Source organism: Episyrphus balteatus, chromosome 3, assembly GCF_945859705.1.
Source record: "Episyrphus balteatus chromosome 3, idEpiBalt1.1, whole genome shotgun sequence".
In the NCBI taxonomy this organism is placed as follows: domain Eukaryota; kingdom Metazoa; phylum Arthropoda; class Insecta; order Diptera; family Syrphidae; genus Episyrphus; species Episyrphus balteatus.
In genome coordinates this window covers 29,343,479-29,415,567 of record NC_079136.1, presented here as the reverse complement: position 1 = coordinate 29,415,567, position 72,089 = coordinate 29,343,479, and the positions used below count along the sequence as shown (strand labels likewise).

At 30.8% G+C, this 72,089-nt stretch overlaps 4 protein-coding genes across 4 annotated transcripts; 1 reads left to right on the top strand and 3 right to left on the bottom strand.

Annotated features, from left to right (window-relative positions):
* Positions 1-4,315: 4,315 nt before the first annotated feature.
* On the top strand, positions 4,316-4,832 carry LOC129917236 (uncharacterized). The gene is made up of 2 exons (XM_055997655.1): positions 4,316-4,446; positions 4,509-4,832. Exons 1-2 carry the CDS (start codon positions 4,434-4,436, stop codon positions 4,784-4,786), a joined length of 291 nt encoding a protein of 96 aa, XP_055853630.1. The 5' UTR covers positions 4,316-4,433; the 3' UTR covers positions 4,787-4,832.
* A 10,345-nt stretch (positions 4,833-15,177) lies between these two features.
* LOC129917238 (uncharacterized) lies at positions 15,178-15,735 on the bottom strand. The gene is made up of 2 exons (XM_055997657.1): positions 15,603-15,735; positions 15,178-15,539 (listed from the first exon to the last, which is right to left on the bottom strand). Exons 1-2 carry the CDS (start codon positions 15,613-15,615, stop codon positions 15,265-15,267), a joined length of 288 nt encoding a protein of 95 aa, XP_055853632.1. The 5' UTR covers positions 15,616-15,735; the 3' UTR covers positions 15,178-15,264.
* Positions 15,736-16,547: 812 nt separating this feature from the next.
* LOC129917237 (uncharacterized) lies at positions 16,548-17,092 on the bottom strand. Its single transcript, XM_055997656.1, has 2 exons — positions 16,960-17,092; positions 16,548-16,888 (listed from the first exon to the last, which is right to left on the bottom strand). Exons 1-2 carry the CDS (start codon positions 16,970-16,972, stop codon positions 16,614-16,616), a joined length of 288 nt encoding a protein of 95 aa, XP_055853631.1. The 5' UTR covers positions 16,973-17,092; the 3' UTR covers positions 16,548-16,613.
* Positions 17,093-42,136: 25,044 nt separating this feature from the next.
* Positions 42,137-66,987, bottom strand: LOC129917234 (vesicular acetylcholine transporter). Its single transcript, XM_055997653.1, has 2 exons — positions 66,328-66,987; positions 42,137-44,454 (listed from the first exon to the last, which is right to left on the bottom strand). Exon 2 carries the CDS (start codon positions 44,179-44,181, stop codon positions 42,388-42,390), a length of 1,794 nt encoding a protein of 597 aa, XP_055853628.1. The 5' UTR covers positions 44,182-44,454; positions 66,328-66,987; the 3' UTR covers positions 42,137-42,387.
* Between the last annotated feature and the right edge of the window lie 5,102 nt (positions 66,988-72,089).

Sequence of the window (72,089 nt, the reverse complement as noted above, 5' to 3'; positions counted from 1 at the left end):
TTCATGAACTATAGTAACAGTTTAAATAAATTGAAACTCCTACCATCCTTTCTTATCCTTCTCACTTTTGTCAAAATTTCATAACCTACAACTACATTGTATGTAATTAAGTTTTATACAACAACAAACGCAGATATAACACTTGACAACACACTTCCTTGTAACCTTCAACATAAAATGTTGAAAGTTTTAATATTTTTTATAACATAACGTGATATGTCATGAATATAAATAATCTAAAAAAAAAAACTTCTATAAAACTAAGCCCACTGCCTTTTCCCTAATCTAACCGCCAGAATTCACTCAAGAATTCACAAATATAATTTACTTCAATATAAAACTCCTAAGTCTATAAGTATAAAACTTCCACACATATACCAATTAAAAAGTTTCTTCCCATTTATAAAATTTCATTATGTTGTGTCCTTTGAAATCCAACTCACATATGAGAATTTATATATAGCAAAGAGCTTCGAATATCCTTGTTCACATATCTTCTAATGATAGACCAAAAGAAAATGTATAAGGTCTCTAAAGGCAAAAAAAACACGGAAAAGAAAAAACTGTCCTAGATCTTTTAGCACCCCATTTTTTGTTTTTGGAACTTTTAATATTATGTTCACATCTAGTCATAGAATTATATATAAAGAATAACTACCGGAAAACCTTGTGGTAGATGGAAATATGGAATTACGCACGACAAGCGTGTAAAGAAATACTAAGTTTTCATTTAAGAAAGTGTACAACTTAGTCGCACGTTCTTGCTTTTTATAAAAGTTTTGGTTATGTTGAGGGCATATTATTATATGACACCTTGCCTCATGAAACTTTTTACATAAAAAGATTTTATGAATTATTCTTTCCACTTACTGAAATACATCAATTCTCAAAGGTGGGAAAGCATGTGAACATGTACATATATTCCCACTTAACTTCTGAACTAATAATCATAATTTAACAAATGAGGTATCGTTGGAAGCGTATTGCTTGTACGCTGGTTATAGTTTATGTTTCTTTCTCTGATATGGTATCCTGTTGATAGAATACTCATGAAATACAAATTTTTTTTGTATGTACAAATGTACAATAACTCAGCAAATACTTTGTCAAATCCTAACCTCAACAGAATTTAGCTAAAAAAAATTAGTTCAAAAACTGGAACCAGGATATTTTACAAGTTTTTTTTACCAGAAGGTGCCAAACTAAAAAAAGTTACATAACTTGTAATCAGTGGACAATCAAGACGCTTTCAATGGTACCTAATTTGTCAAATTGTGATACTTAGTTTAGAAGTTATGAGTGAACAAACATACTCAAATACTTAAAAATCAGTTAAATTCTTATCCTCAGCTTTTCAAATCTGCCTGAAACAAAAATGTTCCTTTCTACAGGTAGAGTTATTTGTGTGTATTCTAACAATTCAAAACTCTTCGCCCTTAACCTGCCAATTCAAGTTTCCGAATCAAATCTGCGACTCAGCTCAAAAATTTTTTAAAGGTCCTTTACAATGTCTTTAGTAAAAGTACCTAAATATTTCCAAAGTAAAAAGGTCTTCTCTGCTGATTAAGAAAGAACATTTCGTATTTCAAACGTCAAACCCCTTTTTCACCTTATTTTTTTGTTCGTTGGATTTTCATTACACATTGTATTCATGTACTTGGGTTTCTCGAACCTTACCGTTGCGTTGGCGTTGGTATATACCTTCTTCGTGGGCGCAACCCCCCAAGTTCTGAATGAAAAAGCTTAGAAATTATTGTGTCCCTTTTTCAAGGCTCGTTACAAAAAGTGTTATAATTCTATAGGGCTTAACATAGATCCCAGGTTTCGGGTCAATATTGGCCTCGTTAAACCTTCAAACAAAAACATGTACAACCATATTATTCTGGGTGGGGGTACACACATACCAGTTTTTACCCTACAAGCGACTATAAAAATGAAATGCAAAGAAAAAACCGCATGTTATTATATTTCTGGGCGGTAGTTTTGCACGTTTTCTATTGTTAATTGGGGTTCGGTTATGGTATGATGATGAAAAGGGGAGGACTATTGGAGAATATGAAAACGACGATAGAATATTGTTCGATGCCGAATTAAATGATTAAACGAACAGGTCGGTGGTCGATGAGACTGGTTGTGTTGTTGGTCTCGATAGGTAGGTTAAAATTAAAAGCGCCACGTGCCGTTTCAAATGGAAAATTGCTCCCGTTTCTGTGTGTTTTGTCTTTGTTTGGATAGCAAAGTCAATGTGCAATAGCTATAGCAAGAGGAAATGATGAAGAAACGAAGGTGTGTTTTCTGTTCGCTGAACATGATGGATATTTTATTCACATGCCCTTTTTTATAATGGTGAGGCGCGACGGGAGATTTTTCAATTATTTTTTCCATCCTCTCTAATTTATCATTTCCATTTTTATATATATTTGAATATCAAACATTTTGTGCGCTCCATTTGAAGAGTGGTGGTATAGCAACCATTAGGGGAGGTGTATTCATTTCTTGAACATTCGATATTGCTATAGCAAGGTCCAATTTTATTATTGTAATGAATTGACAAGAAATAAGTTGAAAAATAAAACCGATTTTAAGATTGCTTACAGGCTTAAAAATAATTGGTAAATTAAAAATATGAGACTCATTGGGCAGGTTCAGAATAGTAAGGAACTAGATATTTAGTCAATTTTTGCGTCTCTGACAGATTAGCGGTAAAAAAAATCCTTCCAATTAGTACAGGTAAAGAAGGCATTAAAAAAGATGGTACCCTTATGAAACTTGCCAAAAAGTTTGGTTTTGAGATATGAACCAAGGATTAAAAAAGTATATAAAAAAAAAGGTATCATAACAGCTGACATAAATTTTATTAATTTAATTTGGTGAAAAAGAATTCTTTTTTATTAGAACTTAGAATCTAAAGAGTCTACAAAATCTTGAATATCTTGAATTAACGGGTGAAATCAAGAATCAAGCAGTCTTAAAAAATATTTTAGGTGAAAGGGTTTATTTTGTGGAACAAAGAAAATCCGCAATACCGAAGTCCCATAAAATCAATGGTATAAAAGGTACCCTTACGATATTTATTAAAAATGTTGCCTTTCGCATGATAATCATGTGAAAGGGTGTTTTTTTAGATGTAGAGAAAATGTGGGTTTATTGGAAAACTTAATGATAGAAGTGGTATCCCAATAAAATTCAGCAATTATGTTACTTTTAAGATTGGAAACAAGAATCTAAAGTATCTTCAAAAATATCATAGTTAAAAGGGTGTTTTTTTTTAATGAAAACAAAATTCATGGGCAACAATAATGAAATTTGCTGGATACAAAGTTTTCACAAAAAAATTGAATGAAAGAGTGTTTTTTTTCGAAGAGTCAGTAAAATCTGTAATCGGTCCCAAAAAGCTAATGGATTGTGTAAAACGTCTAAGAACTTAAGTATTAACTTTAATTTGTCATCGAAACTAAAAACAAAATGAATCATGATTGGAAAAGAACACACCGTTTCAACCAAATTATTTGTATAGACTTTTTCGATCCTTGGTTACTATCCCAAAAGCAAACTTTTTGTCAAGTTTCAAGAGGGTAACAATTTTTTTTATTTGTTGATTTTAATGTAGGTACTATTTATGAACCTGTACTAAATGTACTGTAAATGTACTGTACTGACTGGAAAGTAAGGCAAGAAATATCTCCATAACTCGTTTTACTCGTCTACTTAAATTTCCATTCAGAAAATTACGTTGAAAATTTTCAAATCTGCGTACTTTAACAGTTTGTTTGGTGAAGTTAACTACATAATTCCGGTGTTATCATTGTTGGACAAAGGGCTTGATGATTAAACACGACCTATCCAAAATCTTTGTAGAAAATTGTAAGCTCATAGTTTGTCAAAAAACACCTGAAGACAAGTTTAATAGTTCTATATTTGAAGGTCATTACCAGTCGCTTAAAAGTGAGAATTCATTCGAAGTCTAAATGTTTTTGTTTCATTAAATTCTCACAAGGAAAAAAAAAAATCTAATAAAAAAATAAAAAAAAAATAAATCTATTATTAGAAACTATTATTGCAACTAAGTTTAATTCAAAACAGTTTAAAGTGGTTTTGTTTAGGGAAGTCGCATACATTTCGATACTTGGAATAAAAGTATTCCAAGAAAACAACAAAAACAAACCCAATATTTACACAACCAATCCGTTAACTAATTCCAACCACTTGATATTTTATTTACAAGATGTCATTTTAACATGTGTAATGCATTGTAGCTATCAATTTTATCTTATCACACATAAGCGCACCCTGGACAATAAGAGGGTGTTGATAAATCAAAACATGTCTTATTGATTAGCTGATCGCTGTCGCTGTTGATTTAAGCTGATAGTATAAATAAAACATTTGATTTCCTACATTCCATAGTTTTCAATTGTCTTTCGTTTCAGAAAATGAAATTTTTTGGTTAGTATAGTTATTTTTAAATCTTGCCGATCTAAGGTGGAACTTTTTTTGTTGTTGTTTAGTTGCTGCAATCCTTGCAGTCCTTATTATTGGACTAACATCTGCTGTCAATATTAATGATGATGGCCAACCAGGATGTAAGGAGGCAATTGAGCTGGAAGTTGTAAATTATAGAAATCTTTGGGATCCAACCAGATATTGGTCATGTAAACAAAGGGGAGTAGCAGCTGTTTCTGTTCGATGCCCAGATGAACATGCATGGCTTGATAGTCAAAAGAAATGTGTCGAATGGATAGATTGGAATTGGGAAGAACTTGTTGCACCCCCAAGCAAACCTTAAAAAGTTTAATTTTTTGGCTGGAAATAAATACAAATCTTTAAACAAATTTGTAGTTTTTGTTTGTGGTGGATTTTGGAAAATATCTAGTGCAAGTTCCATCGGTTAGTTCCATCTAAATTCTCACTTTAAATATTGAATCAAATCAATGAGAATGTCCTGGATTTCCTTAGCACAGGTAAACTCTATGTTGTTAACGTGATCACTGGATAGATTTTTGTCGATGAAACCTAGCATTCTCCGGATAGGACTGCAAATGCTATAAAAATAAACCTAAAAATTCAGAATCTACTGCTGGTGCAGACGATTGAAAGATCTTTCAATATTCGCTGAACTGTCAAATTTCATTAACTAGCAACCAATAAGCTGCTACCTACTTGTCAAATTTCTATCGAGTGAAAATTGTTTGTTTATACGTTTGGATGATTTTATAAAAAAAATTTGGCCAATCGTTGATAGAAAACCGTCTGTCAATTGCTGTTATAGATAAGTGGAAATATTAGATAAGTGGAAATTTAGCGTGTGACCTGACCAAATATCGAAAAAAATATTTTTTGGACCACCCTATCTTGCATATATGGTTAAAATAATAAAAATAAAATAAAGCACGTATACGCCACAGTGCATTTAGTCAACGTCCAAATAATGTAAATTACAACTTTGGTCTCGATTGTGACAAACCCTAATCGAATTTAAAAAACACTTGACCTCAAAAATTAAACAAAGTGTGAATCTTTGGTCCTTTCAAATATAGACCGAGAGCTGGGCAACAAGAAGGTTCATCTCAAGCGGAAACAAAAATATAAGTCACCCGATTCTGAGAAAAAATGCAAAAACAGTGAAGTTTTTCTAGGGATGTTGCGGATGTGGATTTTTTCACATCCGCGGATGCAGATGCGGATTTTTAAAAGTTAACATCTGCAGATGCGGATGCGGATGTTAAAGATATTATACAGGGTGTTCCAAAAGTAATGGATCAAATGAAATATGCTGATAGGCCTACTTAAAGGCTCTCAGAATTTGGTAACTTGTTCATTCCAAATCCTTACGGTTTTCGATTTAATGCAATTCTTGTGAAATTTCGAAAAATCCCTACTTTGCAACAGTATTTTGCTTCCTGCGCCCATCATTGATTTTTGTTTTTTTTTTTAATTCTTTTACAAAAACATTGCCAAATAATTAGGAACAATTATTTAATCAAAATATTTTTTATTCCTTACACCATTTCGCTGCAAATTAACTAACAGACTCAAGTTTGATAAAAAATCAATTTCTAACTTTTATTTGAGAGCAACACCGCAAAAAAAATTTGTACGGTGTGCGGATGGTTTATTATTTTAAAAAGTTGCCCTGTTATTGTAGTTTTCAAAGAATTATAAAAGTTTCCAAATTTGAAGTTAGATCGCTAAATATTACAATTTGAATTCAACAAAACAGGGTTTTTCAAAGAAAAAATACAAACAAAAATAGACGCTTTTGTTAAAAAAAAAATTAACAAATAACAGTTCGAGAAAATGTGTTTATTTTTGGTTGTTTTTTGTTCTGAAAAATCCTGTTTTGTTGATTTCAAATTGTAATATTTAGCGATCTAACTGCAACTTTGGAAATGTTTATACTTTTTTGAAAACAACAATAACAGGGCAACTTTTTAAAATAATAAACCATTCGCACACCGTACAAATTTTTTTTGCGGTGTTGCTCTCAAATAAAAGTTAGAAATTGATTTTTTATAAAACTTTAAACTGTTAGTTAATTTGCAGCGAAATGGCGTATAGAATAAAAAATATTTTGATAAATTAATAGTTCCTTATTATTTGGCAATGTTTTTGTAAAAGAATTTGAAAAAACAAAAATTAATAGTGGGCGCAGGAAGCAAAATATTGTTGCAAAGTAGGGATTTTTCGAAATTTCACAACAATTGCATTAAATCGAAAACCGTAAGGATTTGGGATGACCAAGTCACCAAATTCTGAGAGCCCTTAAGTAGGCCTATCAGCATATTTCGTTTGATCCACTACTTTTGGGACACCCTGTATACAAAATTAATATAAATGAATTAAAATAATGATACAGTTATAATTTACATTTTTTTTATTGGTATTTAATGAGAAATTAAAAATAGGTGCATTAGACTTAATAAAAAGTAATATCGCTAACTTCTCTGCATCAAGTCGGTTACACAGAGGTTGGTTAATTAAGCCCCACTACTAAATAATTGTTCCCTAGGAAGACTGGCTTGTGGAGTGGGTAGAAATTGTCGTTAAGTTCTTTACTGGCAATTTTTTTTTTGAACGGAAAGAAAGATCTTTATTAACAGCCTGTTTTCACCCCAAATTTTATAATTTCGCAAATTAGGTCATATGTCAACTCATATTATTATAACAGTTGCAAACTTACTGCCGAAAAACCCTTAAAAGTAATGGTAGATGAACCAAATTTTGCATGAAGATTTTAGAATCCATCATTATTAAAAATCAAAACAATCCATTACAAAAAATATATATACCTACGAAATAATGGTATTTTTTGATGGAGGGGCAAATTTTAGGATATGCACTAAAGAAGATTCTTGTTAATCTTAGGAATAAGTGCAAATAGGCTAATTTTTTGATTTTAATCTTTGTTTGGATATTCTAAAAATATCTCTTGTCCGCAAGTCCTAATTTTCTTGGTTTGAAAATAAGGTGCAGATTTTAATTTTTTGGAATCAGCATTAAAAAATACCTTAAAATCATGTATCATATGTCTATATAATACCATAGCCTATTTTTGCTAATTTTGAAAATCTCCATTTCGCGATTTGACCTTGAAATCGCGACAAGCGGACATGAGATTTTTCTAGACTTTTGAGATATGTTATAGAATGGCAAAAGGAAGATATTGAGCAAAAAAAATGTCTACTAACATTCATTCCGAGATTTACCCCTTTTTTCTCCTTATTTTACTGTATTATAAAGGCTCTAGTGAAAACGGACTATTTTTAAGACTTTTGCATTTTTTCTGTGTTTTGCCTAAAAAATCAGTAACAGACGTATTACTCGGTGTGACTCCCACTAATACGCGCCATTCGCTGGATCCACACAACTTCTTTCTTGTCGCATCTTCTTTGCATCCGCATTGATTATTGCGGATGCGGATGTTCCAAATCATGCGGAAGTTTCGCATTTTCGGATGCGAATATTCGCAACATCCCTAATCCCTAGTACCAAAAAATATAATTTGTGAAAGTTTAAACGAGTTCGTCTGCCTATAAAATGCATTTAAATTTTCTTGACTTTTCTCACTTCAATTGCATTTTCCCGACAGAAGATAACGAAAAAAGTCACTGGAACCAAATGTTTTGGTTTCAAAAGCCCTCCCTTAGTTCTAAAATTGTAACGGAATTATTTTTTTCACCTCAAAAATCACAAAAAAAAATAATATTCTTTTATTCAGTGTAAAAACTTTTGATTTTGCACTGTGGGTCGTTTGCCCAACGTTAGCCCAGGATAGCCCAACTTTTTTTTCTTTATTCCACTTTTTTTTTTCAAAAGATACAACAAAAAACTTTTTTGAAGTTATACTTCTTATGGGAGGGTGGGTATGAAAATTTACTTTTTGACAAGAATGTCAAAGGGATTATGACGCGATCACCCTGGGTAGCAGGGCTGTCGTTTCACCTTTACAGTAGGCAGTACTTTAGTATTTAAAAATGCAGTACGCCGCAGTACGGCAAACATAAAACACACAACACGTTGCAAGTTACATGTTTCATGTGGCAAGTTTCATGTGGCAAGTCGTATGTGGCAAGTTGCATGTGGCAAGTTGTATGTGGCAAGTTGCGTGTGGCAAGTTGCATGTGGCAAGTTGCGTGTGGCAAGTTGCGTGTGGCAAGTTGCATGTGGGAAGTTGCATGTGACAAGTTGCATGTGGTAATTTCCATGTGGCAAGTTGCCAGGGTTGCAAAAAGCTCACATTTCAGCTCAGCTCACAGCTCAGCTCAAATTTGAGCTAGGTACCATAGCTTAGCTCATTTGAGCTGAGCTGAAAGTGAGCGCCCCAACTTCCAACGCCTATATCTCGGAATTTTGAAAAAAATGAAAAAAAATTTTTTGATGCCAAAAGGTAGCGAGGACTCTAACCTACATTTGGGTACAACTCCCATCCCTGTAGGTGCACGCGTTCTCAAACCGGGTGAACTTAAAGGTAAAAAAAAAGTTAAGCCCGATTCTGAAAAAATAGGTATGATGTGGCGGTTTAACATGGAAGATGATTTTTTAAAAATCTGAGAATGTGCAAAGCGTAGGCCCATGACACAAGCTATCATTGGGTATCACTCCCAAAAATTGCTCTCAAGCGGTTTAGCTTCCAGGAGCGTTCAAAGATTCGGGGATTTTTCGAAAAAAAATTTTACCCCAACTTTCAAACGCGATTTTCTCGGAATTTTGAAAAAAATCGAAAAACCGGATTATACCACTATCGGGTAGCTGAGAATATAAGCTTTCATATGGCACCACTCCCCTGTCTCTAGATCAAAGCGTTCCAACGCCTATATCGCGGAATTTTGAAGAAAATGAAAATAAAATTTTTGATGCCAAAAGATAGCGGGGACTCTAACCTACATTTGGGTACAACTCCCATTCCTGTAGGTCCACGCGTTCTCAAACCGGGTGAACTTAAAGGTAAAAAAAAGTTAAGTCCGATTCTGAAAAAATAGGTATGATGTGGCGGTTTAACATGGAAGATGATTTTTTAAAAATCTGAGAATGTGCAAAGCGTAGGCCCATGACACAAGCTATCATTGGGTATCACTCCCAAAAATTGCTCTCAAGCGGTTTAGCTTCCAGGAGCGTTCAAAGATTCGGGGATTTTGCGAAAAAAAATTTTACCCCAACTTTCAAACGCGATTTTCTCGGAATTTTGAAAAAATCGAAAAACCGGATTATACCACTATCGGGTAGCTGAGAATATAAGCTTTCATATGGCACCACTCCCCTGTCTCTAGATCATAGCGTTCAGCTCCCAGAAGTTTTTTTCACGCCCCCAACTTCCAACGCCTATATCGCGGAATTTTGAAGAAAATGAAAAAAAAAAACATTGATGCCAAAAGGTAGCGGGGACTCTAACCTACATTTGGGTACAATTTTCATCCCTCTAGGTCCACGCGTTCTCAAACCGGGAGAACTTAAAAGTAAAAAAAAAATAGGCGCGATTCTGAAAAAAAAAGGCATGATGTGGTGGTTTAACATGGAAGGCGATTGTTTAAAAATCTGATAATGTGCAAAGCGTAGGCCCATGACACAAGCTATCATTTGGCATCACTCCCAAAAATTGCTCTAAAGTGGTTTAGCTTCCAGGAGCGTTTAAAGATTCGGGGATTTTTCGAAAAAAAATTTTACCCCAACTTTCAAACGCGATTTTCTCGGAATTTTGAAAAAAGTCGAAAAACCGGATTGTACCGAAATTTTTTTTATGATAAAAAAAGAAATATTTTACTAAAAAAATAGAAATATATTTACTATCAAAAACACCAAGAGAAAAGATCACGAAAAATTATCTGTCTTATTTACAAAAATATCTATGTGTTAAAATAATTCCATTAATAACTAGAACCAAACATCTTAAGCTATGGTGTTATATAAAAGTTTAAAATATCTTCATATTTCATTATACTTTCCAAATAAAAATCAATGTATCCTCTCACCCATCACAGCTCAGCTCAGCTCACTTTACCTTAGCTCACCCAACAGCTCAGCTCAACCATCAGCTCAGCTCACTTTCAGCTCAGCTCAAATGAGCTGAGCTATGGTACATATCTCAAAAGTGAGCTAGCTCAAAATTTGAGCTGAGCTGCGAGCTGAGCTCAGCTCACTTTTGAGCTTTGTAGCAACCCTGCAAGTTCCATATTGCTACTACTAGTGCTGAAGCACACACAATCATCATCATCATATAATAAAACGGCAAACACTTATTTTGTGGTACAAAATACGCGGCCCACAAAAACCGAAGGGGCATAAATTATATACCGAAAGATAGAAAATTTTATCTAGATGTGCAGAATGTAAACATTATTTATTTTTTTTTTTTACCGAAATAGATAAAAACAATAAATTAAAATTGAGGAAAAAAAACAAAAACAAATGTTCTGAACCACGCCCTCTCCCTTCTGGAAGTAGAAACTTCTAAAAGTAAAGACGAGAACCTTCGAAGACATTCTCGAATTTCGAATAAAATTAAGTGTTGCATATTCTTAGTAGTTAATAAAGTGATTTATATAGTGTGCTTATTTGAGCATAAATAAAAGTTACAATTAGCACTCGAATTTTGAGTGCGGGGTCGGCTAGTTCTCATAAAATTACCATATCGCACATTTTATGCGCAATCATTTACTTTCGTTAACCATATATAGGACGTTCTGAACCGCACAACATGAGTAAAGTTCACAGATTAAATTGAAAACTACATGGACGCAAGGAGGATGAAAGAATTAATTTATTGTTCACTTGATAAAAATGTAAAAAACGAAGTGTGGATTAATTAATTTAATAATAGAAATTAAAAAAATCAAATGAAATTCATTTATATATGTATACTGAATGAGAAGTATAACTTCAGTCGAGTGTACATGTGTACACACACTCTTTTTTTTCATATAAGAAACCGAAAAAATTGAGATTTTTTTCCTGTGAAAAAATCGTTCATTTAAAACCGTGGTTTGTTTGCTATCCTACGTTTAGTTTAAAAATTATAGAAGAATTAGTTTTTATTCACCACACAAAAAAATAAAATACACATACACCACAATGAGATTTTTTAAATTTATAATTAAGAAAAATTAAATCCACAGGTTTGCATTGCGCCTCAAATGCTATTTATTTGACTTAGAGTTTTTACTTAAAAAAAAAACTTTTTTCAAATTAACAAACAAACTAAAAAGTTCTATTCGTGTACTGAAAAAGAAATTACTTCACACCACTTTTTATTTGTTTTGTTGTTACTTTTGAAAAATGTTTGGATAGATTTTTCTAAGCTAAGCATGTAGCTTTTCTAGGTGCTTATATGTATAGCACACCAAAAAAATCAATGATTTTTACACTTGAAAAAAGTATTTGTATGTTGTGGTTTTTAATATGAATTGATTACCTCTCCCGCAAATCTGCTACCGGCTCTTAGACTAATAAGAATAAAAAATTTAAAAATATTTCTTCAGCCTCGTAAATTTTGTTAACTTTTTAAATAACAAAAACTAAACAAACACGGTTAGTAAGATTAGTAGGTATAATGATGAGCAAATTGTCGTAGAATCATATAATAAAACGGCAAACACTTATTTTGTGGTACAAAATACGCGGCCCACAAAAACCGAAGGGGCATAAATTATATACCGAAAGATAGAAAATTTTATCTAGATGTGCAGAATGTAAACATTATTTATTTTTTTTTTTTACCGAAATAGATAAAAACAATAAATTAAAATTGAGGAAAAAAAACAAAAACAAATGTTCTGAACCACGCCCTCTCCCTTCTGGAAGTAGAAACTTCTAAAAGTAAAGACGAGAACCTTCGAAGACATTCTCGAATTTCGAATAAAATTAAGTGTTGCATATTCTTAGTAGTTAATAAAGTGATTTATATAGTGTGCTTATTTGAGCATAAATAAAAGTTACAATTAGCACTCGAATTTTGAGTGCGGGGTCGGCTAGTTCTCATAAAATTACCATATCGCACATTTTATGCGCAATCATTTACTTTCGTTAACCATATATAGGACGTTCTGAACCGCACAACATGAGTAAAGTTCACAGATTAAATTGAAAACTACATGGACGCAAGGAGGATGAAAGAATTAATTTATTGTTCACTTGATAAAAATGTAAAAAACGAAGTGTGGATTAATTAATTTAATAATAGAAATTAAAAAAATCAAATGAAATTCATTTATATATGTATACTGAATGAGAAGTATAACTTCAGTCGAGTGTACATGTGTACACACACTCTTTTTTTTCATATAAGAAACCGAAAAAATTGAGATTTTTTTCCTGTGAAAAAATCGTTCATTTAAAACCGTGGTTTGTTTGCTATCCTACGTTTAGTTTAAAAATTATAGAAGAATTAGTTTTTATTCACCACACAAAAAAATAAAATACACATACACCACAATGAGATTTTTTAAATTTATAATTAAGAAAAATTAAATCCACAGGTTTGCATTGCGCCTCAAATGCTATTTATTTGACTTAGAGTTTTTACTTAAAAAAAAAACTTTTTTCAAATTAACAAACAAACTAAAAAGTTCTATTCGTGTACTGAAAAAGAAATTACTTCACACCACTTTTTATTTGTTTTGTTGTTACTTTTGAAAAATGTTTGGATAGATTTTTCTAAGCTAAGCATGTAGCTTTTCTAGGTGCTTATATGTATAGCACACCAAAAAAATCAATGATTTTTACACTTGAAAAAAGTATTTGTATGTTGTGGTTTTTAATATGAATTGATTACCTCTCCCGCAAATCTGCTACCGGCTCTTAGACTAATAAGAATAAAAAATTTAAAAATATTTCTTCAGCCTCGTAAATTTTGTTAACTTTTTAAATAACAAAAACTAAACAAACACGGTTAGTAAGATTAGTAGGTATAATGATGAGCAAATTGTCGTAGAAAGAAATTGTATTTTGAGAATCTTTTAATAGTTCAAGTACAATTGTCTTAAAGTTAAAAAAAAAACTCATACCCCCCCAAGAATATTAGATTAGGCTGTTGTCACATTTTATTTTCTCTTCCATCACTACGAGCACTTTCATTTCCATACTTTTTTCAAAAAGTCCCTCGAATTGTTCACGTTAAACTCTAAGCTAGTAGTAGCACAAAACATATAAAAGGAAGAAAGGAAGAAAAGGACATTATTCTTCCGGAACAGCATATCGACAATTCTTTTGTTGAACATAACACTTAAGAACAACCTGAATAAGTTTTTTAGAAAAGAACAAATAAAATAAAAAAGGAAAAGACTAACACTCTTCCATTTCTCAGAGACTGGTGTACTTATTCCTTCTTTTTCTACCTGCAATCATGACTCGGAAGCGAACATCCTATCGATTTGTCCATTTTCTCTTTTTATTATCTCTCATTATTATCTTTCCCTCCTGGAAAAGTGTTCTTCTTTTCTTCCGCATTGTACTTCCAGAAGACCTAAACTTAAATTGCACAAAGGATATGCTTTCGTTTTTTTTTTTTTTTATTTCTTTATTTAATATAAATTTTGTAAGGATTTTCACTTAGATAAACGAAAAGCAACATCCTTGCATGTTGCATGTAGAATAAAGTTCTATCTGGATTATCTCTCCCAGTGTTTTTGTTGAAAAAAAAATTGTGTGCATACAAACCTTTAAGTCAAATTCAACATCAATTTACCTTATTTCAAGAATTTATTGTCCTTCATATCCTTAACGGTGGCGGTGTTGTATGGGAAGAAGAGACAATTTCCTGCTCACAATTCACAAAATAGAAATGAATGTCCGCATTAAGAAGGGTCGATTTTTATATAGGTACGTCCATCGTCGTCCATCTGAGGTCAGCTTTAATGGGGTGTCTCGTGTAGACAAGTTTGTTCATCACATCCCGGATGTCAGTTTATTGTATCATCCTGCAACTACTATACTTCAACTACCTACGATAAAATATATTCTATTCTATTTTACGTTTTTTTTTTTTTTTTTGAAGAAACAGGAAATCCTTATATAGAAAAAATTTTAATACAGATTTCTCTGAAAATGTCATTAAGGAGGAGAAAAATTCTTTCCTTTAGCTCGACATGAAGTCAGTCAAATGCAGACATAGTCTTTGAATGAAATATCCTTTCATTTTAACACAACATGCAAGATTGGCTGTCGTCGTAGCGGGAGACTTGATTTTCGCTATTTTCTGCGGGGAAAATCCCTGCTCCTTGTCTGAACATTCAGACATTCAATATGAAAGAATCGTGTTAGAGCAAAAAAATATAAGGTGAAATTGTATTTTAATAGAAAAATAAAAGTGGGTTTCATATTCAGGGTTGCAGATAGATTCCGCTCTGCTGGGGGTTAGGGGTGTTTACTGAAGGATACACTGAGATTGTAAATTCAAATGAAAAAAAAAAAACAAAATTCTATTTTTAATTCAAGCAGATGGAAAGAAAGGAAACTGCAACACTTGGGTATATTGTTGTCAGAAGTGGGATATTGCTGTGTTCCATGTTTTCTTAAAGCACAAATAAAGAATAGTTCCTAAAAGTAATGTTCAAAATAAGTGATATAAGAATTTCCTTGAGTGCAAATAGAAAAATGATTTCTTAAGGGAACTGATTATAAATTAGTTTTTTAAAAAGTTGCTTCAAAAAGAGGAAACATTTGAATAATTAAAAGCTAGATGTGTAATGACTTTTAATACAATTTACAAAGATCTGCTGAACTTGTTTTTATTTTAAAAAACCAAAAAATTTGCACAAAAATTTTAACATAATTTTAAGGTTTGCTTGGTGGATGAGTTGGTTCCTCCCAGTCCCAGTTTTCCCAATCTACACAGTTTTTCTGACTATCAAGCCAAGCCTGACCATGTGGACATTTTAAAGAAACAGCTGGTCCTCCATCCTGTGTACATGCCCAATATCTGGTGGGATCCCAATTGTTTCTATAATTCACAACTTCTAGTTCCTCTGGTGTTTTGCATCCTGGTTCACCATCATCATGAATATGCGCAGCCGTTGAAATTCCAACGATTAGGACAAAGATTGCAAGACCTAGAAAAAGACTACACAATAAACTAAAAAGCTTTTTCGTTTTAATTATTTAGAACTACAAACCGTAAAATTTCATCTTTTTATAGAACGCAAGTCAATTGAGAACTATGAAAATAAGGAAATCAACGGTTTTATTTATACCAGAAGTTCACCTTGTACTTGATCGATAACACAAATCGATGTTTTTCTTTGATTAAATAAAAAATTCCTTTTTTAAGCTATTGTAAGCTTGTTTGATAAGATAAGTTTTTATAGCTTCATTGATTGGACAATATACAGCGTTCAGTGCGCTTAACAAACGGTTTGTTTGAATGTGAGTATGTATGTTTCCTCATAACTTCTAATGTACTTATTACTATTTAACAATTGAGTTGTTGTTGGAACCATTTTTTTTGTCGTTTAGTTATATGCAATAAAACGATCTCTTCTATGTGTTTTCAGTTGCAGAATCCTTACTGCCTTCTTTGTTACCAGGCAAACTTTTTACAGTAGACAGAGACAGAGGGGTTTTAATAAATAAAACCAATTTGCAAGGACACGAAAGATATTAAATGATAGCATTCGAGGATCGAAGGATTCTAAGCCAGTCACAGACTGCAGAAAACCATAGGTTCTTGAAAAACTTAGAGGCATTTTTTTCGTTATTGCTTTATTTTTAAGTTCTATGGGTTCATAGTTTTTGTGTTATGTTTCTTTAATGGCTCTATCTTTGCTTACATATGTATAACCAATTTTTTAAATTTTTTCATTCGCACAAATATTGTTAACGGCATTAACTTCGTCTATAAATCTTTTTTTTCCAATTGTTTTCTTGGAAGAGAAATTTGACAGATATCTCCTTTAATCTGGAACAATTCTAAATTTGGGAAACAATCCGTCTAAAGACCCTTTGAATGCACTGCACTGCAAGAATTATAAAAAAAAACTTTCATGGATAAGAATAATGGTTTAGGAACATTGCACATTTCGAACTTCCCGGCTAAACAAGTCAAAATTGAAATTATGTAATTAAAAAAAAAACTTGTTTTTATTTTTCAAAATCAAGCAAAAATTAACACTTAAATTTGACAATATTTAGGGTTTGCTTGGAGGATGAACTGGTTCTTCCCAATTCCAATTTTCCCAATCGACACATTTTTTCTGACTATCTAGCCATGCTTGACCATCTGGGCATCGAACAGAAACAGCTGATTGACCCTTCTGGGTACATGACCAATATCTAGTTGGATCCCAATGGTTTCTGTAATTCACAACTTCAAGTTCCTCTGGTGTTTTGCATCCTGGTTGACCATCATCATGGATATTGCCAGCCGATACAAGTCCAATGATCAGGACAAAGATTGCAAGAACTACAATAATAAGCAATAACAGAGTATTACAAAGTTTTTCGAATGTTTTTGTTAGAACTAAAATTACTGACCGTAAAATTTCATGTTTTTTTTTAAAGAACGACACACAATTGACAACTATAGAATGCAGGAAATTAATTGTGTTATTTATACTAGAAGTTAAATCAAAAATGACCAGTTAATTGATGAAGGGTTATTTAACTTAACAAATCCTTCTTAAAAGCTTTGTTAGCTTCTTTGATAAGATAAGATATATTGCATTGCATTGATATGAATTTGTCATCCTGTGAATTAAATTTTAAGTTGGTGGTCGTTGTATTCGCCACGGTTTAGTTATTTGAACTTTGTATTTGTTCTGTTTGATTTGTTTTTATTGAAATAATTTCATTTCGAATATCAAGAAGGTATGTATTTATACAAATAAAACCCTTAAAACTGTTTAATTATTAAACTTATATAGTTATTGTCTCAACAATTGGGGTAGTAAATTAATTGAAATAGATTTTATTTTTCTGATAAACAACTCAATATAAACGTAGGTACTTCTGAACTTTCTGCGATGTATTATATTGCAGACATGCAATAAAAAGTCAACACTTTGATAGAATATTCATAACAAAATAAGTCAAGAATCTATTTTAAATTGTCCATTTCAAATATTTTATTGCTGATTAATTTCGAACCACTTGAAACTATCAAGATGGCACTTACAACTGCAAAATCTAACAGCACGGTTCGGTCGATTGTTTCTATTTTTTGTTTAAATCAGACTTTCTTTGTGGTAGACTAAAAAAATATGGCCATTGATTCATTCTTCAAAGTACTGCATTCAGAGGCGGATTTACCAGAAGGCTAAGTAGGCTGGAGCCTAGGGTGGCAGATTTTAGGGGCGGCAAATTTGGGGACCGATCTGTTCACCTCATAGAAGTCAAAAAAATTTTTCCATGACGACTTTCTGGTGCCTTGCAGATAGAATTCTGTAAAAAATCTTCCAATGACTTTTTTCTTCCATTAGTCATTGCACATTCCATATTCTAGACTAAAACAGCAAGTTCGCCGCTCCTCAACTAGTAATCGGCATCTGCGCCTTTTGCCCACACTTTGCATGAGAAAATCCCCCATATTACGTAAGTCGTTTGTATTCTAAAATGACTTGCTCTGGGAGCTACAATTTTTCTTAAATAAGAAATTAATCTTGGCAGTCAACTTCGCTCTTCGCCCTTCTTTCCTATGACACGATAATTGCTTTATACACTCACACCTATTACGTAAAATGACACTCACAAAAAATGACTCGCTCTGGACGCTAGTTTATACATATAATTTTGTGATTTTTTTTTGTAATTTTAAACCGTGAATTCAATTGTTTTTGTTTTTTTTTATGAAAATCTAAAAAAAAAATACGCTAAAAAAATAACACGTAACAAATCATATTTTAACCTTCGTGTGATTATAATCACGTTCCTTAGAAGTTTTCACGTGAGAATGAGAAGGACTAATGAAGCTATCATATATGTACTTTTACATATTTAAAAAGTTGAGGTGATTTTACTTGGGAAAAACATGGTTAATTTAACCGAACTAACCCTGCCATTGGTTTAAGTGGCCAAACCGTGCTTCAAACGACACGTTCCATGATTTATATTTTTTCCGGCTACCGAAGATTTTACCAAAGCAATACGTGATTAGAAGATGATTTTAGCAAAAAATAAAAAAAAATCACAATCGTACAGCAGCGACCTATTCTTTAAGTGTAGAGATTATGTTATTTTTCCAAAGTAATCCGGGATGTTTTCGGAGTGATCCGTTTACCGGGAAACCCGTGATTTTACTGACGCGACATTGTGATTTTACTCCTGGTTTTCGGGCAATCCATCATTTTAATGCGGAACTCAAACTCATTGTAATAAAATGAACGAAATAAAGCACTTTTATATGCTAGTTTACTTGTAGATTTTAAGAGCTGGTTCTATAGAAATTAAAAAAAAATTTGATGATTTATAAAATGAACATTTTTTTTATTTGACTTTTTTGAGATTACGTCTGCAAAGTTAAATCAAAATCGTTAGAGCCGTTTTCGAATAATTTGCTATAACGTGAAAAATTTGTAATGAGAGGTACACTTTCTAAGCGAGATATAAACTAAAAAAAAAATAAAATGCACGACTGGGGTCGCCTGTACTTGCTGTTATGCTAAAAGTAGCTCAAATGGTAATGCTTTTTATTCAAGAAAATTAGTAAAAATTTCAAATTTGGTATTTCCAAGAAATTTCATAAGTAGTGTAAAAAAATCTGTTTTTATTATTAATTAAACACCGTTTTAAATGATGTTTTACAAAAAAACCAAGTATACCATTTTATTACTTGTATAAAAACGTATTTTTAGACAAAAAATTCGAAAATCGTTAGAGCCTTTTCTTAAAAAAATAATTTTTTTATAGGTATATAAAAAATTTCTAACATTTTTCAAAAAAAAAAATTGGTATGCCATTTTGAAGAACCAATTAATTTACACAAAAAAAAAACGAAATTTAAAAATTTTTCACCAACAGGTTTTCAAAAAAAAAAAAAATTGTAATATTTTTAAAAAATCAAAAAATGCGTTTTTGAAAATTTTATAAAATTTTAATAGGTATTATTTTTATCTAACATAAAAATTTTCGTTGAAATCGGGTTAATTTTGTACGAGATATTCTAAAACCAAATAACCGTTCTATGACAGGTACCTTTAATAACGGTACAAAAAATATTTTTATTATTTCAAACGTTGGCTCTTATGTATAACACTATACAAAAAAAATTAATCAAAATCGTTAGAGCCGTTTTTGAAAAAAATTTACTTTTCTATTTTTGTTGTACGGCAGTACCGTTAGTACCGTTAGTTTTGGTCATAAAAGAAATTTCAATTTACTCTCTAGGGAATCACCAAAAACTGCTAACTACCAAGTTTGAAGAAAACCACTTCACTCGTTTAGGCTGTAGCTCGATGTATATACAGACAGACGGACAGACAGTCAGAATTGCCGGCACTTTTTTGGCATTCTCCATCATCGTAATGTCATGTAAAATTGTTATCTCGAGTTCGATTTTATTTACGAATCCTAGGCAAGGGCGGCAAAAACTGAAAAGCCTATACCTTGAAAATTTGTAAATCCGCCTCTGACTGCATTTAATATCTTGCTCTTAAGCTGTAGCTCTTATTTGAAAAGAAAAAGTCTAGTCTAGTTATAAGTAATGATACAAGAAATAACACCTGAAAACGTGGGGACAAGAAATCGCTTTAAGGACTTAATATTCCTGTCTTCTGTAGAGCAAGCCATTCACTGAAATCAGGCAGTATATTTTCAGCCATTCTTAAATGTTTTTTGCCTTATAAGCTAAAGCAGAATCTTGCTTTGAATATTTATATTTTGTTTGCAAAGATCGCCTTAACAACGCTCTGAAAAACTGTAGTTTAGCAAATTTTGCCAAAATCTTAATTGCTGTTCACAAGCTGCCCTTAAAAAAATTAAATGGGTGCAAGACAGTTTTTGTACTGTGTTGTATGAAAAAAAGTAAAACTTGCAACACTTGAAATATAAAATAGGTGCCTTTTGGTATGATCGATTACGTCTGTAAGTTTTAGCAAGTTCAGTAAATTTTGTGATTTTTTCATCAAATTGTTATAGTTCATGTGAAAAGTCAGTTGTATTTTTAACACAGAAAATTAAAATTTTTAACTTTTAATTTATTTATAATATAAAGTGAATATTCTAAAGTATTTTCTGCGAAAAAAGGAGTCATAAAGATAAATTAAAAAAAAATAATTCAAAACATCAGATATGATATGACTGGTGCAAGACCGCCCATGGTCACAATTGGAAGCTCTGGTAGCTTAAAAAATGTGAAAAAAAGAAGTTCACCGTTAAATCTTCCAAAAAGCTAAGCGACAAGTGCCAAATAATACTGTAATTGATGATTCTGAGGAAGAAAACTTCGCAGACTGTATTTGCACCTTCTACCTGCAAACTTTTTCTAGATCCAATCCAAAATATTGTTGGGCTAAGTGCAAAATGTGTACCAAATGATACCACAAAGCTTGTGCTGGAGTGAGAACTAATGAAAATATAGCATAATTGTGTTATTATTGCAAATAGACTGCATTTAAAACAAAAGAAAGGGTCTATCTACCAACATAATTTGATATGTTGGTTTTTTGTTAGATGATTTTTCAAAACATACTCTCATTTGTTCAAGATTTTTTTATTTAATTAACTTAATTAACTTAATGAAAAAAGACTTTTTTTTTAAATAAAAAAATTTTTTTTATTGGTTTTTAAGACAATCAATTAGTTTGTGAGCAAATTTTCGAATTTTTCTTAAAAGTTAAAAGTTTTGTCACTACGTAATTCATTTAAATGAAATTACTTTAAGTAAAACGACGTTTGGCAGCCCTATGAAGACAAATTTTGCTAGTATAGAGCCTTACAGAAACAACAATTGTTAACATGAGTAAAACTTTATAGAACAAAAATTTTAGAAGCTTATTAGCAGTTATTCTTAGTAGCAATGTGTCCGTATAAGCGCGAGCAATTCTTAATATAATAAGCATTAAAAGCATGTTTATTTATGGATATTGTATATATATATATTGTATTCTCCAAATTTTCAAACAAATTACTAGAAATCAAATTCTCAAACAATCTTTTATATTTGTACTGTATCCTTTGTTCTATTAACAAAAACATCTTATACATTTTTGAATACATATCTCACAAATACACCCACCTTAATATTGAATTGAATTGAAATTGAATTATGCGTAAATGTGCTAATAGGACAGGAAACAGGAAGGAAATATATTTTTTTTCCTTTTTTTTTTTTTCTTACTTCCTTCCTTGAATGATTTTCTAACAAATTGTAACATTTTTGTGGTACACATCATCTACCACCACCACTTTTACCAAACACGTGTGTGTGTGTAGGGGGAAACCAAATTCAATCAATCAAATGGATATAAATTTAATAATGATAAATTGAATTCGACTTCGATCTCAAATAATGTCTAAACAAATAATTCATTCATACACTCATACATGTGAGTGTATTATTGGTATTATCTTTTTTTTGGCAACATAAGGACTTTGATTTGGACGTATGAATAAGCTTTATTAAACCAAAATCGTTAGTCAGGGTAGATAGCCATGGATTGGAAAGTATGGCTATTGGAAAGTTGTCGACACTTTTTAGGACTGTACACTTGGAGTCTATATATTATTTTTTATAAATCCAATATGAATCCCTTCAACTTGTATGTTATTACACACAAAAGACCAAAGATCTAGCCTCCTTTTGTCATTCAATTCTCCTCTCAAACTACCTACAGGAGATAATATTTTATGATGTTTTATGATAAAAGCGAATTTAACAATAATGTCAAATTTAATGCAATTTATTATCCTTTTTTAACCCTCTGCACTCTTCTTATTTCCTTCTTGGTTATACCGACTCGTTTCTCAGACTTCCGATTTGGGTAATGAAGGACAATACACAACGGAGGTAATTTACAAAGAAGACACGTGGCTGCAATTTTAGAATGACCGTACTGTACGTCAGTTATAAAAATGTGGGGTACCCTTCTTATTTTGGTTTAAAGCTATATATAAGACAAGATAGATAGAGGTTACCACCAAAGTAGATTCAAATTAAGTAATTAACATGGCGCTAGACAGAAAAAGGCCTCCACAACAGTCTATAACCCTCGCCTGGCCGTGCTGCCGTCTCTAAACACTGATGCTGTTGTAGATAAAGAAGAGAGATACATAATGCTAATGGCAATCTATCTAACCCTCGGTCGTGTCGAAAACAAAAGATAAACGGGTCTTATACCCATTCTTCCAGGATTCTCCGCCTTCTATACCATTAGATGAGTAAATTTTGTGGCAACAACAAGGGAGGCAGATTTTAATGCTGGTGATATTTGGTTTAAAATTTTGCTTAAAGCTTTTACGACGCAACGACACGGCTGTCTTGAACAGAGTTATACCTTTTTTTGGTGAATTTATTTTCACGTTTAAACAAGGTAGTTAGTTCTTTGGCGAAAGTATTGGATATAAATGTAAAAGTTTGCCAGTGGCAATGAAATATGGAAATCTCATACCATTTTGGTGGTTGTGTCTAGATGATGGCACCAAGAATGGGAAGGAAATAAGCGAAAATAAGCAAACACGGAATCATCATAGAAACACGTCGACTTTATAAACGTAAAAATAGTATTTTTGCCGCATGTTCCACCCCTTTTTTTTTTCTGAAAAACCTTTTCTATTTAGGGTTCAACTTTGTCTTGAGGCCAAGTATTCTACCTACATGGGTGGTAGTGATGGTGGGCAAAAACGAATAACTTTTTCTTTTTGATGTTGTATCTTCATTTGGGGAGTTTTTTTTTCCTGTTCGTTAGTAGTTGACTATTATTTTAGGGAGAAACGGTACTGGGTACTTGGCAGTCTGGCAGTCCTGCAAGAAAAAAAACCCCAGGGGGGTGATAATATTTTTACAAGTTTTACTCCTTTGAGGAAAATTTTCCTCATTACTTAAACTTTCTTTTACAAACAGAGAGAAATGAAGTTTGTTTTTGTTTGCCTTTTTCATAAAGAAAACATGTTTTTTTTGTTGTGGTTTTAATAAAGACAGTTGTTGTCAGTTGGGTTGTTTATATTGGGTGAGAATAATTTTTGACATGAGTACATAAATATTGGTTAGTATGACGAAGAAAACATCACATTTTGTTTAAGTTTTGTGGTAAAAGTTAAAAATAAAATTAAAAAAAAAAAAAAACATTTTTTCAAATTAGCTAGTGTTTTCAGCTGAGTTCAGTTTGCTAAGTCAACACACGCATATCTTTGGCCTTATCGAAACCACACTGTATTGGTTTTGAATGTAAGCACAAATGAGAAGAACTAAAAATCATGTTATTATTTTCGGTAATAATTTTGAAAAAAAAAATGAACGAAGAAAAAAATTGCGTTTTTTTAAATTCTTTGTAATCAAATATAAATTTAATGTTAAAGTTGAATCTATGTGTTACAGTTAAAAAAAACTAATACTTCAATTTTATTGAATTCTTTTGATGAAAATGCAAATTTTTGTGTTGAAATACTTGATTTTCTCTTAAACTTTGACAAACTTTTTGCTTTTAACTTTAAACAAAAAAGGCTATTGAATGGAGAGAAAATAACGATATACATATATGAACAAAAAAAAAAAAAAAAAATAAGTTTGAATTTTCAATTTTTAACCCCTAGAGGTTAAAGTGTTCTTAATTACCGATAACCGACCGCGACGTTTGAAAAACAAGATTATCAAAATTGGAGCTGTTTGGCCCGGTGTCCTTTCATTGCCCTTTTTTGAGCTTTAGTTACTTTAGTATTAAATTCTATTCTATCATTAAATTTAAAGAAATGTAAAAAAGTGTTGAGTTGTTTAACCTCTAAATAAATTATTCCATTACACTTCTCGTATAACAAAGAAATTTTTTTTTTCGAAAATTATAATAGCCGTTTTTTTTATAATTTTTTGTATATTAGAATTTTCAAAAATGTTTCAACAAAAAAATTTCGTATTCATGCCAATCTGAAAAAATTATTAATCCACTTACTGAACAAAAAGGTTCCAAGAAATTTCCGCCCGCATTAAAAAAAATAAATTTTTCAAAAAAAAGAAAAAATAATTTTGTTAAAAGTCCAAAATTTATATTTTTGAAAATTTTTCTTAGTTTTAAAATCACGCAATATTTGAGTTTTATTTTATTTAAACTCTTTAAAATTAGAAGTTTATGACTTGAAATTCTCAAAAAGAAAGTTGCACGAGATGTCATTTATCAGTTTATTTCAATTTTAGTTGGTCTCCTTATACTCCCGGACCCAAGGCCTACTAAGTGGAGCTTAGGAAATATTTCTATTTTATGCAGTCAGTTTGCTGCAGTCCCTTCGTCTGCTTTTATTCTGACTTTTCTAACATTCTCTATTGGGACTCGGCGTTATTTCACTTTGACAATGTGCAATAACACCAAATGTGGAAATACGGGATTATTTCGCTCGGCGTTATTTCATGGCACCCACAGTCGTGCATTTTATTTTTAGCGTTTTTAATAAAAAAAACGTTGTATCTATAAAAGAGCAAGAACCATTAAATCTAAGATTTTGTATCAATTTTAAAGGTTCACTGTGGCGTATGTGGAACATTTTTTTACAAAATATTTTTTTTTTTCAGGCGACCTTTCTGGATCATTTTCTCAAACAAAAGATTATGTACTTGCTATTAGAAATTTTATAATAATATTAATAGATGTACCAGATCGTTATTGAAGGGGTTTCAGACATAGTGCCTATTATAACATGGAAACGATATACCTACACCTATCTTATTTATTAAAATATTTTTTTTTTTAAATAAAATAATACAAAAAATATATAATACATAAAATAGTATAATTAGAGTTAACCCTTGGCAAGTCTTAAGGTACAGTCGTACCGCTACTGTACACCTTTGCAGTGTGCCAGTACTTCCTACTTTGATGTAATTCAAAAGTTTACATTAACAAACAAACATTTGGTATACATATCAGTGTTTAAACATAGATTTAATTTGCCTAATGTGATCCTGATACGTACTTCATTTGTGAAATAAACAATTCGTAAGATTATTTTGTATAATTTGTCACTATTGATAGATCTCAGTTCACCATCTTTTTGTAGGTACAATTAATTAAGATTCCTATCAACTTCCTGAAAAAAGAATACAACAATCTAAACAAAAGCTTCCAGTAGAATGCGTGTCTGCGTATGTGTAAGTAGATATGTTTGTCTGAATGACTATCTCATTCTCTCCTTAATATCCCTGCGGACCCGGAATAGCCCTCTGGCCAGGGAAAATTTTATGAGCCATTCGATTTCATGTCTGATGGCCAACTCTATATAATGTACAACCCTCCTGGTTTTCATGATGAATCTATATTTAACATCAAAGATAATGTCTACTGAGTTTTTGTGTACCTTCCTGCATGTATTTGAGAGTTGGAGAACAGTCCGGACGTGATGCGATCAAATGATATCCGATTTCCCTATTGCACGTTTCCATAGATTCGTATTGTATGGTTGCTTTCTACTAATGCTCACGTTTGTTTGAGTAAATTTTTAATGTTGCACATTCGAGGGTAGATATATGTATGTATAAATGTATTGAAAATGATGATAAGGGTTGGGAAAGGTGACACATAAAGAAATTCAAAAAAATGTTAAAAAAAAGTAACTTTAGATCACGTTGATTGAACGCGAAGGCGTACGTGTCTGAAAAGGCTTTTTATTGCGATAATTAAATAAACTCCTACCAAAAGTTTTACTTGGTTTGAGTGTAGGTAAACAAAAGCATACATTAAGGATAATTAAATCATCTGGCGTCAAATTATACAAATTTGCAGCTGAAAGTATATTTCTTAAAAAAGGGTAGAATAGAACTTGACTCTCCATGGTCAAATAGCTTTTTTTATGCAATTAAAAATGATTAAAACAAAAACTTATGCATTATAATTTTTTAAATTGTATAAATATTTGTTCTAATCATTTTAAAAGTGCAAAATTATTTGTAATAAATAAAAATCTATAAGAACAAAGTTAAAATCTAACCATAAAGCCACTAAATATAGTAAAAAAAATACCATTTTAAAGTCATCCTTTTAACGCTTGGACAACTTTGTACACCTTTTTACCTTCTCGTACCAACTTTTACCTACCTATTATATGTACTGAATTATGTTGATTTTCTCTTAACCTAATCAAAGACATTTTATCAAATATTTGATCATAAAATCACATCCTCAAAACTTCTTAAAGCCAATCCAATCAATGTATTTTCTACCTACCTCCTTATAGCAAATAAGACCTTGCAAAAACATTGAACAAGAAGAAAATTTTGTCGGCAAAAAGTTTGAAATCCTCATTATACAAATCAATTGATATGCAACATACGTTTCGTACGTCTTTAGGATAATTCTCCTTGAAATTCTTTTACACGACACACTCAGACACCAAATCAACCAAGGCCAAAATCACAACCAAAGCAAATCGAAAAGTTTTCTTGTCAAAGATAAATCCTGAGAAGGATTTACGGCTCAATTCATTCATCCCTTTGGACCATTAGGCAAAGATGAGAATTGGCAGCGACAGCATGCATAGCATATCTCACCCTCTCTTTGGTTAATTTGGTTTTTGGAGGAATAAAAGAAAAAGACTATTTGGGAAAGGCAACGCATTCCAATTGCTCGTTTCTTTTTTTTTTTTTTTTTTTGAAAGAACAATGGAATTCTTATGGTTTATCTTGACAGTGGGTGGCGGGCAGGTCTTAAATGGTTCGGATTTATTGGCATTTAAATTCTTCCTGTTGAATTGTAATAGAAATCAGGGCGTGAGGAAAGAGGGCACACGTTTGCATACACCCCAAAGCCATAGCACCCTTTAAGAAAAAAAAAAAAAAACATTTTATTTGTCTTCAATAATATAATTTGGGTTTCATTTGGGAAAAGATTATAAAACTACGTACTAAAAAGTGTGGGTTTATTATTCTTGGAGTTTATTATCTTGAAAAACTTTATAATTGTATCTGTTATATGAAGGTTTTATGTTTTTCTGAAAATCCAGTTTATGGTTTTATGGTCACATTAGAACTTTTTGCTATAATTTTTTTGCAATACTAAAACAACAGAAGTATGGTAATGATATCGAATCTTTGACTTTTGATTTTTCCCTTTTCATGAGGAGGATGAACTTTTATTATTCTATAAAAGAAAAAAAAAAATTGTTCTATGGGTCAAAATCATTTAGGTAGAAAATTTCGTACCCAGGCATTTTTTTTTTAATCAAAACAACATTTTTTGAGTTGAGATTATATAAATCTATCATTGCACACCTATTTTTATTGATAAATATATTAAATTTATGTTACAAGTACCTACCTAAGTTTTAGTTTTATTTATAAGCAGGGTACCTATGTACATCAATTAACAGTCATTCCGTGAACACTTCGTTTTGGGGTATATTTAGATTTAAATTTAATTTTTTTGGTGATCAAAAATCGAAGCCATTAAAATTATGTAATCTCAAAAATATTTCTTTTTACTTTGACATACAAAATAAAAATCAAATATGGTCAAAACGTCAATTTGGGGAACGAAAATAAAATGCATGACTGGGTTGCACGATTTTGCTCTTATAATAAAAAGGACATAAACACTAGATTGTCAATGGAATTTAAACGATTCGGTTAGTACCTAATAAAAAAAAATTAAATACCTAAATAAATCATGAACATATAAAAATGTTTGGATTCCATATTTTTTTTTTGAAAATTTGAATAAACAGAATCCTTTTATGTGTATAAAAACTTTTTCTATCACCTTTTGAAATTGTCTTAAATCCTTTGAGACTTGAAAACTATACCAGACAAAGCCATTTCGAAGTTAATGTTTATAATGCATATGTTTTTTCATCAAAATTTTTACATTACTAAACCAGTTGGTTGTTTCTCTATTCACATGGAATTTGAAAATTTTCTGCTGATAAAATACATTTTTTTCCCGTTGAGTAATCTACCAAAAATAGGATCAACGTTAATGATAAACGTAACTCTATTACCGATTACCCGGCACTGTTTTTCAAAGCAATTGCTTTGAAAACATACATATTTGAAAAGGTGAAGGTTTTTCTGATGAACGAAAATAAAATTTATATTTTCCTTCTATTGGTGTAACAAACGCAACGAGCTGATATATTTTTCGAAGATTCATTTTGAAAATTTGAAGATTTTTCATACAACTTGAATATTTACAATTCTCCGAACTATAGATTACACTTAAATTAATTAAATATTCTTAAGAAATCCATTTCCTTGAAAAGTTATATAAATTGAATAAAATATAAATCCTTTTCATAAGACATCAAGAAAAAGAATTTCTTTTAGTAGTAAGATTAATGTGTACTTTTCTACTCAGGATTTCTTAAAGATATATTTTTCATAAGACCTTAATCTTTACAAATGCAACTTGAACTTAAAACTTTAAACTTCTTTTGCAGTTGGCAGATGACAGATGTTTCACTTTGTCATCATCAACTAAATTCTCATAAAAAATATAAAACCATTTTCTATGCACAAACAATTCGCCTTAAAGAACAGTGTTGTCAGGAAGGATGATAAAGACACTTGCAAACAAAAAAATAACATCAACATTCATTCCCATCCGCTCTTTAAAGAGGCCGTTAAAGTTTGATTCTTGTTGGCTGCTGCTGGCTCGTTACTGGTACTGTTACTGTGCATAACTGGTACCCTTGTGTTGTAACTATATGTATATAAGTGCCTCGCATTATTAATCCGTTACAATCAACATACCACCACCAACAACCAACAAACAGAGGGGGTGTTGATGATGGGTCTTGGCCTGGCATAGAAGGAATTCGCACCAGGGGTTTTGTCAAGCCACCCACAATCATCACACAGAGTGAGGGTGAGGTAGCAACAAAAACAACAACAACAAAACCAAAACAAATGCGATTCGTGCCAGGAAATGATGGTGTTTGTTGAAGTTCAACACAGAATAGAAACAGAACAGAACTTTGAAAAAATAAAGATGCAATGGTAAGGGTTTATGTTGAACATAAAGATCCCCGATGAATGCCAAATGGATTTGGTGATTGTTCATTTCGATTCGCCCTTTTTCTTATGGTTGGAATTTTTTCTTTCCCCTTCATAAACAGGGTTTGCATTTGAGCCCCTTTTGGTGGTGGCGCGTTCCAGGCAATTCTTGATTTATTTGAAATTGGGGAATTGCCTGAAAAGAACCAGATGGAGATTTAATAGGATTATGATTCTTAGCAATGTAACGGTTTACTAGCTTCATGAGCATATTTGGTAAATGCTTTTATTTATGTGTTGGATGTGTTGTTACAGGACTATTATCGTGCTGTTGGCGGGTGTCAACTATATTGCAGGCTATTATAGAGCTTATGAAGAGAACATTATGTTTTTCTTCTTTTTGTTATGAGATTTTTATTTATGTTTTTATTTCAAGGTTTTTTTTTTTTTTAATTTATGGGAAAAGTATTAGATAGCACAACAGATTTAGTTACATAAGTTTGACTGTTCTAAGGAATAATGGAAGATATTTATATGCAATTTGTCAGAGACATTCGTCAATTCACCGTAAGACTTTTGCACTCACCCAATACTGGAGCACGTTCACCATTTAAACGACTTTCAATCCAACAAATTTCTTCCATCTTAACAGCTTTTCTTTTTGGTAATTAAAAAAAAAAAAAAAAACAGATTGTTGACTTTTTTCACAAGTAGGTTTTTAATGAAGGCACTCAAATAAATACACCACCAACTTTAAAAATGATGCACTTTTAATAAATGTCAATTAAATCAAAGGGTCTTGATCCTTCAAAAATCAGAACTGATACATATTTTGAACAACAAATAGTTGACTTAGATCAGTTAAAGATCTTTTCAAACCTTTTATAGAATATTGAAGGTTGATAAGAGTGAAATTTTCTTATTGTAGCTACAAATGCAATTTCTGGAAATGATACCTTACAAAAATGTTAAATGGGGATATCCCCAATTATAAGGTTTGGAATAATTATTGTAGAGAGATATCGATGTTTGTCCATTAATAAAAGTTTTTACATCGATTACTTCGAAATATTCTAAAAATGTTCTTTTTTTTCACCTGAAAGTTAATATTGTTATCGGGGTCTAGAAAAACAAACATTGTAAACTGGGTTAGGTAAGGCTATATGTTTAAAGGTTAATTGACATTGCTTTTGAGGTGAACCGTTGTCATAGGTAGTATCTTAAGAATTCCCACATCTCAACATTTACAAGATGACGTATAAATCTCCAAAACAGTTAGCAATCAATTTCAAGTGTGTAGACTCCGCCTGCCCGCAAGGATGACCAAAGAGCATCCTTGGCCTGATTTTCAATTTATAAATCGTTCATAGTGATTATTTTATATATATTTTTATATATTTTCATAACTATATATTCACCATTTTTCATAATTTTTAAGGAAGCATAGTTTTGAACTTTTTGAAATGTTGATAAAAAAATTAGTTAAAAAATTTATAATTTTCAACTTTGTTGACATGAAATTTTATCAAAATCGATCATATTGCGAAATTTGTCGTATCATAAAATATATAGAAATTAATTTGCTACACTAATTGCCTTAAACAATCTTTGACCAATAGAAACCGAGTTATTGAATAAGAACTAAATACAAAGATAATTCCCAAAAGATAATTTTCGCTAGTGCGAAAACTTAGCGTTTTTATTTACGACCAATTCTCTAATATTAGAAAATAATATTTGTTGAACAAAATATTAAGAAAATATTAATTTGTATTTAATAAATAAAAAAAAAATAAGAACAGAAAATGAATAACATAAAAGGAGATGGCACATTTTTCTATGGAACTTGGGCCCAGTGTGTTCACTAACGAATTTGAAAATATTTTACCTACGTAATGTGCTTACAGTCACCTTTCATTTGATACTAATTTCGTTAGTGAACACACTGGGCCTAAAAATGTGCCATCTCCTTTAATTTTAAAAAATTAGGTAGGTATATTGTTTTTTTAAATAACTACTTTTACAATTCAAAATAAATAAGTTCATAAAAAAATCAATTCTTGTGCAAGAACACAAAAAAGAAAAAAAAACTTAGAGAGGATCATCTATTTGAATTAAACTTTTTGCAAATGTACGTGAAGCAAAACTGTACAAAAATTCCCACATAAAAATTTATAATTTAAATTCATTGGAATTGTTTTTTCAAAACCGATTACTCAGAAAGACCCATAGTTATAGATCCGAATTTAGTGACAAATCGATTTGGACAAAAAATAAAACATATATTTCACTTCCCGATTAAAAAAGTGCTATGATTATAAAATCGACTAATTGATAGGTGAACTGCCAATTCTAAGGGCCAATTAGATTATTTCAAGAATGTCATCCAGTATAATTTCGTCCATTAGATGCCCTGTCTATTTTCAGATATAATCAAATTGACAGTTTCCACAAGCCATAATTGCCTAAGTCAAGTTAAGAAAACAAAGATTGGGTTGGTTCTACACTCACTTAATTTATTTGCTACGAAAAAACGATAGGCTAAAACTAAGTCGAGTGAAGATCAATTTAAGCTGCAAATAAAAAATGCTAAGCGTTTTGGTGACATTAACTCAACAATCTCTATCTCGAGAGTTATAGGCGGTTATGGTTTGTGGCAACAGATAGGATACCTTGTCGAAATGTTTTCATAATACACTGAAAAAAAATGATGCACAGCAAATTAGGAATTCGTAATAAAAAAAATCGTATGAAAAAATATCGAAGTTAAAAAAAAAATTATATGTATATTATTCTAAGTAACAAAAAATAATGTGAATTTTCGCAAAAAAGGCAACGGCATATTTCCGTTGTCAAAATTTTTGAAGAAAAACTAAAAACGTAGTTTTTTTTAATCGAAATCGTTAAAACCATTTTTTTCCTTCGGGAATATCTCGAAAACGTTATGTATGAAAGGTATCCACTTAAAAGGAATTATTATAAAAATAAAAAAAATATTAAATCAGGCAAAAAATCATCTGTATCAAGTTTCAAGTTAATCCTTCCGACGGACACGATGACATCATGAAAACCACTTTTTTGAACGAACTTGTCCAATATTTTTTTTGAAAAATCAGGTTTTTGCCAACGGATATCTATGAATTTAATGATAGTAGGTACATACATATAAAGAAAAATTTTAATATTTTTTGTTCACAAAATTTCAGTGTGTCAAAAACTTGTGTTTAGGTAATTTTAAAAACACGTATACATTTCATATAAGGAATCAGTAAAAATTAAATTAAAGTTCTTACGAGTATTTACATAAAAAGCTTTATGATTCTTAACTACTTTTACTATAAGGTAGTCTGCATTGAAGATATATTTTTTTTCCTTTCATTTTATTAACTTGCCGTCTACTAACGGAAACAGGATTTTTTTTTAAAGTGGGTAATAGAATTTTCAAACAAAGTTATTTACAAAACTTAACCCTTTTATCATTCTACGGCATGTATAAAGGGACGACTACTGCACTAAATATTTAGTATAGAAAATTTAAATACTAATTGATATTTGAGTCTTGAGCTTTTAATGAATTCCAATTTTAAATTATCTTAGAAGAAAACTGTGATTTGTGGTTTCGGTTATTGTACATAGTACTACACACAGGGGCGTACACTCCCTTGGGGCAAGCGGGGCGGAGCCCCGGGGCCCCCGACCGTCCCCAGGGCCCCCACTGGAGACAATGTAGAAAAGGAAACTGTTAGCATAAATTGAGTTACGAAGTAAATTAAAATGTATTTGAATCATTTCGGATACAAGGGAGACACATTATGTCATTGTTTTTAAATCAATATATATTGATTTAAAAAAATTTACCCCAGGGGCCCCAAAAAAATAAACTGCTTTTTTAAAAGAAAAATTATAATTTTATCTTAAGGCCCCCAAAAATATTTCTTGAAAAATCCTTGCAACCACAAATAATACAAAAAAAGCAAAAAAAAGTTTTGTTAATCTCATACCAAATATTACTTCAAATTATATTTATTGATGGATTACTAAATATTACTTAAGAGCCCCCAAAAAAAAAAATGACTTCGGGGCTCTAAAAATATTATTTGAAGAATCCCAAAAAATAATTTTTAAGGAACCCCGTTAGTTGAGAGGCAATCAAATATTAATTTGGGGGCCTCAAAATCTATTTTTTAAGGAGCCCAAAAATATTCATCAAATTTTCTGATGGCACGACAAATATTATTTGAGGATCCTCAAAAGCTATTATTTCAGTGGTTCAAAACAATCAAATGGAAAATTAAATATCAATTCAACATAAATACATCAGGGCCCAAAACAAAACATTACGTTATTGGTGGCATTCCGAATATTACTTCAGAACAGAGGCCCCAACACCTATTAATTCTTGGCTCCAAAAAAATTATTTTATTTAATTTTGAGGCAAAAAAAATAATTTTTCAGGGGCCCCAAAAGAAATAAACTATGTTCGATGATGGAAAATCAAAGGAGTACATTTTACTTCAGAACAGAGACCCCAAGAACTATCAATTTTAAGCTAAAAAAAATTTATTTTAGGGACCTCTAAATATCTAATTTTTGGGGGCCCCAAAATTAATTTTAAGTAAATATAGCAAAGTGCATATTAAACATTAAAATAAACCTAAATAATCCACACAAAAAAAAATTATGGTGAATACGTACTTTTTTTTGTATCTAACGGGCACCCAAATATCAAAGGGGCCCCAAAATGTAGTATTGCCCCGGGGCCACGGCGACTCAACGTACGCCACTGACTACACATTGATATAATGAAAAGTTATAAGGTTTTATACGTCATTTATATAATGTCACTACCGTGAATGTTATTAATTTTCATGACAGTACCAGGAGCAGTAATAGTAACTATTTTGTTTCACAAATTTTTTTTTTCTTCAATCGCTCCTCTTGAATACAAACCAGGGTCTTTTAAGATGAGTTTTCCAGACAGAAACACCTAATCAGTTGAATGCTCCTCGTCTTCGTGTTTGACGTTGAATCCTTTATCTGTTTTTATAATTAAAATTCTAATATCGGGGGAGGGGGTAGAAATAATTTTGAAACTCAAAAGCATCCATTCAAATTGCCAAATAAAAAATCAAAATTCTTTGGTTAACAATTATAATTTAATAGTATATTTTTGTTTTTTTTTTTAGCATTTTACACCGTTTTATATAACATCAGAATTAAATTTATGTTATTTTAACTTAGTACGATAAAAGAACATATTTTTTTTGGTTCTTTAATTTATAGCATCAATTTGTGTGTGTTATTTCATTATTTTTTTCTTTTTTGTATTAATTTTATGTAATTTTCTTTTACTTTACTTTTTTTTCCTTAAATTGAAATAATTCTAAATTTAACACTTGAAAAAAAAAACCTGAAACGGAGTATTTTTTAAGTTATATATGTTTTTTAGTAACTACAATACAAATATAATTTAATTTTTACATTTAATTCGTGAAAAGTATCTATATATGTTTTTTTTCTTGTAATGTTTATTAACTTTTATCAATGTTAATTTTTGTTTTTCTTTTTTTTTTCAAATTTAAAATCAACTTTAAAACTTTAACTTGGAAACATGGGATATTGAGGAAAAATTGGTAAGAACGAGAATTTATAGAATTTAAATTTGGTTTTTGGTCGAATTTTGGTTTATAGATGGAGATAAATTTTTGGTTGGAGATAAATTCTGTTTACTTGGGATTACAATTTTAAATATTTAAAAATTGCGGTTTTTATATAATAGAGTTAGAACAGTATAGAACTTACAGCCTGTTTTTCTTTCTTGTTTTAATTTTTTTAATTAAGAATTTTTATTTTTTTTTTAATTAAATTTAACAACAATAATATTTTTTTTTTAAATAATAACGAACTATAAAACAAAATTTGACTAATTAAAAATAATTAAGGTATTTTTTTTTGTATTAATATTTTATATATGTTTTCTTTTTTTTTTTACAAATCTATTCCTTATATTTAATTAATAATATTTTACAAGTTTAATTGTAAGACGAACGTTTAAAATGTTTCTTATGTAATGTATCTAAATTTCATATCCTAATTTTTTTTATATTTAGAAAGCTGTTTGTATGTTTTTTTTTTATATTATTTTTTGATATATGTATATATATTTTTATATATGTGTGATTTAAACATATATATTGAAATGTATATGCTTTTTTAAAGTTTAGATTATAAACTATAATTAACTTTATATTACACGTTTCCGGCACTATACTGCTTTCAGATTTTTTTTTATTAAATTTTAATTTATTTATCCTAAAGGTGGTTTTAGGTTTTTTTTTTATTTTTTGCTTAAAATAATTTGATTAACATAATTTGGTTTAATTTTTTTCAGCTGGAATAACTTTTTATAATTTGCTTTGTATATATTTATATTTATATATTTTTGTTGTTTCTTACGAATATTGTTTATAGTTTTAAATATTCGTATGTTTTTTTTTAACATTAATTTTAATGATAAATACTTATTCTAATGTGAATGTGCTGCGATCTGGTTTTTAATGATAAAATAATATTGATATGGCAATAAATCTAGTAATACCTCTAAACTGGTCAATATTTATACCTCAGGAAAAATTAATTTGACAGAACATGGAAGAAGAAACCAAAAAAAAATAATTATTTTTTCTGATTTTTCTTAACCAAGCATTTTTTGTCAAACACATTTTTTTCGACATTTATACACTGACCACTAAAAACTCAACGTACAGCATACAAAATAATTCTAGAGTCTTTACAGAATGAAAATATTTTGAAAACTATGTATTTTTAATGATGGACGGCAAACTAAGGAAAACTTTGCCGATCTTTTTATACAAATATAAAACTTTTCTTCTTCAAAATAGTTCAGGATATTTCACTTCTTTAAGAAAAAAGCTGAATCAGTTAGAGCGATTGTTGAACAAAATGTAAATTACAGTATTATTGAAGCCTATTTCTACCCGACTTACATTATAACTTCTATAAAGCCTTATAGATGGAACATTAACTTCCCTAAAGCTTTATAGAAGCCAATGTTTAAGCAAGGTAGGGTAGTTTCCAAGCAACTTTAAACTATTCGCTAACGAAATGTAATCAGCTGATATCACACAGAGCAAGTGCAATATAGAAAATCCAAAATGCCCTTATATCTGAAAATAACTAGTACATTGAGTATTACCGATGCCAACGATGTAAATAACATGCTTTTATTATAAAGTGTACTTCTTTCCTGCTTGGTCAGCTTACTAACAAGGAAATCAATCAAAATTATTCTTATCACATGAAAATAGCATGAAAAGTGCATATGAAAAGTTTAACTACCTTTTTATAGTTTACACAACAATTACACTTGAACCGATAAGATGTCATTCGTAGTGTTTGCGTTTGTTATGGTACTTAGACATCAGTTTTAATCTTGTGTTTGCTTACAACTTGACTTTTAAAGACAAATAGAATAGGTATAGGTATTGACTGTTCAGTTGAAAATATCATGAAAGTGGGGAAGAACAGGTTTGTAAAAAAAAAGTAGACCCATTCAAGTCAACGATACCACTTTGAATGGCGCCGCACCGCTTTTATAGATCTTAATTCCGCAAAATTAATATTTCGGTACACAGGACGGGATAAAAATTCTGTTCATTTCTTTTCTACTGCTTTCATATTTTTCATTTTTATTTCATCCTAGTTCATTATGAACTAAATCCATTTTTTTTTTAAACAAACTCCTAAAACAAAATTAGTCCCAAAAGAACTAATTCACATTTTTAAGATAAAGAAAACAGTCAATATAAAGACTTTAAATCCTGGCGACTGAATAATATTCAGTGAATATTCCTTGAGTCAAGCAAGCCGCCTGAAAATGTAATAAGTTCCATGTTTTCAATTTATTCGGATCTCATACATATACAATACAATTGAACTAAGAATTCGTGTTAAAATCTTACCAACAAATTCAATGGAAGTTACAATTTTGCTTCTATAAGGCCTTACATGTGCTTTTGTTGCTTCTGTAAAGCTTTATAGAAGCGAAATTCAAAATATGAGCTTGCTTGCTGCGCGATCCATTCAAACTTCAAGCAAATTCAACTTGGTTAGTTGATCTGATTTAATTATAACCTATAAACTGCTACAATTTATTAATCGAGAGGTCCCGATCCGCTTTAAATTTTACCAAAAATTAATTTTTACTCTTCAAAAGCATTAATATCTTTAAACTTTCAAAGACAGGCTTGAAAATTTGTCTTGCATTTTTGAAATGTTCTCCAATTTGAGTATTTTTTCATATTAATTAAAAGTTTAATAAAATCTGCTTGAAAAATCAAGACAGAATAAATGTTTGAATAAACTACTAAGAAATTATTCTAAGCTCCTTTAAATATTGGTATTATTATTATTTTTTTTTTAAATAAACTCTTTTCGTGAGCTTTGATCCTCTTACCTTCATTGATTTATTTTTGCTGAAAATACCATGCAACTAACTACTTTTATGTATAAACTAAATAAATAATAATAAGAATATATAAAATAAAAAAGTTAAATGAAAATGAAATATAAAAATGACATTGTATTAATTTAACTAGCTTTTTTGTTTATAAATATTTTATTCGCATTTTAACTATTTTTAAATATTGCTTTTTCATTTGCTGTAATCGTTTGTTTGTTTATTTTTTTAATTTTTATTTGTTTGTTGATATTAATTTTATTTTTCTTATATAAATCCATAACTATTGTAGTGTTTTTTGTTTTAATTTTTGTTGTTTTTCTACTAGAGTATGTAACAGTTGCTATAAAACGTTGCATATTTTTATGTGTTTTTTTTTAATTTGGTTTCTTTTTATTTTAATCAAAATTAAATTGTACATAAATTTATTTAATTTATTTTTTTGTTTATTATGTTTTTATGTTCAAGATATAAATACAATTTATATTTAAATCTTAAAAACAATTTAATTCACATAATGATATACATAATTGTTTAAATATGTTTAAATATGTATGTACGTATATATATATTTTATAATGATATATATAATAATAATTTGTGTTTGTTTTTTTTATACAATTTATATATAATTTAAGATGTTTTAAGTGTACTTATTTAATTGTTATTGTTACACAGCATGTAAACATGGCCATGCAACAAAATTATACATTTTTTTAGTTGAATTTTTGTTTTCATTAAAATTTTTGTTTTTAAATATATATTTCGTTAATTGATACTTTTTGATGGGAGATTTTTTCATGAGTTTTTTTTTTTTAACTATAATGTTTACATATATAAGATTATATATTATAAAAAAATATATTTTATACTTTTGCATAACTTATATATGAAATAGTTTATATAATTTTTTTTTTTAATTTAAATATATATTAAAAGCAAAGCATAAAAAAATATAAAATTAAAAATGAGTAAACTTAAAATTGGCATATTTTTCCTTTATAATTGAAATTAAAAATTTATAGGTAAACAAAATAAACAATAGCTAAAAAATTTGTGAATTGTGAATGTTTAAGTGTTATGCATATGCGCGATTGTTTGAGAATATAAAATGGCCGTATCTTCTGATATGTTTACGGATATAACAGTTCCATTAAACGTTTGCTTTGTATAGTTTTTTTTTTTTTAATTTTATATAATTAATTATAATTGAAATATAAATTGACATCTATATAATATATGAGATAAAAGCTTTTACAATAAATTGTGTATTATATAAATTGTAGAGTGCATAAAATATAAATATAATTATATAATATAGTAGAATGTATAGTAGGCTAATTTATTTGTATATAATTATGTACAATTTTGTGAAATATATTTAATGTATGTTTTATATATATAATTATATTTATACATAATATATATATATATTTATATAGTAATAATTAATATCACTTTGGTAATTTTAAACAGGCGAGTCATTCGACTCTGATATGTATCGTTACCTTGGTTGTGTCTTATGTTAAGAACATTTTTTTTGTAACACTCAATTTATTCGTATTTATCTGCCGAGATAAGTTCAACGAGATAAATTTGAAAAAAAATCGAGTGAAACATTAAATAAAAAGTTGAAATTGTTTTTAAATAATATTTCCAATTTAAAGTCATTTTTTAACTCATCAACTGCACCCGAATAGATTTGTGCAAACTTTTTTGATATGTATGCGATATTGATGCAGCTTCAGAGATTATACAGACCTTGAAATTGGAGCTTATAGACTAAGTTTTTGTAAATATACATAATATACAGATATAAATATATTTTGTTTTTTATTTTGTTGATATACATTTATTTAAAATTTAGTTTATAAATGTGCCTATACAACAATTCATAAATGATTTGCTTTAATGTTTTGTAATTTTTTTTTTCATAAATTCTTATATAAATATTTATGAAAAGTAAATAAAATTAAAATTAATTTTTTTAAATTAAAACACATGTTCGTTCAATTGTTATTTTTTTTTTTTTGATAGGGAGGAAATGTAAGATCGAGAATTTGCATAAGCATCACTTTCATGATAATTTTCCTATGAACAACTCATTAAGTTTAAAAAAATTAAATATAAATATTGTTTTGTTTGTTTTGAAGTAATTTTAACATGCCTTATAGATTCTACCTTCCCATACACGGAAACTGCATAACGACTTCTGTTATTGTTGACATCAACATCAAGTAAATGGTGTTTCTTAACCCAGCACATTAAAACGTTAATTTGATGACCTTTGAGGCCAAATCCTTGAGAAAGTGCTTGAAGATCGTATTTAATAAGGCCATGGTTTTTGTGGTCGTTAGATTTTAATTATTTTGCTTTCAATCTAAATTCGTTAATTCGAAAACTTTAATTTGTTTCAACTATTTTTGTTCAAAATTTGGAACTCTTTTTCGAATGGATTTTCATTATGATATCTACTTCAGAAATATAAATATTTCTTCTTAAACTTTTAAAGCTTCTGATGAATTGAGAAGTCTATTAATGTTCGGTAGAAAGTTAATTTATATCTACCTAAATAATGTGAATAGAATGTTTCACACAAAATGGAGAGAGTGAGGATAGTTTCCTTTTATTAGCTATTACAGATTTAATTTGTGATCATGTTGAAGAAAATAAACACTAAGAATTTTCAGATCAAAATTTGGCTTATCTCTTTGAAATTTTTATACCTAATCTTTTTGGAAGCTGAACCAAAAGTAAAAATACTAGAATTTAGCTTCAAATCCCTTTTTAGGAACTAAAAAAAACAGAGTGAATTAATTCCAAGAAGAAGTAAAAAATGTTGACATAACAATTGATCAGAGCAAACGCGAAGATTGACTTCGAATTCTGTAAGATACGAAGAGTTCCACCAAAATGGACCAAAACATTGTCTCGTGATAAGATGGTTAAAATTTTGATCAAAACAATGCATTGAAGTAAGCTTCCTGAGTTTTTAACTTTGGTTAAGGTAAATTTTTAAATTTGGTGCTATTACCAATAAATTTGGAACAGAGGTTGATATTCATAACTCTTCTTCAATGTTTTGTAAAATTCGAAATAGGTAGGATTTGTAGTAGACTTTGAATATTAAGCAATTCCCAAGTTGTAAATTTGATTTTTAATTAAAATTTTCGAGACCACTTATATAATTTTTTTTCTTGTTTATCAGTGAAGGGTCCCTAAAATTGACAATGGTTATAACTCCTTTTTTTTACTAAAACATTATGCGTTCATTTATATTCATAAAGTGCCTCAAAAATCCGAGCTAGATGGCGAACGTAAGAGAAGTGTGCCTTTGGTACTATTTATAACCGTGATATTCTTATATTTTCAATTAAGGCAACGCCTTGAGGATTAAGATTAAAAATCAATAAAAAAATGTAGTTTAAAATAGAAGTCTTGGAATGTTAAGTTCTTAGTTGAAAGCTAACCTTCTTACGTTTTTCAACTTTCGTGCAATAATAATTCACACGATATAATATTTTTCTCCGCACGTCAGCATTAAATTGCATGAATTTCCAAATGTTTAAATGCTTGTAATTTGTCAGAAATGTATTCTACTTCCGAAAAGAAAATTTATGGAATTTAAAGTATGAATTCATTTTGTTTATTGAATTTATGAACATGCAAAAACTAGAGGGTTTTGCAGGTGTTGTGCATGCTTAACCCTAAGATTTCGAGTAAATGAACTCTAATACCTCATTGATAAGTAATTGAGGCAGAATGTTAAGAACCTTGAAATGAATATTTTCTGTTCGGACTTAAAGTTGCTTACACAACACTTTAATGATGAATTCAATATAGAGTTTGTAAATTAATGTAAACAATTATATATATAATTTTAAAAATATAAAACTCACTTTACTTACATTTCCTCCTCCTTAAAAATAGAAAAAATTAATAATATTCATTCATTTCATCTGTAATAATTTTTTCTTAGTATTGACTTAAATATTTTTAAACCTTGAAATGTAATACAACATAACTACACGTTCTCAATAATTTAATACCTAATAGAACTTGTAATACATTTAAATACATATAACAACATACATTCAAAATAATAATAAAAATGTTTATCATACAGCCTCGAAATTAAAATGTACAGTTTTTTTTTCAATATTTTGTTGAAAATTACACGAAGATTGTAAAATGTATCTATTAAATATTTATAGTTATTTTTTTTGTTTTGTTTACTAACGAATGCGCAACACACTTTTAATTTGTTTTAATAATTTTCTGAGATCAACGGAATATGTACGATATTCGATCGAAAATATATAAACAAAAATATACTACAGCTAAATTTGTATAAGACAACATTTTAAAATCCTTGTCTAAATGGATTTGATACTGTTCGCCCACCCGGGCCACTAGGTGGCTCTGGTTGCTGCTGCTGTTGTTGTTGCTGCTGTTGATGTTGGAAGGGATTCGCAACACGTTGCTGTGGAAGATGTCGAGTTGAAGGCTCTTGTTGTGGTTGCTGCTGCTGCTGATATTGACCACCCTGTTCCTGATAACCTGGCTGATATTGTTGATAACCAGAATTGGCATTCTGATAACCTCCCACAGCTTCAGCTTGTTGTTGTTGATATTCATAACCCTGCTGATCTAATGTAGTTTCTTGAGTATTCTCCTGCTGATACTGCTGACCATATTCCAGATGATTCTTAAACTCACCATCCACCGGCTGCTGATCGTGCATAACATAAGTCTGATACTCCTTATTGGGTGGATCTTGCATGAGGATATTTGCTTCGTTTTCGAAATGTTTAAAATCGTAAATGTTGCGTAGTTTTCGTAGAACCGGTACATAGGCTAAATTCGAAAAGGCTATGAGGAAATTGAGGGCGGTGAAACCGATGGCTTCGACAACGCCACCGGCAATAATTGGTCCCACTGCATAAGCAATCGAATACGAGATGTCAGCAATGGCATAGATACTACCGTAAACCGAAACATATCGGACATCTACAAGGTAACCCAGTGTGGGTAGAAGGGCAGTGTCTATGAGCGCAATGCCAAAGCAGATTCCACAAATCGGAATCATTAGAACTTTGTACGAACTTGAAAAAGGAATGATGAAGCAACTCAGCCCTTCGAGTGCCAATCCACCAGCAGCCATCAACCATTGATGCTGCGGGTATTTTTTCGCCATTTTGACGGTAATGATAACTCCGACAACATGCGGAAAGAAGGCTGGAAGCCACACCATTCCAATTTTCCAATTATCCGTAGTTAGATTGTCCTCCATCCAAAGTGAGATTGTTGGTTCGAGGAAGGCTAGAGCGACATTAGACATTGTTAAAGCGCCAGCGCACACAGCTATGTAGGGATCGATGAGAAGTTTCCATATGGGTATCGTTTGTTGTTGAACTTCCTTGCTCATACTGAGTTGTTCTTTGAACGGTTTCATTACGAGAAGTAGCATTAGGCCATCGATTAGACAGACTAGGGCCAGAATTAGAAATGGAACCTCTTTGCCAGCGAATTGGTATAAAGCTCCGCCAAAAGGTGGAGCTACTAAGCAGCCAAAGCTTATAAATGCCAAGGCTATACCTAGTGCCTGTGAACGCTCGTTCTCTTCTGTGAAACGATCCGCGATCATGGCAAGTCCCGAGGTGTCGGCAAACGCCGATCCAGCACCTTGAAGTGAACGCGCGAAGAAGAGCACACTGTAGCTACGGCCACAGGCAAACACAGCCGTCGACAAGAACATTATGATCAGACCAACCATCATGGGTAGATCGTAACCGATCCTGTCGATGAGTGCTCCTGAGAATGGATTTACCATTAGCTGGACGATGGCTTTTGATGCGAATAGAATTCCCGTGGCAGAGTCTTGTCCGTGGTGATCGTGTTTCATGGGAATTGGCTTTCCAGTGATATTGTCAATTAGCAGAGGTGCTGGAGTGCCATCGTCAAAGCCACCCACATAACGCAGATAGTCGGGGATAATCGGAACGATGACCATGTACAACATATTATCGAGAAGCAGGGCAATTGATACGATGACAAGGATCAGTCGGCGCTGCATTACAGGCTCCTGGATCTTCTCCCAAACGATCTCCTTGACCTCGCGGAACTCCAAGTTTATTACCGGTATTGTGAACGACATTGTGATTGTTTTTTCTTTTAACGTTTGAAAAAAAATTTGTCTACTAAGCTTTGACACAAGCTCAGCTTGTTACTTGGAAGATCACGATCCTTAAACTTATCCAATTTTTAATATCACTCTGGTTCGAGGTATCATCGCAGTTGTTCCACTGCGGATAATGTAAGGCGGCTGGAGTTGGGTGCGCCTGTCGAAGTCATGTTGGACTTATTGTTTAGAGATGATTTGAAGTTATTGTGTTGGTGGTGGTGGTGGCATCAAGTCTGATGGGACAACCTTTAACGACACAGAAACAATATTTTTTTGTCATTAATTGTTTTGCTTTTTTTTTATTTAATTTTTTATAGCAAGAATGATTTTTTTTATTTTTTTTTTTGATTTTTTGAAACAATGAAATTATTTTAGTTGAATTTATTTTTTTATGATTGAAATGTTGTTTCTGTGAAGATAAAGGCTGTCCTATAGAGAAAAGTTTTTTTAATGAACAGTTTTTGTTTTTTGTTTAAGAACATTAAAGTGATTAGTAGTTTTTTTTTTCTTTAGTAATTTTTTTTTTCTTAGACTACAGTTATAATATCTTCTTTTTATTTTCACTATAAACACACATTTCAATCATAAAGAAATTCTAATGGTTATTATTTTTGTTAAAACTTTTCTTAAACTATATAGAGATTTGGAAATTTCGGATGCGTTTTTGATAAGACAAAATTAAAAGAAGCAGTTTTTATTTGAAAAATGGATATGTAATTCGTATTGAAAACACCAACCTAAAACAATTTTTTCAAAGTCGGATTTCATAAATGGGTTAATAAGAAGGATTCAACTTATATGTGATACAAGCTTAGTAATTTGTTTGTTTCAGTGGGGATTAAAAAATTAATATAGTGGAGTGAGTATTTTTGATTATAGAAAATATGTGGTTTGTAAAAAAAATTATTATTTCCTTATATTTTAAATTTTGTAGGTTCTAAAAAATTTAAATTTTCTTAAGGGTTTTAACAGTTTTGAGTATAAGATTGAAATCTCCAATATTCTATTTTTCAGATCATTTATAAAAATGAGGTGTTTGGCTAAAATGAGTGCCTATTGTTTCGCCTTTTTTACTTCGATTTCTGTTATTTCGTTTTTGACACAATTATTTTTGATTAGTTCGCCATCCTTTATATGGTTTTTCGTTTACTTCGTATTTCGATCACTTTGCCCAACTATAACTTCGCCTTGTGTCTTCTTGATTTTGTTGTTTCGCCAAGGTTCATTTCGCTTTAAGTTTATTTTGGCATCTGGTTATTCCGTCTTCAGTTTTGTGAATTGTTTTGGGTTTTGAAGACTTTTGGATTAAAGATAAGCAAATCGTTATAATATAATTCGCGCGGCTATTAACATCCACAAAAAAATGGCGAAACAAATGGTGGCGAAATAATTTAAGTCCAAGTGAACTAAAGGCGACTTAATTCCAAAACGAAATAATGAAAAAAACGAAGTACATAATTAATAACAAAATAAACTAAAAACGAAGTCATAAGAAAACGGAGTATAAGTTTGTCGAAATACACTCCTGCTCAAATTTAACGCACATCCTATTTATTTTACAGTAAAGTCCTTCTATCACTTTATGCCACAGTACCATGGTTATTTTTTAAAATGAGACAGTAGTGACCTTAAATTCAAGCTATGGAATAAAATGTTTGTGGGGAAGATTTGGACAGAGATTTGCTAAAGTCTGTCTGTTAACCCGCGAACCTTTTAAAGAAGAGTCATAAATTTCATTGAGTAAAATCTGCCTTACAACACCTACGGTGTTAAAGAGTCCTCTTAGACCTACGTTTAGTACCCAAAGATACTTGACTGACGTCCTCGAACAGCATCCGATTCCAATCACCCCTAGATTTGGTTCACAGTTTAGTCTGATGCACGAAAATGCATGCTAGAGTGCTTTGAGAATATCTTCAAGATTTCAATATGCCGGCTTTAGATTGACCACACAGAAATTCGGATTTAAATTGAATAGAACATGTCTTGAAAATATTCAAAATATGCATTCTCGACCGAAATCCATCTCTAAGCAATTCTCTTGATCTATTGAAAACTGCAGTGAAAGAAGTGTTACAACAAAATCTTCAAAAGTTAATAAGTGGAATGAACGGACGACTCCAGGTTGTTATATGCGCTAGAGGAGACAATGCCAAGTATATTGCATAAAAATATTGGACAGCAATGTCACATGGTTCCATTTTAAAAATTTTGTTCTTAAAAAACAAAAATTATTTTCATACGTATCAGTTTTCAGACTTTGAATTGCTAAATTTGGTTCATCTTTTTTTTTGGTTGGTAATACTGTTGCAGTTGAGAATTGTTTCGACTTGCTAAATAATACGCAAACACAAAAAAATATTCCAAAGAATTTCAAAGTCTCTTTAAATAAGATACACGGGTAAAAGTAGAGAAGAAAAAAGTGTGCGTTAATTTTGAGCAGGAGTGTAAATAAAAAACTAAACAATAAAAATAGGAAACAATAAAATAGCGAATCGACTTAGACGAAACAACCAAAAACCGAAATAAGAAAAGCGAAACAAACCATACCCGGCTAAAATATTAAATTTTTAAATCCTTAAAAAAAATATTTCAACTAGTAAACAAGTTTCACCCACTCATAGCATTATTTCTTCTTCTTTATGTAGCTTGGGAATTTTCTAAATTTCAAGCGAACTTAATCTTTTTAGCAGCTGCAAAACTTCTTCCATCACTACCAAACATTGTATATTCGCCCTTCAATTCACTAAAGACTCTTCTCAAGTATACACAATATTTCTCTAGTCTACATGGGCATAACATCAGAGGCAGTTAACTGTACACTTTATGTAATTAAAAAATAATTTATTAATAGGTTAAACAGGGCAAAAAAGAAAAGCGAACAAATATTGAATAATCATTAAAATGAATGAACGTGAACGGTAAACGTCTAACAATATTCCATTTGGAACAATAGAAAAGCCTTTAGCAAAATTAACGAAATGTAAACAATTTTACGCATGAAGGATATTATAAAACTCACGAAGGCCGAACCTTAAAATTCAGCCCAGTCAACACGGGGCTAAAAATGCTTAGGTAAAGGTATAAAGAATATACTTTTGTTCTTGAGGGGGAGGACTGTGATGACTGAGCTTTCTAGAAGAAATGGCGGACTACAATAAAATTTATCGATTTGTTTTTTGTTTTTCTTGTTTTTAAGTATTAAATACAATTTTGTCTGAAAAAGAATTTTGTTGAACATGCAATTTACTAGGAAGGATAATACATACTAAACTTAACGAAGGACACCATAGAAGGTATGGTTATCTAGGAATATTGCTAAAAACTCTTACAAGGTTTAAAATTATGCTACACCGATTGCATGGAAGTAAAATGAGGGTTGAAAATAAAGTTCGCCTTATCACAGTTAGATCGACCAAACGACTTGACTGGCCTTTCCGACTTCGTGTTTGAAGTCGCATATTTTTTTGGATGAGGTTTTGAGTGTATGTACATATGTATATCTATACAACACGCTTCTGTACTTGACTTGGACTCTTAACATAGAATAGAAATCAAGTGAACCCATGGTCATGAAAAGAAAAAAAAAATAATAATAACATACACTCACTCACTGTAGCATTAAAGCGTATCCAGTTTTACAAGGATAACGTGGGGTGTCATGTTTTGTGCAGGTGGCTAGTTGGTGTGGCGTTGTGTCTGCCGTGTATACGAGAACATAATAATAATTATAATTACACTTGCGCCCCCTGGCAAATAAAATGAGTTCAAGGGGCTCAAATAATTATTGTTGCATGACGTCGACGACGGTCGTATAGTAGACGTGCGGCAAAGCCACTTCAAAACCAAAAGCTCCTGTATTGTACTAAAAAAGGTTGCGGGCTGTGTGGAGTCTAACCTAGTCGTGTATGTCGGTCTGAAGAATTATTCAGAAAAATAACAAGAGGGTTGGTTATGTTTTTCGCGTTTGAATATAAGAGTACAGAAAATTTGGAAAATTCTTTCTTTTGTGTGATCGCAATTTTTTCCTCAGGTACGTACTTCTTTTGTATGTTTTTTTCATTTGAGTGGTTGAATTTATTCTTATGGTTAGACAAAGCTTCTTAGCTTTTTTCTCCCTCTGTATAATGGCTAAAACCGATGTAATTTAATCGACAGAATATTTTTCTACCACAAAATCTATAACACTTGCACCATTAACAATAAAGAATGAACCAGGATACCATGTGTATTTTGTATTTTTGGTTTTAGTTCCGTTCTCGGGCATAATGATTCTCTTGTAATTATCGGCTCCTTCCTGTAATGGCCTTTACAGTAGCAAGAGCGTGTGTAGCTACTTCATTCTAAATGCACGAACAATAATAATAATGTTTCAATCTATTTCGGAAGGGAAAATAAATTGGATACTTTGGAAACAGTAAATTAAAGTTTGACCCCGAGGGGTGATTTATTTCGTTGAGTGCAGTTTTTGTTTATTGAAGGACGATGTTGTATTCAGTATTCAGTTTCGACAAGGACTTTTGAAATATAGCTACTACACATATTTACATCATTACCGAATTCAAAACGAAATGGTGTAGTTTTGGGGAAATTCCGTTGTGGATAGAGCTGTTGTTCATTACGTAAAGTAGAGGCTTAATTTATTGAAAACATCAATGAACGAAATTGGAATTGATCTTACCCTAAAGTTATGAGGGAGCTTATACACCTTTTTTTGAAAATTTTCATCTTAACATATGAAGTTGAGTCTTATTTTAGCAGAATCTTGAAGCAAAATCGAAAAGCGGCATATGTACCTACATACATAATTTGTTTGAAAATGTATTCAATATTGGTAGATTTATTTTTGGAAACATATATTAAGCGTAATTTAGTGGGTTTTTATTTCCTTTTGCATATTGAAAAACTCTTGTGTTCCTGAAACAATACACAGAGAAAAATATGACCCGCTAAAAACTAACAGATTGCCATATTGTTTTACCGTCCATACATTTCATAAGGAAATCTTATTAAAATCAACGATTAATAAGGTTTTTTTAAGGAGATTTCTTATTATTTTTATAGAGAAAATCTTATTAAAATTTGACTGAAAAGTTGATTTTTTTTGCACTAGAACAAAAATCGCGATCAATATATTCATGGCAGGTTGGTTCAGGTGGTAAGGCGGGCGACTAATGATTTGAAGTCTCCAGTTCGATTCCCAGCCTGGTCATCGTTTTTTTTAATTTTTTGTAGATTTTAAAACAATAAGGAAAACCCGATTGTTTTAATAAGGTTTCCTTCTTGGATGAAAACCATAGAGAAATCTTATTGTTTTTGTTCTATTTTATGTGGTCTATTTTTCTCTGTGTAGATATCTACCAATTGCTTGCAATGCAAATTAATAAATACATCGAAGCTACTCTTATTTATTATTTATTCTATACAATATAGGTTTATTATTATGAGATGTATTTTCAATTACTGTATACACTTTTCAGTATTTATTTCACAATACATTCAAACAAATAAATTATACATCCGAAAAAAAAATAAAAAGTTAAGGAATAAATTATTTATATAAATAAAAATTCATAAAAAAATATCGACCGCTATTCCGACAAAAACTCATCCAAAAAAAAAAAACCCATCCCCTTGTTGGTAAAATAAAATGTGAAAATGTTGCAAAGATACATATACCTCTACCTAAATGTATACCTAACAAAAAACCAAACCAATGTTGATGTACCTTCCGGCGGTCTTCTTTTGCTTCCACATCAGTTTTTGAACCTCAACCTCACATCATATTATACTCAATATCCCACTCCCACATGACGGTGTCTGATTCCTCCTGGCCTGATGGGTTCTTCTCTCTTGTATATTCTGCCATATGGGATGTCATAAAATATTCACATGAATATTATACATCAATGTTTAATGATATTTCAGTCACGGAGCATTATATATGAATGTGTTTAGAGAGATATACTCTTCTATATAACATCCCCATAATAATATAACGGTATATTACATTATAGGCCAGGTTTCATATCTATTTCTATTACCATCCATTGCTATTGGTGTTGTTGGTGTTTGATTCTTGTATTTCAAGCTGGGATAATTCCTCTATACTATACTCAACTCATATTGCAACTTTGTATATTTACATGGTAACAAAAATAAAAGGTAGAGGGCGCGATTTTATTTACGTAACTTCCGCTAGCACGTTGTAGTTTTTCATGTAAATTAAGGCTGGCACGAAGAGGGTGACAGCAAGCAGTGAAATTATTTTAGTTATGAAAACATTAAATATTGTTTTGGGGAGTTTTTGTTTTTCATCTTTGTGTGACAGGGTGTTCCATACGAAATAAAACAATAATTGCCAAAGAAAAAAAAACGGTATCAATTTGTCATTTATTTCCAAGAGAATTGTCATAATGTATTAAAAGAAGAAGCCAAAAAAGAATATGGCTTTTGAAAAATGTTGACTATAAGGTTAAAACCTTATTCATATTATAAAAATTACTGTCTTAAGGATTCCATTTAAGTAATTATTTAATATTATTCAGAGAACAGAATTTCTCGTTTAGATGACTGAAACAAGTTGTCGTATAGGTACTTTGAAAAAATCGTTTCTGGAGACCATAAGGTAAGGTTTTAGGTCCGACTTTGCACATGTGCACTTTTTTTTTTATTCAAAAAAAAAAACTAGGCTTATTTTTCAAACGGCTCTAACAATTTTAAAATATTTTTGTCTAAAAATTCTTAATTGTACAAAAAACAAAACAGTTCAAAACCATTTGTGATTTTTTTTTTTTGTATTTTAAAAATAACTAATTTTATAATATTCCATATTCCTAAAGTCCTGATTTTTCAATCGTCAGTTAGACTACCAGAAGAATAAAGTCAGTATAAAAAAAAAGTATATTCGTAGGAAAGAGCCTTAACTGGGGTTTATCTAGGTAGTGAAAAATTGGCTCTAAGGGCCAGGATTGTTCATACTCGATTATCTTTTAATCAAGGTTTTTTTAAGGGAATAATCCTTGATGAAAAGATAATCGACTGTGAAAAAAACTAAAAAATTAAATTAAAATATTATTTTATGAAATATTATTTCTAGACGTCATAGTTGTTTGACATTTTTGAAAGACTACCTAAAAGTTTCAGTAAAATAACCTTTATTTTAAAAAAAGAAAAATTTCGGTCAAGGTCTGAGAGAAACCTTTATTTTGTATTTTTTTTTATGTTTCGGTCAACCAGTGAGATTTATCGCTGAGAGAAAAAAATAAATCTCATCTGCAAATGTATCAATTCCTAGAGACATGGGAGTGGTGCCATATAAAAGCTTATATGTATTCTCAGCTACCTGATAGTGGTAAAATCGGGTTTTTGAATTTTTTTTCAAAATTCCGAGAAAAATTTCGAAAAATCCCCGAATCTTTGAACGCTCCTGGAAGCTAAACCACTTGAGAGCAGTTTTTGGGAGTGATGCCAAATGATAGCTTGTGTCATGGGCCTACGCTTTGCACATTGTCAGATTTAAAAAAAATCATCTTCCATGTTAAACCGCCACATCATGCCTATTTTTTCAGAATCGGGCTTAACTTTTTTTTACCTTTAAGTTCTCCCGGTTTGAGAACGCGTGCACCTACAGGAATGGGAGTTGTACCTTGTACCCAAATGTAGGTTAGAGTCCCCGCTACCTTTTGGCATCAAATTTTTTTTTTTTTTTTTTCAAAATTCCGAGATATAGCCGTTTGAAGTTCGGCGGGCGAAAACGCTTCTGGAAGCTGAACGCTTTGACCTAGATATTAGAACATCGGTCTCCTGAAATATTCGAAATTGCATTGGTTGTGCTTCTCGTCCCAGCGACTCAAATCACAGTGGAAAACACATTTTCGTGTTTAGATTTTACTTTAAACGAAAAGAGATATAATCTTGGGTCTTAAGAACTTTGAGAGTCTATTTAGTTCATACATTATTTAATACATAAACTTAGAAAAAACATCCTTTTCATATTTATTTTTGCAATATAAAGACATTCTTGACATAATATTCGACATTTTCCTTTGAATTGACCATTTTTGATTTATTTTCAGCGAAAACGGTTAAAGGTTGACCTTTTCCATTTATTTTTTTGTAAAAATCTTAACCATTGAGAGATATTTAAAAAAATAAAAAATAAATCTCAACCGATAACCGTTATTTTTGATTTTTAAAAATAAATCTCAAACCTTAACCGAAACTATTTAAAGAATTGTGAAAACTATCAGAGAGAAACCGATTGAAAATAAAGGTTGACTGTTATATCTGGTCGCTGATATGAACTAATCGTTCAGAATTCAGATTATTTAATACAAAAAAGTTACACATACGCCACAGTGACCCTCCAACTTGAACTACAAAGGAGTAATTAATTTTCTAGAATAAAACAAAAAATGTCAATTTGAATACAAAGATCATGTAAATCATATATTGAGCTGTCACAAAACCATACTTTAACCATTTTTTTTTTTTAATTTTTGACACACTTGGGTGGGTCATAAGGGTCAGTTATGTTTTGTATCTATACAAACTGAAAAATGCCTGGCAAAAATTATTGCTTTTGCCTACCCTTCAAAATACCCAAGAAACAACTTTATGAATTATCTGTGGCACTAGTATCAGTCGGTTTGTGCCTTGAATTTTATTTATTTCAATGCAAAAACTGAAAAGGACACTCGAGAAATAACTCAAAATGTGCATGAGTATGAGTACTATCCTCTTGAGGATGCATACGCTGCTGAATGATTAAGTATCTAGTCAAATAATATACCTTTGTATTTGTAGATGAATACAGATACAAAACGCACATTGGTCTTTGGTCGTTGGTATAATTCAGTTTGAGTCAGAAAATGCGACCAAAGATAAAAAAAGGTGGGTGATGGTGCTGGGTCACGAACCCACTTGAATTTCATCTAATTTTACCTCTGTCCTCGTTATATTTAAAAGAAAAACACAACCATCACTCTTTGGACTCTCCTTCTGTCCTTCTCCCTCCCTCGTGTACACAAAAACTTTGTGATGAAAATGGAAATGGGGGAAGTTATTCTATCTCCCAACTGAATCATTCATCATCATATTTTGTGCCGTGTAGACCCGTCCTATAGTTAAACCCCGGGCTGCCGTACAAACCATGAAATATTTTCTAGAGTCCATGTATTTTGCTCCCTTATACTTGATAATGTAGAAAAGGCACAACACAGACACACCTGACGCTTTTCCCTACGCTTTACGGTCGAGTCGAGTCATTACTGAATGTGGAATAACTTTTCGTTTTTTTTGTAACCCAACCTTTTGTGATTTGTAGTACCTTTACTGTGTACCTATGTCTATGAAAATGGATAATGTATGAGTAAGGTAGGGCAAAAAAGGGGCCGATAAAGGTAAGGCATATAGCTCAAAGGCAAAAATTGCTCCATCTTCAAATTTCAAGATACTTAACTAGAAAAACAGGTAAAATTTCAAACTCATGTTCATGTTGCATGGAAATTCTATTGATTTTTTTTGCGAAAACAGAAGATGAGCAAAAAAATACAAACTTAATAGGTCGATTGAATGTTTTGGTAAATTTATTTAGATTTTTAGCCTTTAGCTTTAAAAGAAATGGAACAGTTTTTTTTTTAAACATAAAATTAATATGTTTTTTTGATGTGATTAAGCCCAATTAGTATCTTGAAATTTGGATACATTAAAGATACCAAATTTTTTTGAAAGAGGATCTTCAGATTGAGAAGTTATCTAATAATGCGCTTTTGGCCTGAAGATAGTATTTCACTTGATCCTTTTTACACACAAATTTGGGCAATTAACCCAAATTTCTGAAAGGTTACTTGGTATAATTTTTAATATCACTGTGGCCGTAATGAAAACTGTATAATGGACCACCTACCAGAAGTCCGGGTTTAAGCCCTCCTAAACTAATTATTTTTTTTAAATAAACTGACAATGCCTCCAAGAGCTGTCTTTCATAGCTGTGTTTTTTGCAATTCCGGATAAAATTGTGTAAAAACAACGACAGTAAATAAAAAACAAAAATACTCATTAAAAAGAACAAGTAGACAAGACAAATGAAAAACAGTTTACATTTGTCTCGATAAAAACAGTGATGCCAAGGTACTATGTATTTTTATCGATAATTTTTACAGAATTATCAAAAGTGAAGCTTTGGTATTTTCTCTGTGTGGCCAAAACCTGCCCACGACGCAACCAATGTTAGTGTTTATGGTCTTGAATTGTAGCTTAAGAATGTACAACATTTTTTGTTTTTGCAAAAAATTGTTTATTTTCGGTCCAAAATGTTCAACACAAAAAAAAGGATAGAAAACGAAGTTTGAAAATCACTCTCAATAGAAAAATAAATGAAAAATTGTTCGACGTGGTTGCTTTGCAGTATTAATATTTTGATGTCCACAAGATGAACATTTTAAATTAAGATCTTAAATGAATTCGGATTAGGTTATTGAAAAAGTATAAACACAAAATTAACAAAAATTAGCAAAAAATTAGGCAAAAATACAACAACATAAATTCACGTTTGATTTACTGTCTTTTACGTCTTTAAATGTAGCTTTAGAGTATAGTAATAGTTTTTGTTTTTATGTGAAAAAAAAAATTGTGCATCCATTATGGCCACTCCACTACGGAGTTAAAAATTAAAAAAGAAAAAAACAAAAGCAACATTTTTGACAGACAGCTGCATATGTAAATTGCAGTGGTGCCAAACATTTGGAAGGATTTCAAATGTCGCATTGTCGTTTTTCAGTGCAAAACAAAAAAAAAAACACACCTAACATACGTTTGGCGTTAATTTCGATTTGAATTTTTGCAGAATTGGGAAAAAACACATGGGCTGCAACATAAGATTTTATAAAAAAGGAGTGGCGTTGAAAATATCGAGTTAAGGTCCTATAGGAAACCATTTTCGATCTTTCGATGCAATTATATGTTTAAATTTTCCATAGTAATAATGGCTTTTTTATTTAATATTATATTCCCAAAAATGTTGATCTAATCAAAAAATAATAATTCTATAACTTTGAACTTTGTTCATTTCGAAGAGAAATCTTCAATATTTATTAAGGATTCGATATTATTTCCACAAATCTGTGGATTTCTATACATAATTTTTTGATTACACAGGAATACAAATAACCTTATTTATTTTTCTCATTAATATAAAATGTATTTTTCAAATTCCCAAATACCAAACGAATCTCACAAATATATCCAAGATAAAATTTCATTTCAGAATAAAATATTCGATGTAGGTATGAGTATTATTCGACGGAATCAAAAACTCAATTATGGTTCTAAAATAAAAATGAAATTTTCAAGAAAATCTTGAGATAGAATGAAAAAAGTAGAAAAAAAAAATCAAATCAAATTATTTTTAATTTGTATTTCTTTTTTTTCTTGAGTATCTATCTACCTTACCCAGGTTTTTCTTTGTATTTTCTTTTCAAATCGACATTCACGGACATCCCATCATCAAAACAAATTCCCTTGTCTTTATCTTCTTTTTTTCTTATTTCTTTCAATTTCTTATCACAATGTGGGATTAAGGGAATTGTAGAAGTAAGTTTAATTTTCGGTGAAACACAGTTAGGGCTTCGTTAAGTCCTTAATAAATGGGGATTACTTCAAACACCACCAGCTTTAGTGCACTACAGACAAGTCATCCCCATCCCCTACCACAAGCTTGACTATTTTTTTTTTTTTTTTCTCTACCACAGTACAAAAGTACAAGTGTGCAATTTATTTTTTTATTTCGTTTGAACTTTTCTTTTTTTTTCCGTTCTTATCCTTGGAATTGTATATTTCCTTTTTATTATTATTTGGTTGAGAGTCTTTTGTGTTGTGGGCTTTGAATGAATTGGGGGTTGTCCTATTCAATATGACGACGGACCAAGCGAAAGGTAGGTATCACAACATAATTAAACTCAACAACATGGCAGGCAGTTATGAGTCGTATTTTCGCTTCAGACCATGCCTAATTTAATATCTGATAACAAACCTTGTCACTTCAATAAAATAGTTCTACGGCCCACATAAGAATATAAAGATGAACATCAGAAAAAAGGGGTGAACAAAATATTAGCAAGAAGAAACTACTGCAGAACCCTCAAGAGGGGGTGTCTAATGAATTGGAAACAATTTGCTAAGCCATTGAGTAATTCTTTTTTGTCGCAGAGCTCTACAAATTGAATGTGAGAAGCACGAGTGCACCCACTTTGTATTGTTAGAGGGCTTGAGCATGTGGTGATGTTGTTTAATGGCTTTGCATCATCGAATACCAACACACACCTGCAAAATAAATGATAAAATTTGTATTACACCTTCATTCAAATACTGCACTGGACGAATAGGGTAATCTAGTTTGATTGCAACGAGCACGGTCAAGACAAGTGGTGGTGACCACTTGTTATTTTTTTCTACCAGAAGTTGGTTGGGGAGTATATAGTGAATGACGACAATCAACCTCAAAAGTAGGTTAAGACTAATTAAGTCTGAATTTGTAAAAGGGATAGTGTTTGGATAAATTTATTTTTATCCAATAAGTCTTGGAGAACTTGACTTTATTTTAAGGCACTCTAATTCTGTAGCCTTAGTGGTTAAAATGGTTAGATAAAGCGCATTAGTAAATAGAGTTCAAGTTTGCAAAAGGAATTAAATGGCTAAAGTTACGCATTTAAAGGGTTAACTTAGTATGGCAATGTTGTATAAATTACCACTGTTGAAGGGCAGATTTAATTTAAGGTTGCAGACTGTTGAAGTTCGTGTTAAAAAAATATCGTAAATATTGGTAGAGATTACAGAATTCCTTTACTGTACGCACGAGTACCTTTTTTCGCTAAAAAAATTAATATAATTGGGTCAACGATAAAAACATTCTTAATATGCTTCGAGCTGGTTTTAGGAAAAACTACAACTGTAGATCAGATTTCCACATTGCCGATAGCAGAAAAAAAAATATATGCTCTGTTCGTAGATTGCCGAACTGCCTTCGACTCCATTCAGCTCTACTTGAATGAAAACTTCCTGCGAATTGTGTTCGCTCCCAATCGAAAAATTGCCAAATATTGCTTCTTTTCCGCTTTAAAATTGTTCCGTTCTCCTTAATAGTGATGCAAAACAAGGGTGCAATTTTTTTTTGAAGTTTTTGAGTGGTAGCCCTTCTCACGAATACAATGCTTCGAGAGTTTTCATTCAGAATAGAGCTGATTTTTTTTTATAAGCATTATGCTATGGGAATCTCAAGCAAAGTTGTAAATCTGCTGAAAGCAATGAAGGCAAAGGAAACTGATAATGTCGCGGAATTTGGAGGAGTTATTGAGTTCGCAGGTTAACGAATACCGTGCCTCATTTTTGCAGATGTAAATGTTTTTCTGGCAAAATCGGTTGCAGGGATGCAGCACAAGATCAACCGTCTGGAGCACTACTGTGATCTTTGGAATCAGATTGTAGACCTCAGAAATTCTAAAATGATAATCTTTTTTAGGAATGGAGGTGGTTGATACTTGGAATTTAAAAGTGGATCTTTGAACGTCAGAATCAAAAAATTGGTCAAGAGTATAAGACCTTAACTTTAGATGAGGCGAACGGGGCTATTCTTCAGTGAGAACGTTGTATTGGAAGTAAATTTGTAGACCATAACGAAAAGATCCATTTATGTCGTGCCACTGCTGCTGCTGTGTGGTGCATGAATGTGGGATTGCTGGCAGTTTAATGTTGTTGAAATTATGTATGTATTCGACATGCAGGGAAGTTTTTTCTTCTTAAATCGATTGCTATACTTTCAATGATAACTGTGTTATTAAAATTCCACATCCTCCGGACCTACCGATTTTGTGTGAAGAAGAAGTCAGAAACCCCTGCTCAAATATAAAGAAAGTTAATGTAGCGTAATTTATTCATTGCAATAATTAATAAGACCAAAAAAGCAGACGGAAAATATTTCTTCCAACCGAAATTGATATTTTTAGCCTCAAGGAAAGAAAAGATGTTTACCACTTTATTGCCAGCTGTCCGATTCTCGAAAATTTTATGTCAGATTCGTTGGTAAATTTAGTTGAGGAAGGAAATTGAGAAAAAATTACAGCAGTCACGTGGACATAAGTGACCGTAAAAAGGTGGTTACCCTAATTTCTAAAGACTTTTGGTTGGAAGGCCTAATAAAATCATCGTAAAAACAATACTTACTTATTTAAAGACAATTTGGAAGTCTTGTTTGATATCTTTAGGCCAGAAACACACATGCGATGCGAGTCGCAAATTAGATGACAACGATTTCAATGACTGTAGACACAATTTTCAAATTTTTAATAGCGGGAAGCATGTTTGTTCACAGACATTGAAATCCTTGTAATCCATTTTTGCGACTGAATAATCGCGCGATCAAAATCGCATGTGTGTTCCTAGCCTTACACTGTTAAATGAACCATTTACCATGGAAAATCGACTTCCTCCAGGTCAAAGAAAAAAAATGCACTATTGGGCTTTCTGCCAAAAACCCAAAAGTCTGATTTCAATATCAATTTTTTGGCTGTGAATTTAAAAAATGTAACATCTTGGAACTTTTGCGACCTTATGAAGGCAGAAGCAAAAAAAAAACTCCAAAAGAAAATGAATGACTTTCATAAAGCAGCAACTTTTAGAAACGCTGATAAACGTTCGGTACCACTACCACACTTAATGTAAAATACAAAATATTTGCATTTTTTCTACTCACATCTTATATCACGAAAACCCTAGAAAGGCTCAGATAAAAATGATATACCTACGCACTCCTACATTAAGCTCGAAGATTAAATGTTCCTAAAATAGATAAAAAGATCCATATAAGGCCTAATAAATATGAAGCGCCCACAAACAATATTTCAAAATTTATTATTAAGAGCTTTTTTCATAGTCCTTTATTATGTTTTTTAGAAACCTATGCTATCGTATCTCTTCAAGCTCTGTAGCTGTGACGCTACAAACAACAAACAAATACGAATTTAAGTGTTTCTTACGGCAAAAATGCTATGAAAAATAGCCATTTGTGTAGCTTCATTTAGTTAATAGATGATTGAACTGAAACTTATTACCCTCTGGGGTATAAGTTACCCTTATAATAAACTGAAACGCCACTAGGTATACCTAAAATAAAACATTCTTTTTTTATTAGGATCTAAACAAACTCACATGTATCGTAGATAAATAAAAGCAAAAAAATAAAACAAAGTAACAAAAAAGACCAGGTCTAGTTACAAAGTAACAAAAACAATTTATCCCACCTCCTTTTTAAGGACATGAGCCCTTAAGAAACGAAACGCATTATCCATGACGTGTGAAATTTACGACTCCATTCGCCCATTATACATATATATGAAAAGAAGAACTCTCTGGTAAGTATAAGCTACTTTAAGAGTTTTAATGAAAAAATCCGAAAAAAAACGTTAACTGAAAGTCCCTAGGGACCTTCAGAAGAAAGAATCAATGTTAAAAAGTATCAAGTGAAATTTATTTCTTTTTTGTTCTCTCATCCCACACAAGCATGTAAGGACGATGGATACAAGAATCCTTTTAAGACAACAGAAAAAAAACTCGGATAAAATTAAATTAAATAATAAAAGCATCAACAATTCCCAAGAGAGACCAGAACCATCAAACGATATGACAACACGAAAAAAGTATTAAGGGAAGGATATATAGATTTAAGCAAAAACAAAGATTATATTCCAATATCAAGCTACTTTGTGTATCCTGTATTATACCTACTCTACTTGTGTCGAAACCACTTAAAATAATGTCAATACTAATCCAGGGCTAACCTGTCACGAGTCACAATGTCGTCATCTGGGGCTTGTTTGCTCATCAATATGCAAACAAGGACATTCGAGAAGAATATATGGGGTATCTTGAGCTCTTCGTAGGTATACAAACTTTCTAATTCTTTTCCAATCAATATCTTCACACCCCTCACATTACAAGATCCTGTATGTATCAGTATTATTAGCTTTCTTCTGATGGTTGGTGTCAAAAATGTTGTTACTGGATAAAAATGGATGTATATTTTTGAAATTGGTTCCGACGTTACTGATATAGGATTTCCCCCTTCTCTCTTACCCCACATCTAATATACTTTCTGTGTAGCCCGATTGTATCAAAGAACAACCGTAAAAGCAATTTGTATTCCTTATTATCCTTTTGTTTTGACATACAACCGCTAACTTTGCAGAGGGGTTGCTATTTTACACAACCGCATTTGGTATTGTTTCTATTCACCGGCAGCAGCCGACAACGACAACGCATAAAAAGATGGTTGGGGATGACGGATGAAATAATCTAGGATAACGCTTTTGGTCCAAAAGGAAGATACAAATCTACTATATACACAAAGCAAGGACACCACCAACCAAGGGGTGATGATAAAGACAAAACAGTTTCTGTTTCCATCATCCTCATCATCAACCGAAGAAGGAGCGAGTAATTTTGAGGGTAAACAAGAAATTATGCACGCATCCCCTTCCTGCTTCGATGCGACCGAAAAGGTGATGGTGGGTGCTAGAAACAAGGCTATAAGGGTGTTTGGTTTTTACGTTTTTTTCATTGTTGTTGTTTTATAACTTTAATAGAAAACCAAGGAGCAATTTTGTATCTAGTAAGTTTGATGTTGTACTATGGAATCTCTTCTTTAATGAAATTAGTTTTTTTTTTTTATCAATTCATAGAACGACGACGACGGGTTGACAAGGGCTCAAGACACTAAGTAAGTTATTTTCATTATGTGATTCCTTCGTGTATAATAGCTGCGTGGTTTTATTTTGTAATTAACTGAGAAAATTTAAGCGAAGACAAGGTTCCGCAACAAGGGAATAGGTATATTCTATTTCCAAGGATATTTATTGGATTGTAATTAGGTATCAAATTTAATGACAGTTTAAGAGCAATTAAGTTGTCAGTTTTGTGTGGTAAAGTTATGATGAATCACTCATTTGGGATACCTGCCCAATGTCTTTAACTAGCGAGAAAAGCCAAATAAAGTGCGAAACCTCGCTAATTAGCGGAGGCATTTGACTTTATCGCTAGCGATCAGAAAATTTATTGAAGAAATTTTCAAATGCTTATATTTTTTGCATTTTTTTAGTTAGTACAATAGTTTGTGCTAGTCGAAACGGCGAAGTGATTTTTAACTGCGCTGTTAAGAAAAAGTTATTAACTAATTTCTGTGAAGTTAAATAATTCATGTTAAGTAGTTATTTTTTTAACAGAAAAAGCAAAAAAACGATTTTTTTACACACGGGTTACACGAATTGAGAATGCAATCGGAAGCCCCTTTTTCCGAAAAAACAGAAAAAATAAAATTGGTGTTCGTCAAATCGACGAAGGTTAGCTTTCTAGGGTTAAAAATACTTTAACCACTTTAGCCTCTATTTCTAGGAATTTATTTTATGGTTACCTATATTTATTTGATAAGTTCTAAAATATGTTCAACCAATTTTATTTCAAACATTTTTAACCCTTTTATACTGTGAATAGAACTTATAATAAATCAATTAATTAAATTATAATTCAGTGAATTGAATCAAAAGGGGTTTCAATCACGCTGATTTGATATTCATTTCAAGAGAATTATATATCTTCAAAATTCACGGGATATTAATTTCAAATTCTATAACCAGGTATAGGTCGAAGGTATACAATTATAATAAAATTATACTAATGATCATTAAAACTCACAATTTGTATATTTGATTTTGATAAATTAATCACATGCTAATTTAATTAGTACGAAATCATATTTATGGATTATGATAGTCATCAAATTTATTATTCCTATATATGTATGTTCTCTATTGATGCGTGTCAACTGGCTTATATATTTGTGATGAATGAGGTTAAACTTATTAATGCTTTTATATTTTATTAATGTGACAGTCACTCAATTTTAATTATGGATTTCTATAAAAGGTATTTATGTTGGTAGGTACATTTTATAATAGAAGGTAAGAGTTGGCAAGTAAAACATTCAGTTGAGTCCTTTTTTTGATTTACAGACTCTACGTTAGTGTACCTAACGGATTAACCTTAAATATAATAAATCACAATGAAAGAAATCCTTAGACTTTCGGAATCTAAATAGAAAATAGAAATACATGAACATAATGCACATGTTTACAAATGTTTTGAAGAATGCATATTCAAATCCTTTGGCAAATTTGGTGGCAAAATATTTATCATTCATTAACATTTTTGTATCGCCTTTTCGGCTTAAAGTTCAAGGCTACATTTAATTAAAGCATATAGAACATTATTTTCACTTGCTAAGTACTTCTGAAATTTAGATAAGTTTTGTGTGTAAAAGTGCAATTCGGTTTTCTGTACTTAGTCGGTTTTTGGTTGCCGGTTTACGGTGTCAATTTTTTTTATTCTTTATAAAATAAAGTTGGTATGTCCTATTGTAGTAAATAAAAGTCAACATCGAAATGAAAATTTCAAAAACAGCAATGACCCGTTTTCGAAAATTTGATTTTTCCAAAAAAAAAAAAAAATCAATTTGTTATTAAAAAACCCAAAGATTTATATCTTCAAAATTTTATTTTTGATTTACATAAAATTAAAACTGTATAAATGCTTTTTTATACAAAATTTAATAAAATTGATTTAGTCATTTGGGAAAAATTCAGAATTAAAAAAAACGGTTGTACACAGAGAAAAAATAAGGCAGGGATGACTATGCTTCTGGTATATTCAACTTTATTTCTGGTATATTCAACTTTATTCTGATTAAATATACTAGAAGTAAAGTTGTCCCTGGCGTTATGTTTTCTCCGTGTATGACAGGTACCGTCTATAATGACTTTCGATTTTCGAAAAAAACTGTTTTAGTAAAAAGAAAGACCTTGTGCAAAATGGCATTTTTTTAAATCATTTAAGGCGTTTCTGAGACAATTAAATTTTTCTAAGAGTTGTACCGTACGATTTTGTTCTATAAAAAGTAATTCAAAAAACTTCTCTCTACAATCTCCAAAAAAAAAAATGATATGAATGATATAAATTCATTTAAATTTGGCAAGCCTGATGTCATTAAATACTATCGCGAATATGAGGTAAGCTTTAGAAAGAGATCAGCAATTAGTAAGCTAGCCTGGAACAATTCAATGCTCGAGACTTTCCGGTGTTTTCTAAAGTCCGCTAGGTCGACTATGTGAAAATATTGGCATTAGGCGACATGGTGCATTAAACAACTCAGTAAACTGTGCCCTTAGTCAATATCACGATTTATGAAGATACTGAGATTTGTGACAAATGCCGTTTATTTGAAATAATTCTGTGTTAATAAAATGTGTGGAGTTTATTTCCACTCAACCTACAGAAATGTCACTACTACCGAAAAACTAGTCTATCGAGTGAAGTGGTAAAAAACGAAAAGTTTGTATAAGATAGCAGACAAAAACCCAATCCATCGCTCATCTTTGGTTTCAATAGAAAATCGATGGAAGATGAAAAAAAAAAAAAACATATAACAAACTAATTTCAGAATAATCTTTTCAAAATCTAATGCATACATTTTATCAGTTTTTATGTTGCGAGTGTTTTGAAACATGTACATTGTTCATATTTAAAACTTTAAAAGAGTTCATTGGCAGATTGTACCTCATAATAAATAAAAAAGGGAATGCAGTCTTTTATTTTTTATTTCGTGGTTCCCAAATTAAATTTCAATGAAATACTTCATGATTCCGATGATTACGATCAACCTTTTATTTCAACACACTGTTTGCATCCTACTTTATGAGTGAAATTTTTGCATCATATTAGTGTCCTTAATATGAGTGAAGGTTGATTCTGAGGAAATAATTTTCTTGAACTTCTCAGGACATATCAGTTATTACTTGATGAGTCACAAAATTCGAAATAGTTAATCCACTTTTACGAAAATGTGGAAATCACCTAAATCGTTAGGTATATCTAACAATTTTATTTCTTAAAGGATATGATCCTCATTTTGTAAGAAAAAATTTTCTTAAAATCTGGTATTTTAATGCTTTTGTTGAATTTGTTTTTTTAGCTACCTTAATACCCGATCTGCCGAAAAAATGTTTGCTTTTTAAATTCAGTTTAAGGATATTATTTAAAACTAATTCATCCCTAAGCGGAATTTGAAAACTTTTTCAACTTAAATTTAAGAAAAATTAAAAATGTTAGTTGTAATTCAAGTTGTTATGGTTTAAAACTAAATAAAATTATAGAAAAAATTAAGGTATTTTGCTATAGATATGGCCGCCGCCCTCGTTTGTACAGCTCTAAAACCAGATTAAGTTTAAACGGGTTTCAATTAAGTACAGAAAAGACTAATCAAAAACATAGACAAACGAATCAAATTTTGAAAAAAAAACCGAACTGAAAGTATGCTGTCTCCGAAATGAAAAAATAAAATTTGGAATGTTGCATAACTTTTATATTTATGAACTTGGGGTTAAACTTAAAAAAGGACTAACTTCTATTGAGCTTATATTGACTTCTAAAATGTCTTGTGATGATGCCTGATTACTCTGGATTTGTAGTTTATTTCAAAAATTTTTATTTCAGAGTTTCAGGTATAATATCGTTTTATAATTTTTTTAAATTCTTTGGAAAAAGTAAAGCATATGAGCTGATATTAAAATAATTCAGTAGTTTTTCTGAATTCTGTAGTTAAAGTTATCTATAATCAATATTAAAAGAAAATTCTGCAAAAAATAATAACTTGGAAGCCTTAAATGAAATTTTAACTTCAGCTGAAGTTTTTTGATTTTTATAACCTTCCGCATTGCACGAATCATCAGATTCTAAAAAACTTATATTTTCGTTATAGTTTTACTTTATTTTCATAATAATTTTTATCCTCTTACAAAAACTTAACTCTCTTGTATAAGCCTTTAGCGTAGTAATACAAAATACCAAGACAAACTTAATGTCAAAATTCTAAAAAACTGATTTTTAAACATTATATATTTATACAAACTATTAAGATACCTACAACTAACACTTTCCAAGATCAAAATTTCAAAACCAAAGTACACCTACTTTTTGCTAAAAATAACTAAAATAAAAAAACTATTCAGCGTTCTTCTTTACCCATCCAAATCATGTAGTAGATATCAGCAGCAAGGTTGCGTAAGACTTTAAGTACAAAAAGTGCTCTCTAAGTCAATGTTAACCTTTGTGAGAAGAGCTATCCGCTTGACACCATTTACGTATTTTTTTCTGTTCTTAAATGTCACCCAACGAACATATAAAAAAAAAATAACGTTGTAAGTATCATTCTTAATTTATCTACCCAACCCGTATAACAAAAATAATACAAAAAAGAGAAAAAAAAATTCTATCGATTTTCTGAATGAAATAAAATCTTACTAAATTTTTTGACTACGCAAACTCTGCCGTTCTAAATATAGAGCCAAAATGATACCTTAAGCATATTTTTATGTTTTAAACATAACCCAGGTAAATACATAGTTGTTTTCTTTAAGAATAACTTTGATAACAGCTAAGAATTACTTCAAGAAGGAAAAAAAATTATCGATCATGCGCTAAACCAACAAAATTATCAAAATCACAAAAAAATATTTTTTTTGAAAAAATAAGAACTTAGAGATTTTTTTTCAAAATTAATTGAATTCGATCCAGATACATTTCAAAATCCCTATTTAAGGATACTCATTTGTTGCAAAATGGCATACTTTTATTTCAATTGTCCCTAAAAGTGCTTCAATACAAAAAAAAAAGAACTAAAAGAGAGAAAAAGCTTTCTCCCATTGCCTACATAGAGGAGGTACTAGGTACTGACGCGACGGTAGGAAAGGTATGAAGAAAGGTTTCCATATTTGCTTTCTCCACCTTATCCTTTTTATCGATCAATAAGCACCTACAAATGAGTGTAGATACCAAATGTCAGGTACATAATTGAGAAAAAGCTATTATGTAATCCGATTCAAGTGTCGGAAAATGATGGAAATTAAAAAATAAAAATATATAGGTACTTAATTTGGACGACCCCACTGTCGTTTCGTTGATCATTGATTCCGACGGAATAAAAAAAGTTATATAACTTTTTTTTTCTCTAAGACTTACCTGTATCTGGTGGAGCAATATTACTCAGTCGATTTGATAGAAATCCACGTATATTTGAAACCACACGTTGCGGTGAATTTGGACCGCTTCCGAACAGAGATCCGCCTAATTTGGAAAACAGGGCGGACTCGCCACCGCTACTGGTACCCTCGGAAGACGCCACTGTCGTCTGATATAGACTCAAACACTAATACAGTCGATTTTAAAACTTTTTTGTTATATTTTCCGAAACTAAAAATCAACTAAAGTCCACTGAATTCACCGTTTTTAATCTTGTACAATTTTTTTTTTTATTTTTTTTTTTCTGCGGTTTCAAATAAGGATTTTTGAAATTTTATTCTTTTCAATTCTCTCGAAAACCCGTGTTAAATTTTTTTTTTTAATTTTTTAAATTTGGTTTTGAGTGATGCACACTTTTTTTAAAAATCTAAACTAAACAGAACTAAACTATTTTAATACACAAAACCAAATAAAAATGGCCTCTACTGTTAAATTGATTTAATTTAAAACTTTTTTTGTTTAGTTTTAATTAAATTTTTAATTTATCTTTTATCTTATTTTTTTTTTTTCTTTTTGAATTCACAAATTTGGATAAATCCTGCACACGACAACGACCACCGTTCGTCCAGGCCGCAGCAAAGGTAACTTCTGTCTGCCTTGTGCCAGGCTGTATTCAAAATCCAACCCCCCAAGTTGTGAGAGAGTCAAAAACATTCAAAAGCGCCCTAGTTATTCCTTTCTTGTGTAGCTCTAGCCTCCCCTGGCGCTTCTCCACTTTTCTGATTCTAGTGCACAAAATCTGTGTGTGTATTGGAAAATTTATTTATCCCTTAGACGAAACGTCGACACACAGTTATGCCAAAAAGTATGGCAGGCTTTTACCCTTATATCGTCGAAAGGAATAGAAGAAAACTTTTTAACACTCACATACTTACCCCTTCGCAAGGAGCGCAAGGAGGGAAAATATTTTCTGTATAAATGCGCAAGTCTCCATTAAGGTGTTTTTTCTGTGTATCCATCCAATTGGATGTGGAAAAGGAAAACTTTTTCACACGTTACGTCACACAGAGCACAGCAATTTATAAGTGCTATTGTCCTCTAAAACACATTATATTATTGCCACTATGCGATTGCATGTGTATTTGTTGTTTTTTTTTTTCCGAAATTAATAGAAGAAAAAAAATAACTATACATTAGAAAGAAGACAGTTTCTCTGGTTTATTTATCTTGTTCTATTAGAAAAGCGTTTGTAACAAAAGAAATACACAAACTAAAAAGGAAGAAAAAAGGAAGAAAACTTTGATTTTATCGCGTTAAGAGGAAACAATGGCCGAATTACTATTAAGTTTTTGGAGAATATTGTCGATCTTAATCGCTTAGAAAATTGTTCTTAGCTCCTTATTTTTTGGAATGGAAGTGAAAAGGACCTTTTTTTGTGTTAGTGGATGGAATGATTTATTTGACAGTTTGTACGTACCTACTTTTAGTTATAAAAAGAAAATGGTGGATTGAGGAATTTTCTATTTGCATTGGAATTTTTTAAGTTAACTTTGATAGAAAACTTGGTAACCCATTTTTTTTTAGTGAAGTAAATTAATAAAAGAATGAAAATTTAAAATATTCTTTTCTGCAAGACAAATTGAATTCATGTTTTTGAGATGGGATCGGGTCAAAATTCTGGCTTCAAAATTCTGCTTTTTTAACGAAAATTCTGCTTTTTTTCTATTCTGCTTTTCTAAATTCTGCTTTTTAAAATTCTGCTTTTCAAAATTCTGCCAGCATTATACTTGAACAAAAAAAATTCTGCCAATTCTGCTTTTTTTTTATGGCATATGCGCTGACTAAAGAAAAATACACCTCATTAATGTAATTCAACATTGGTACTTTCCTAAATTTTTTTTGAGTAAGTGTCGCAAATATTTTTTAAAATGCAGAGACTGACCTTCTTGCAAATAAAATCTATAACTTATTGGAACAGATGTTGTTTGATACAAGATATTCCTTTTCTTATTCAAATTTTTGAATATTCATCTTTATTTGACAAATAAAAAATTTGAATTATTTTCGGAAATGTTTAGTATTAAAAACCTTTTCTTAATATTTTCAAATTTATTCATTTATAAAACAAAAATTAATTCGCATTTAAAAAATGACAAATTATGTAGGTAAGTAATCAAATAAGCAGATAATTTTTCAAAAAGATGATTTTACAGAATTCTGCAAAAAATTAAAAAAGGGTTTGGAAAATGTTAAAAGCGCGCGCTTTTTAACATTTTCCAAACCCTTTTTTAATTTTTTGCAGAATTTTGAAAAACAGAATTATGAAAAGCAGAATTTTGAAAAACAGAATTTTGAAAAGCAGAATTTTGAAAGCAGAATTTTGTAAAGTAGAATTTTGACAAAAGAATTTTGACCCCGGCAGAATTTTGACCCCAACCCTTTTGAGATATTTCCTTTTTCTGAAAATAATTGCTCCGTCAAAAACTGAGTAATCAGTTAATGTCAGAAAGAAATCTTGTTTAGGTTACAAAGCTTGTTAAAATACTGAAATCTTAATAAAAATTGATGAGAATTTTGAGATAGACCTTAAAGCCATCTTTTTTTTTAGATATATGTATCTAACTAACAAAATGTTTTGCGTCTCAACATATTAAAACAGCAAATGTGCCAATGTTTCCCTAAAAATACAAATTTCCTCAGAACAAATAAGTAACTGAAAATGCAAAAAAACCTCACGCATTTTAAGAGGCAACTTAAGTGCCAAGCATTGCCAAGAGAAGTTTTTTTTTTTGACTTCGAAAACTGTAACAAACTTTAACGCCTCTTTTTAAAATCCAACGAAACTTTGAGAAAAAAAGAAATAGTTTTTATTTGTAACGAGAATAAAGTGTAAAGTAAAGGTAAATTAAAAAGTTGAAAACAGTTAAGTCAACTAGAGTTCCTGTTTTGAAAGAACATCAACTAATCTAGTACCACCTACGTGCGTGATTTAAGATAGCTCCTATTTTGGTGGGCTCCATTACGTGACGTACAGACAAATCCGCCGTATCTTTAGTGAGCAAAAGCTACCAAAAATTTATGTCCAAGTGTTCGATAACTCCACAAAACCAGGTTTTATGATAAAAAAAAAACCATAATGTAAGCTCGCACTTACAAGTGAAAATAGTACCTACAACTCTTTCATTAATTGATCAACTTTTTTGACTTCCCACCATTTGCAACTAAATTGGTGCCTTCATACTTTGCTGGCTATCAAAGGACTTCATTCTTTTACATAAAAGCAGGTGCTCCTTAAGGTTCTGTATTCGGACTCGGACAGTTGTTGTTTTCAACAAATGAGGCGTTCAGAGTAATAATGTTGACCCACTGTCCACTTCTCTATAGGTTAGATGATGTATGGTCTTTAACAACTTAACTGTCCAATGAGTCCCATATGACTCAAAATATATGTTTTGTCCCAAGCCTACAGAGTCCCATGTATCATATATGATTCATATACATATTTTACTAAAAACAACTTCACCGTCCCTATACAATCTGATTAAAAACCCTTTCTACGTTTAATATTATTTTGTTTATTTGAAGGATTCATCACTCCACGTCCCATGAGTCCTATTTGACTCATCGAATATTTTCTGTATCGTGTTTCTGGAGTCCATGAGTCATATATGATTCATTAAGACGTGTTTCTAAAAACGTGTTTGCTATATGAAAATATGGCTGTACAACATATTTTATTCATGAATGTGTAGGAAAAGAAGAAATACTTTACCAAACTGCAAAAAAAATTCGAAAAATGTTTGAGCAAATAAAGTTATTTCATAAAAAGATCTTTGATTTTTTTGAAGGTTTTTTTTCTATTTTGGGAGAAGTTATATGTAAACATATGGAAGAATATTTGTTTAACTACGATTCGCAATTATTGTATAGGTAGGTACATAATAAGAAAATTAAAACACCGTTAATAGTATCAGCGACTGAAAAGAACAAATCTATTCAAAATTGTAGAGGCATCAAAATTTGAATGCAGCAATGCAGGATAATTAAAAGAGGTTTGATAATGTTTTTTGTCTTGTATGGCTTTCCACACGCCAGCCGTTTTGAAAAATACGTTTTGATCAATACCTCGAAAACGACTTATCTTACAGAAAATTTGCAAGGACGTTATTGCCCCTAAATTATATTATCTTTCTTTTTTAAATTCACAATTTTCCTATAGAATGAATAATTTTTTAATTAGAGAGCCAAACAATTAATATGTGCTTTTAATTTTTTATTTTTTACTCCTCAAGGCAGTTGTAAGGGGTAAGAAGTAAGGGAAACATACACAATTTCCAAACATTTTTTTTTCTTTTTTGTTTATTTCTTTTTATCTCAATGTGTACATTTTTGCACTTTTTTAGTCAATCCGTATAAAAATAATGTAATGATCATAAGTAAATGAGACCAAAAAAATATAAGCTGCTTCGATAAGAACCTGAAAAATTGAGCAACATAAACCAAAAAGATGTGTTTCTTCTTCTCTGCGCTCTACACCCGAAACGGTTGATTTTAGAGAGAAAATTATATTGTATATAATTTTACGACGAACAATGCCCTCTGATGACCTCCGAGAAATAGGTCGCGAGATATTTGTGAAATATTTATCATTTCAATGTCAGTTTTTCACATTTTCATTACAAAAATAAGCATAACTATTTACAAATAAAGCAATTAGAATTGGTTTCTTACCTGAGTAATTGGTAAATATTGTTATAAAAAGGGTTTAGTTTTATGCTCCTATATGATTCATTGGACTTGTGGCGATGAAAATCAAATATCATACGTCCATGAATCATATAGGAGCATAAAACTAAACCCTTTTTTTAACAATATTTACCAATTACTCAGGTAAGAAACCAATTTTATTTGCATTATTTGTAAATAGTAATGTTTGTTTTTGAAAAAAAGTACTGGACGTAGAGATGATTTTGAAGGAGTTTGTATGGGGACAGTAAATTCTATTTTATGAAAATATGTGAATGTATCATATATGATTCATTGGACTCTGGCGGCAAGGGAAGAAATAAATTATATGAATCCAATGTGCTTCATGGGACGTATAGACGTGTTGATGAGAATAATGATGGACGTATAAGGTTTTATATTGAGTTTCTATGGGGACAGTTAAGTTGTTAAAATTAAGGGTTTCGATATATATATATATATAATATATATACATATAGAATAGAATTAAAGATACAAATTCTGGAGCTATTGATCTGTGAAACATTTATTTCAAAAGTTCCTTTAGTTTCTGAGAAAAAAAGTTTCTCAATGTTCAAAATAATGTTAAATTTAAAATAGACTTGACCCATTATTATTCTGAACGCCTCGTATGTTGACGAAATGGCTGAGCTGGTAGAATAATATTCAGTTCACTTGTTTTCAGTTGTATATGAAGTTGTTTGGAGCTGTAAAATAAGGCTAACTTACAAAACGTGAAAGAAGGCTAAATTGGCCTCATTGCGCTTCTATGCAATAGATTTTGGTTTAAGAGTAGTAGTCTTAAATCAATTTTTTTGTTTCCCTAATGCATGCATTAAATACTTTTATATTTAACATTCTCGGAAAACAAAGCAGAACAAAACTTAACTTAAAAGACGATTCATTCGATATTTGAGGATGTGTCGCGCAAACAAAGCGGGCAAATTTATTTTAGCACACCAAAACCAAATCAACCCCCCTGTTTAAATTGTTAAAAAGCGAAGCGGAATAAAATT

Bases quoted from the DNA above. Each gene is read 5' to 3' on its own strand.
- LOC129917234 (XM_055997653.1), bottom strand. From the start codon at position 44,181: ATGTCGTTCACAATACCGGTAATAAACTTGGAGTTCCGCGAGGTCAAG.